Here is a 61,136-nt window from a genome sequence, read left to right as displayed (position 1 = left end):
ATGGATGGATGGATGTAATACTAAAAACATAGCAATCAGACTATGATCTGTTTCTAACATGTGGTAGGACTCCCCAGCTAAATGTGGCAAAACTGATCTTAAACAACTAAAAAAAAAAAAAAAGTATAATGGTTTTGTTTGCCATCTTCTTGTTTGGCTGAAGTGCAGTACAGACTGGAGCCTGATGTCATCCTGATGTTATTACTTGTTGCTGCCACAAGGTGACAGAATATTACTGCACTTTCGGAGGGGAACATGTTCTGTATTAATGTTTTTTGCGTGCAATTCTCAACATATTTACTGTCTGGTGTGTTTCCACTCTTTGGTTTTGTGATAATAAACACAACTCTACAACACATAGAACAGATAAGTGTGCACTCACTGATGGAGAAACATTTCATATAATTAGCGACTGTTCTGTTTATGGAGCTCTATCAATACTACAATTAGCTAGATTACTGTTATGAGCCATGTAGCCAATGACAGGTCACTAATGCAGCAGCACTGATTCCTGTTACATAAACCACACACACTCACAATAAATAATTTATTTTCACCATGAAAAATAGACAAAAGATCTTCATAAAGAATAACAATTTCTCTCAATAAAGTTTTTTGTTTAAATATTGTCATCCATTGTAATTTTGGACATCTTCTGGATTCAAATATACATTCTTTTGTCTTCTGTGTACAGAAGACAGCAGCTGTCCATTTAAACGGCAAAACACGGACAAAAATAGATATCACATTTCTCACATACTGTAGCTCAAACACATTACGGTACAGAAATGCTTTGGGTTGGCGAGTGAATCAGTCCATGCAGATGTCGATACTCAAGCTGCCCATGAAAATGAAATGTCCGGAAATCACCTGCACTCGCTCACCAGCTGCTTTCATCATCCACTGGTCTGCTTTAGTCACACCGATAGCTTTGATGTAGCGTCCACTTCACATCCACGTCACATGTGCTTTGAGAAAAGCCCAAACTTGGCAGATTATGGGCCTTCTCTCTTGCTTTCTGTGCATTTCTTTACTCTCTTTGAACCGCTTTCATCTTATATGTAACGGAAAGAATTCAGCAAAGGCGTTTCAGCATAATGTTAGAAACAAATGACTGAATGTAGGTAGGCAGAGTGTGTTATTCGCTTCTTTTAATTCAAGCACATCTAAGATATGATCACCTGTAAAATATGAATACTACAGGATGTTTAAGGCCAACAGATGCCAACCTCCTCTTTTGATCTCTTCTTGTCAACTAACACGCTGCTTGTACAGCCTCCCTGCTGCCCTCTGAGCTTTATCCTTCTCAGCAAATGCTCCTGCATCAGTGATCAATAGTGCACAAAGGCAGGGTGGCACAATGGAATCTGGGTTTTAAAGCCCAGCAAAGAAAGAAAGAAACGCCTGATGGATGAGGCTTGTGCCTTCCTCTTCCCACAGAACACAATAGCAGCACTGATGAATCTCAAATTGCAGTCGCGCATGCGTTGAGGTATTTTTTACATTTTCCAGCTCCACACCTCAGTATGTCTGACAGAGCCGATGCAAATCCACCCCAGTAAGTGCTGAATCATGACGCGGTTCACGAAACACTGGATTTAATGGCGCGCATTTCAATCACAGCGGGGGTTTGCTGTCTTGTGTCTGAGCTGAGAATTGCCTCGTACGCGCAGCAGTTCTGAACTGAGGCAGGTACAGTGGGGAGAGGCTGTACGTCGACGCTGACAGCAGCTCGCTCGAGTCCTCCGGGCCGAGCAACTGGTGCGACTCCACGGAGCAGCCCTCGTTGTTCCAAACAACACCTTTAAGAAGCTCAGTCTTTGTCTCCTCCTCTGTCTGCTCCTCGTCGTCCTCACTCTTCTCATCCTCTGCTGGGTACTCCATTCCTAAATAACACAAGTCCTTCTCTTGTCTCACCTCCCCTTCGTCTTCTTGCTCTGATGTCTCGGACAGTTCCTCCACAGAGTTGTAGGAGCGGGAGCGTCTTGGGTCGTCCATATCCCCGCCGCGGCAGCTGTCCAGCTCCCACAAGCCACCGGTGAAAGATCCAGAAATGTCAGAGTTGTTGGCAGAGAAGTTCCCCTCGTCACTGGAGCTGCTGCCTCCTCCGTCCTTGTAATGGAGATGAATGGGCGGCAGGTCGTGTTTGGGGTCAGAGATCAGCACGGTGGCGTATGTAACCGAGGACTGGGCAGAGCTCTCACTGTTACCTGGGTGCTGGTCCTCTGGGGGATCAGCTGGCTGTAAGTCATCTATTTCTGAGCTTGAAGTGATTAAATTATCCAGATTAATGCCTGAAGAAGGAGCTTCATCCAGGAACATCTCATTCTCCATGAACTGGTCGACAACTGAGTCAAACCCTGGAGGAAGTGAGGTAGCGGAGGCAGTGGGAGAATCAGGAGTCAGAGACATAAGCGAGGTTTGGATAGTCAGAGCTTTGTCCACTATGATGACCTTGGAGATGTTCTCAGAGGGCAGCAGCAGCGGCCAGGCTGGCAGACCCTCTGGAGTCTGGAACAGGTGGTCAAAGGTGTCTGCCTGCAAAGATAAAACACAAATCAAGTTAGTTTTCGCATTATGAACTGATACCCAGTATGGACACAAATATATGACACTGCAGAGATCGCTGGTCTAATGAAGAAAAAGGAATAACTGCATATTTTCACTTATTAATAGACGTGGCTTAATGTGCGGACTGTAGCTTGTTACCAAGATGCATGCATAAAGCTGCATAAATAAATCATGCCTCTGTTGTTTTTATTTATCAAAGTGGCAGATAAAAGAAAACTTTCATGGATTAAAATATTAAGTCCATCTACAGTAGAAACCAGAAGTTTACATACACTGTATAAACAGACACGTAACTTTTTTTCCTTCACTATCTGACATTAAATCAGACTAAATGTTTCCTGTTTTAAGTCAGCTAGGATTACCAAAATTCTTTCTATTTGCTAAATGCAAGAATAATGAGAGAGAGATTTTTTTCAGAGACTTTTTTACTATGTCAGACAGTGAAGAAAAAAAAAAGAAAAGTTATTTGTCTTTTTACACTGTGTATGTAAACGTCTGGTTTCAACTGTACTGGTTGACAGAAGGTAGGCGTTAGATTGAGTCAGACATTACATGGATTCTACCCTTGACAGCTGTCTGGTACAGAGTCTGTGTAACATCTGAGTCCATGTGTAAACAATGAAGATAACTGTCTGCAGAATTGACAGCAAGTTACAAGGTTTGATACTCATTTATATTTTACACTCTCTACCCATTTACCTCTCATCGCCTAAACTGAAACGATTATTTCCAGTCGTGAAACAGACGATCTACTGTTTTCTGTTACAGGGCTGCAGTAAGCAGTATGGTTTTGCTTTTGTTTTTGTTTTTTTGTTTATACCTTTTTAAAGTCCAGTCCTTTAGCCCATGAGCACTTGTTCGGGTTGGGAACATCTTTCCACACAAACTTTTTCATCCTGTAAATGAAACACAGCAGATATTCAGATTTTTTCCCCCCCTTTCCTCTCTGTTTTCTAATGTCTCCACCCCCTCTCAGCCAACATCAAGTGTAATTACACCTCTGTGACCTGCTAAATGTCACACTCCTAATTTTTCATGGTCAGTGTCTCTGCATCCTTAATTAGACTGAACCCCAGACATGACTATCATTCCTCATTTCTTACAGGTGTCTGTGTAAAAAACTAATTCTGTATATGCTGATGCCGTACAACTAAAACCTGGTATGACATCAAATGTGAAAGTAAAACCTGAAAGATCTGCGTGTAAAAATGTTCTTTACTTCAGTAAGCAAAAGCCCTTACTGGTTTTGGGAGAGGATCAGTGTGACAAACAGGACGATGGAAAGGAAGGAGATGATCATCAGCATCATGTAGGCTGCAGGGTCTCCTCTGGAGGCTGTAACAATTAGTCAAACACACATCAGACCTTCAATTCATAGCACGACGAAAGCGCTGCCATTGTGTCGAATAGGATTCTGATAAAACAAGCAGAAGCCTGAGCATACCTAAAGTGAGCACTGGCTCCCCTTCTCCCTCAGCAAACACAGGGTACAGGGAAAAGCTGGTCTTCTCAGAACCAAAGACATGATCTGACAAAATATATCAGAATGGTTACAGGTTAGTTTGGCTGAGTGCACTTGCACTTTTGTCGAAACACACTGGTAATCTGGTAAAATGCCAACCACTTCCTAGTCATTTTTTTTAATGTTCCTGCCACATTTTTCACTGCAAAATAAAGTCCTTCACCTTTATAGAAACAACACAACCACTGCGAGAATTAGAGAGACTTCAAACACATTTTTATATCAGAAATCCTAAAAAAAAAAAAAATTTCTTTGACTATTTATTTTACAAAAATTGACAAAACCTATAATGAACATGTATAACATTTTTCCAAGCGCCCACATGTGATACTGGGAAAAAATGGTGACTCTATATAGTATAGATATTTTACTTAAATGAATGTGTTTCCAGGCTTGAAGGTGGCTCGGTGGTTAGCACCGTTGCCTTGCAGCAAGAAAGTCGCAAGTTCGCGTCCCGGTGAGGACACCCAGGATGTTTCTGCGTGGAGTTTGCATGTTCTCCGGTGCAGCGTAGGTTCTCTCCGGGTTCTCCGGCTTCCTCCCACACAGTCCAAAAACATGTTGAGGGTAATTGGTGATTCTAAATTGTCCGTAGGTGTGAATGTGAGTGTGCTTGGTTGTCTGTCTCTAAGTGTAGCCCTGTGATAGACTGGTGACCTGTCCAGGGTGTCCCCTGCCTTCACCCTGAGTCAGCTCCATGGATAGACTCCAGCCCCCCGCGATCCTAGTGAGGATTAACTGGTGTATAGATGATGGATGGATGGATGGATGGATGGAGTGTGTTTCCCTACTTGTCTACTGTCTGCTCTGTATAAACACAGCCTGCAGCTCAGCCAAATCGTCCTGAATATTTGTCATGTGACTGTTGTTTACAGCTGAGTCACTAATAATGCCACGGTTTTATTGATGGTGAATTTTTAAATGAGACATATGGAATAAAGTGATTTTAATTAATTATGAAAAATGTGGAAATCTGACTATTTTTTCTCTTTTAATTTCATTATTATTTTTATGATAATGTGTCTTTCGAACCCTGCGGCACGTTTCTGGGTAAAGCTAAGACATAACGTGATAACAAAGACCTTACCTGTCAGATAGACGGGGTGGTCGGTGTAGGGCAGTCTGGCCCACGATTCTCCACTCGGACTCTGAGGCGACCACTGGACCACCATGAACTGAGGCACAGAGGCGTCGTCCAACAGGCTCCATGACAGAGACACACAGGTGCTGTTGATGATCAGCGCGTGGAACGAACGCACACACTGGCCTGCAGAGCACAAAAGAAACACCTGGATGAATACAGCGCTGTCAGCTGACTTCTGCTCTTCTGGGTCAAGTTTGATTTACGCATGCAACGAGGTAAAAGGAGGATTTCAGCTCATTTCACAAAATTCTGATCACACACAGGCGCCCCAGTAGCTCAACAGGTGGAGCAGGTGACCCAAAAACAGGGGCTATGGTTTGAATCCGGCCATTTGCTGCAGGTCCTTCCACCACTCTTCTGCCTACTTTCCTGTCTTCCTCTCTCCAATTACCTGTCTAATAAAGCTGAAAGGCCAAAAAAATTATATATAAATTAAAAACACACCCAATGACCTCACTGAGTTGAATTTTGGCTTAAAAAATGTGATACAGATCATCAGTTTGTAATAGATCAGAAAGTGTAGGGCAAAGTGAAGCAGGCAAAACCTACAGTAAAGGTGTTTTGTGATTTTAGAGGTGTGTGCGCGCCTTGCAACTAAAGCCATAAACTGTGTTTGTGCTCTCTGTAGAAACTGTTTGTGGACCAAGTTTGGAGCTGAAATGTAGAAAAGAGATTCCTGATATACAGTTTTTTTCTTGTGCTCAGAGACAGTCGGTTTAACCTTGACTAATTTTGTCATATGAAAGGTTTTGAGGCTTCCTCTTATTTGATATGAGATTTGTTGGGGCAGCGTGGCACTGTGAGACAACCTTAGAACACGTGTCTCATGCAGCATGGGAGCAATCTGTAATATTGTACGCCGTTACCGTGAGAAAAGGTAAAAATTCAGATTAAAAGTTTGGTTATGAAACCTGCACTAACTTGGCCCTTACAGAAGCAGAATGTGTGCGGCCAATTTGTAGCAAACTTGTGGTTGAATTACAGCAAAGAAGTTAGTTTTCGAGAAAATGTTCCCCCAAGTTTGCCAACGTTGACCGCTAGTGGAAAACTTCCAGGAACACTCTGGCAATATTAAAAAGTCTGCTGCTACATTTAGGCACGCTCACCAGCGGTTTGCAACCACAGTTTGCCAGAAGCAATAGATTTCTAGCAAATGGTAAATCTAGCAAACAAATTTATAGCAAGGTCATACTTTCATATGCAAAAATACATTAGTAGCAAATGTCTGGTGGAGTTTTGACTAACTTTGTGGAGAACATACAGCTTGTTTACAGCAGGAATGTTCACTTAAAGAAAGCCTGCGATAAATTCCTATTCACTTTTTATCGTATTTAAAGATTGGTTTTCCTGCAACGTGAAGAGGAGTGACCCAGTGATTGTCACCTCACAACAGGAAATCTGGGTATAGAATGGACACGTTCTGTAAGTTGGTGAACATGTTAGCAAACAGTCTAGTAACTACACATTCACAGACACAGAGAAAGTTGCGACATTAGGATTTACTTCTATTTGGGATTGCATGTTCTTTTCGCTCTGTTTTTACCTCCACTGTTTACCATGAGAAGTACGTGGACCAGCTGCTAAAAGGTTCACCACATATTTACTAACTGTTTGCCCTTTGGTTATGTGGTCTTGTTGTTTATCTGCTAATAGGACAAAATACAAATTCTTCAACACTTAAATTAGAAAATAATAAGAAAATGTCTAACAAACAGTGTTCTCTGGGAAATAAATGACAAAAAACTGTCCATTTTCATGGAAAACCACTGTTTTTCTGCCAGTTAGTCGTCTCTAAATCATGAGTAATGGGAGATACATGCAGAAATGTTGACAAACAGAATACTGTCATTAAAAAATGAACCTTGTAATGTCTGTTCTGAATGCTCCTAATAGTATTTACAGCACTGAAGCTAATGACAGCTGGGCCTCACTCAGGGCTTTAATGGCCTCCTAAGAGCAACACAGTTTAAGTGTATGCATACATGGATGGTTGTTTTTGTCCCCAGGTTTGATGCCCGTTTTTCTGCCATGTGTTATAAGGCATTTAGAGGTACACTGACCATGATGCCAAATAAAATGATAAACAAAAACCTGCTCAAATCGGAAAAACTGGTTTTAAATATGATGGCCTAAGAGATCATTTATGAAAAAGAAAAGAAAAGAAAAAAAACAGGCAAGACAAACTGTCCAGCAAGTTAGATTAACAATGTCAGGAAATGCTCAGGGAACCTATGTTCATCAGAGGTTCTGATTCAAGTGGACGATTCAAGTGTTTCTTTTCAGAGCATGTGGACCTGCGTCTGTGCATGTGAGCACAGTAACAATGAAACCTCAAGCTCTGATGAAAGTCTCTTGGCTTGACTGATGTTAACCTCACTTCGGTAGACCTGTACATTTTTCTTTTTCTTTTTTTTTTTTTACAGTTCAATGAAAAACCCTTTAGATCTCAGCTAGAGTTTTTACATCCTTCATCACATATAAGTTGCATTTAATTGGAAATGTAAACAAACTCACAAAAAATCGGATTTCACAAGAAAATCCAAATTAAGCATTAAGTCCTGCAGTCTGAACGTAGTCAATTTGTCGGATTGTTAAGTCAGATAATACGTCGTTATCCGTATTTGTGACCTAAAATGTCATGTTGGAGTCAGAATCCAAGGCTGTCGGCATGTTGAGGCTATTTTTAATGGGTTCCGTTCGTTTTTCCTAAAAACCTGCCGGATAGCATGGTTTTCGGATTGTTAAAGGTCGGATTATCGAGTCACGACTGTATGCATTTCGTGAAGCAGTCTGCAAAATATTCAAAAACACACTACGAACTCAAAAAATACGTTCACTGTGATTTCTCGCTCGTCCTGTTGGATTCTCTCTCACTCACGTTTAGGTTGTCTCTCCAGCGTCATATTTATGTTGTTCATGGAGCTCCCCAGACTGTTGGAGGCTTCCACGGTCACAGTCTCCGGCTCCTGGTTCCACTCGAAGCTGTAGGAGGACACCAGCTCGATCCGCTTACTGATCACAGCACCGCTTGAGGTCTGCCGATGGACTATATATTCATCCACACAGTAGGAGTTCCCAGATACGGGGAAATGCTGGACAACAAATCAGAACATTTAAACATTGTTAATGCTTTGCCCCAAGTCACAGAACATCTCTGTATTTTTCTTAGTATTAACAAATCCCACAAAAAGACCAAAACCATCAATGAGTAGTTCTCAGCCTAAAACTCAGCGGTTCCTCTTGTATATGTGCATCTTTAAAAATGGATCTTTCATTAAAAAAGGCCAAATAATTACCTTTAGCAGGTGGGCATTGTAGATGAGCAACAGTTACCACATCAATATGACACATATTAAGCTCTTTGGCGCAGACGTAAAGGATATTGGGTTAGGCTACGTGGATGATACCTTTCAGTTGTTTACGGTCTTTTAATAGGATTTACTGGCAGTAAGATAATCTCCAGAATTAACCTTTGATTATAAGGCTACATATTTTCATTTGTGCACCTTAAACAGCAGAGTGACATTAGTCCGGCGACTGTGTGGATCATCTTGATGGATTCTCCAGAAATCAGGGCCATGCTCAGGAGCTGAGGAGGAGACAGATCAGAGTTGATTCCTCTGTTAGTGACAGAGGTGATCATATGTGCAATTTTTCATTAAAACGAAAAAAAATCACAAGATCAGGTGTAATTTGAAAGGTTTCACCAGGCATCAAACTGCATCTGCCAACGTTGTTATCATCTGAAACGGAAAGTTCTGTTTGAAATTTAGCCTCAAGAGTGAAATGAACGGAGTTTTACCTCTGCTGTTGTGCGGTGTGGAGTAGACGGAGTCACTCCATTCGCTCCAGTATCCGGTGCCGTTGGTGTGCATGCAGTGCACCTGAACCTCGTACACCCGACACATGCCCGGTACCACAACCTCGGCCCACGGAACCCGCACTGAACTCTGGACCTGCACACGGGACATTTTCAGAGCTCATGTAGGAGAGCAACGTATATCGCTAATAGGAAAAAGAAGTTATGGTTTTCAGCATTTTGAGTGAATGTTGTCGATCATTTCATAGCATGTGTCCAATTTCCAAAAGAATTTTTCAATCAGGGGGCTGGAACAGATTCTCACAGAACTGACATCGCTCATGTCAGAGCGTCCTGTGTTGAATTTAAAGCAATCGGAGGCTTATTTATAACATGTTTGTTCCTGCTGTTCGTGACAGTTCAAGCAGATTTCAAAGAAGAGATCATTTACGGTATTTTTAATTAAATAATTAATGAGCAGCACAGAGTTTAAAACCTCTTTAGAAATCATTATATCTGCTAAATCGATACGCAGGGAAAATTTAGAATAATTGGTTTTTAGTAAAGTTGCCTCGGAACAAGAAGGTTGCCGGTTCACGTCCCGGTGGAGGCACCGGAGTCTTTCTGCGTGGAGTTTGCATGTTCTCCCCGTGCAGCGTGGGTTCTCTCCGGGTTCTCCGGCTTCCTCCCACAGTCCAAAAACATGTTGAGGTTAATTGGTGATTCTAAATTGTCCGTAGGTGTGAATGTGAGTGTGCTTGGTTGTCTGTCTCTAAGTGTAGCCCTGTGATACACTTGTGACCTGTCTAGGGTGTCCCCTGCCTTCGCCCTGGGTTGGCTGGGATAGACTCCAGCCCCCCGCGACCCTTTTGAGGATTAAGCGGTGTATAGATAATGGATGGATGGATGGTTTTAGTAAAGGGTCAGTTGTCTGTAAGGGCACTTTGGCCCAACTTTGACCTGGTGGTTAAACAGTCCAACAGACAAGCTTACCTTCCAGTCCGGCTGAGTTCTCACAGTGGATGGTGAGCGGTAACGAAACTCACACTGGAGACCTTCGACCGGCAGCAACGGGGGGTCCCAAGTGACCGTCAGAAGCCCACTTCTCTGGCTCACTGCCTTTACATTAGTGGGTGTGTGAGGTTTCACTGGAGGAGAGACGAGCCACAGAGATTCAGTTTGTGTAATGCAACACAGCTGTTGTTAGACAGCCGGTACACGTCATCACAGCTAGCAGCCACAGTGGGGCAAATATTTTTCAAATACAATTTCAAAGTTGTTCATACGTTTTCAGATTCATAATCACTGCTTTAACTTTAACCATCAATAATTTATTTCTTTCTGTGTGAATATTTCATGTGGCTATGGCTGGCTTTGAAGATTAGTGCTTGAAAAAGTGCTGTTTTGTAAATGAATATATATATGAAGAGTTCATTTGCAAAAACAGATAACTCCATCTTCACAAACCTTCAGAAAACCCACTTTTTCATCGTCTACCTGAGACAATATCAATCAAACTTTAGTTATCTCTATTGTTGTCATTTCTACTGAGTCAAACCCACTCAGCTTCAGTTTGATTGATATTATCTCAAGCAAACAACAAGAAAATAAGTTTTAAGAAAACCCACAAAAATGGAGTACCGTAATTTCCGAACTATAAGCCGCTACTTTTTTCACTTTGAACACTGCGGCTTGAACAATGATGCGGCTAATTTATGGATTTTAACGATTTTTATGAATTCGCCTCGAGACAAAAGTGACATTGAGAGCGAAGTGATTCTGAGGCTGTTTAATTCTGACACTGAAGAAGACGACTTTAGTGGTTTAAGTGAGCAGGAGGAAGATGAAGATAGCATCAATGACTTTTCCTGGTAGGCCACTGTATTTCATATTTTCTTAACCAGCCATGTTACAGGCACTGTTTGGAAAAAAGCATTTACGGTACGTATTTGTGTACGTTACCGGTTCGTATTTAATTAAAAGTTTAAAAAATCTTTCTGTGTAAATATCTCATGTTACAACGTGGACATCTGCAGCTTATAGACAAGTACGGCCTGTATATGTACACACCTTGTTTTCTTTTTAAAGTTAGCGGCTTATTATCAGGCGTGCTCACTAGTCCGGAAATTATGGCACACTTCATACATACATAAATGTGCTAATTAGGCGTGAAAGGTTTTCTATAATATTGTAACTAAACTGAAAAAAAAGTTATTCTTAAAATATTTCCACAGGATGTTTAGAGTCACATGAATAAATTAGAGCTTCAGTAACGAGTTCTATGAATGTCAACTGTGATCAACTCTAATTGTTGGAACTTTCATGCAACAATCTGTTCTAAGAAATGTCGTAATAGAGGAAACAGTTTCACTTCAGCGCCTTATATTGACACATTTGCAGAAGGATCGAATGTAACTATTAGCGATGTTTCTCGGCACATGATTTTCTCTACACACGATTCCGTCTCGCTCACCGTGATCTATAGGAGACAAGTAGACGGGTTTGGACCTGACAGGGCCGAGCTGCGAAGCTTCCTCCAGCCACAGTTTGTAGCAGTTCATCCTCAGAGGCTGGATGGTGCACATTTTCTGGGAGGAACTGCAAGCAGGCCCCATCTCCCCCACTTTCTCCCCCGCCCTCTCCCTCTCCTCCATCACGTCGCAGGGCAGGTCAGCCCAGCTGCAGTGACAAAAAGACAAAGAAGTAAATGAGGGGATCTTAAAAGCTTTGCGTTGTTATTCTTATCTTATGTCATTTATCGTGCATCAGACGCTCAGTTGCAGAAATGACGGTTTGATTCCTACTAATTAAAATTCGAGTCTTGCTTTATTATTAAGCTGTTTGCATGCTTCTTCAGAACTGCATGCGATTACTGGCAGCACTTTTCAGATGGATAAACAAATGCAACATGGTGAAAGCCTTACAGTATGAGGATGTGTCATCCCCGTACTTTCGCGATTATCACATCTCAGTTTCCGTCTCTGTCACAACTTTGAGTGCAACTTTTGGCACAACTACAACTTTTGATTTCCAAACTGCCTAAGCAGCATGCAATACAAACCTGTCTGAGCATACCCTGACCCTTAATCACCAATACCACCAATATCAGTTATAATAATGTGTTACCAAGAGAACATTTTAAAAAAAGTAAGCTCTGAAAATCCAGCATATTTGCTACAAGAAACAAGCATTCAAAGCACCAGACAAGTTGTAAATCAACCAACAGTCTAACCAGCACACCCTCAATGTCAGCAATAAATGCTCATTGAATGGGAAAGTTGTACAGTTTGAGTAACAATGTCACCATTTCCTTTCCTTTTTCCAATCGTCAGTGGCTTAGCAACGGCTTTACTTACAACCTGTGTGTGTGTCATTTTTAGTAATATCCTTGTTTCATCAATTTTAGTGTTATCATGGAGGAAAATTAGATAATCTAACAACACAAGAGCCAAGTCGCATTAACAATTATCAGACTTGTACCCAACATTACAGCTCCTATGTCTCCTAAATCAAAACATTCCTTGATTCATTTTCCTTTAGGGGAGCCCTCAAGCAGGCAAGACAGATAATTGTTGTGGAGGATTCAGTTGTGATGTTGCACAATGTTTAGTAACAAGAGCCACAATGACGTCATTCTGTCAGCCTTTCAAGAGACGTCCCACTGCAGCGAGGCCGGTAACACTGATGACATTGACTTACAGTTCAAAGAAACTTCCTGGTGTGACTTTGTGCAGACTATTTCCAGGGTGTGTTCACTGAACATGTTGTCTAGGACACTGTGTTTCACTGACTTCCAGGTTTTTTTTCTGCACACTGAGATCTCATTGTTTGCTCACGGTTTGATTAAACAGCGCCACACTTTTTCAATCATGCAAATGCACTCCGCCGCAGGGAACATCGACCGTGCGGTAAATGCTGCTTTACCTGGATCGAAATACGAGTTTGGTCAACTGTGTGTCCGTCCAGCTGCAGTGCATGGCATCAATGTCTCCGTTGGTTCTGCACGTTATATCAATCAAAGCTCCTGAAACACACACACACAAAAAAAATCACATTAAAGTTGAGACAAAAACAAAAACAAAACCTCACCAGAGACAATCTGTGTGCGCTGGGGTTACTTTGGTTCACATTGTTGTGCCACTACACTCTTTCCTGTTTTTGTCCGCTTAACAGGAAAACTGAAGGGGCAACAGACTTCCAGTAACAGATATTAAATGTTGATGTTTGCCTCTAAGTGAACTTGTTTTCTGGACACCTCACAGCTCACCTTCCACATAGATCTGGCTGTAAGGGAGGCTCCACTCCTTCGTACACCTCAGCAGGTCGTACATGTGAGTCTCCGACGGACGCACTGTTATCTGGCTGACCTAGTTTACGAAAGAAGAAAAAAAAAACCTATTTACAAGGACTGTACTTTTCTAAAAATACACAGGGGAGTCATTTTAGTTTTTTGGAAATGTTCCCAGAATATCACACGACCCTGCACAGAGAGTGTTTTCTTACCCACTGGTTGACTGGGTGGTACTGGCTGTGATGAAGCGGCTGCTGGAAGTTGGCAATCCACACGGCCGTGCTGGCGTTGATGCTGTGGTCGTTGAACACGCAGTACACTGTTACGTTCTCGCCCCGTCGCGCCACCACTTTCTCTGGAATGTAACTCACCTCTGCACAAAGAAAACAAGTGACATAATGAAAAAAATAAATAATAATAATTCTAGTATTGACTAGCTCTTCAGCTTACTTCTTGAGGAAGTTCCATTGAAATGAAACCACATTTTCTGAGAATAATCAATAAAGGAGAATAAAATAAAGGCCGTGAGTCAGAACAAACACCTGACTCATTCAGCCGCAGTTCTCGTGTAGATTTTCACAAAAGACAAAAAATTTCTCAAGGATTCTGGAGACGTTTTCATCAGTCACGTGGTATGGGACTGAGCGCGTTGTCACCTAACCGCCTCCTCTGATGCAGATGACTGAAACATCTATGTGGACTTCATTGTCATGCTGGCATTATCAAAAAGGGAATGTGACTGATTAGCAAATGAAAACATAAACTTTTGTGAATACACCCGCGTAAAGTGTGTGGCACGGCCTTTTGTTCTGTCATCAGACATTCTTTCTGCTGTATTTCAACAAAACTTTTTAGTCATTATTTTACTGTCCTAAAAACTTTCGCCTTATAAATGTTGTTGTTTTTTGGAAAATTTCCTCCCATGACTTGAGGAAGGTTTTATGCAGCTCATTTTGGCGTGATTACTCATTAGCTGTTGAGTCTCATAAACTTTTAACCCCATGACTCATAAACATGTTGTTACCCTGGGGTCAAGTTTCTTCCACTGACAAACAGTAGAAGAGCAGTCTGGTAAGATTACATACACCAATCAGCCACAAGAAAATAAAGCCTAATATTGTGCAGGACCCCTATTTGCCACCAAAACAGCTTCTCCCCATCAGGGCCTGGACTCCACAGACTTCTGAAGGTTTTAGGCACCAAGATCTTAGCAGCAGTTCCTTTAAGTCTTGGAAGTTACAATGTGGGGCCTCCATGCATCAGATTTGTTTTCGCAGACAGTTGTTTGATCTGAGACTTTGGAGGCCATGCCAACACCATTTCTGAACTATGTTTGCATTGTGGCAAGGTAGCATTATCCTGCTGAAGGATCAGGTTGCCATGAAGGGGTGTGCGTGGTCCGCAACAATGTTTAGGTGGTACGTGTCAAAGTAACATCTTCATGAACGCCACAACCAAAGGTTTCCCAGCAGAACATTGCTCAGAACATCCTCCGCCAGCTTGCCTTGTGGTCCACGTGATGGAAAAGAAAGCGCGACTCATTGAACACCTTCTTCCATTGATCCGAGGTCCAGTTACGACGCCCACATGCAGCATGTTGGCACTCAGTGGCCAGAGGTGAGCGTGGCCAATCTGCCTGGTCTGTGGCTATAGAGGCCCAGAGACAGCGAGCTGTGATGAACCGAGTGTTCTGACACCTTTCTATCAAAACCAGCATGAAGGATTTCAGCACTTTGTGAAACAGTAGGTCTTATTCTTCTGTTTACTTCACCTGTCAGTAAGTTTGATGTTCATCCCTGTATACCGTTGGATGTGAAAAATCAGGTAGACACACTTATCTACTCTGGCAACACAACGCTTTCAAATACAAGACTGAATTACTCACTGGTGCTGTTTGAGGCCCTCAGGCTCTCGTGAGCATTTAATCAGGAGTTTGTATTGCAGAGTATTAACAAACAATCAGCTAGTATGAACAATTTATCATTTATCTTTGCAGTGATGCTGATTTCAGAGTACACAGACAGCTCTCAGTTCTCAGGTCTTGGTTTCATTTCTCAAATTTCACTTTCAGAATTTAAAAAACAGATTTTTTACATAAACTATTGGTTAAAAAAAAAAAAAAAAAAGTCCACTGAGGCACAATTAAAAATCTATGAGCTCCTGATGCTGCTTGTATGTTATATACTAGTTACACTCGTGAATGGGTTTTAAATGATATGTTTAAAAAAAATGCACATTGACATCTCCCACATGTTCACTCTGTGACACTAACCTTTTTTTTTTTTGAGCTACTGTCACACTGCATGGTTTGTAACCTTGAGAACGACCTGTGATTCAGAGTTTGCTGACATCGCCCACATTGAAATGAGTCCGTCATTACTGGCTCAGGCTAATGAGCTGGATTCATTATTAATAGCACAGCACTGGCATAACTCTACCGGAGCGCTAACTGGGGTCAGCGATTGAATCCATCTATCTGCAATATGCCGTGAATCCTCATCTGCAGAGGTTCTCGGAGAATGAGAGCTGAACTGCAGCCACCAGGGCAGGTTTAAAATGTCAAATGCATACTGGCACACACAGCAACCAGTTCCAAGACAAGCAGGGAAAGTTTGGACCGTTAGATCATTTTATCCTAAATTCATTGAACCCTCTGAGGTTCTTGCGCAAATACTGTGCACTTCATAGGAATTCATCCAGAGCGCCTGACACATTCACAGAGAGAAAAAAACAGCTGCAAAAATGTGAGTAAAAAATAACAACTTAAAGAAGCAGCTGCTCTTCTGTATATTTTTCCCTGTACATAAAATTGGAAAGGAGCTGGTTCTTACTGTCCAGGTAAATGTGGTAAGATTCACTCCACTCGCTCCACAGCGGAGGCTCTTGCAGACCGGAGCAGCGAACCTGGATGCTGTAGTTACGTTTGGGCTTCAGATCCAGAGACAGCCGGGGTTCTCCAGGTGTAGGCAACACCTGGACACAGATGAGGGGGGAATGAAGACAAACACACATATGGTAAAGGCATTTTATGAGATTTTTACCAAACAGTTTCTTCACCAGTATGTTTGTAAAGGTGTATAATAACATGACTTAGAATGTTGAAGTTCAACTCCGTGGGAAACCCTGCTCAAGTTAGGGTACCGATAAACGATTGACGAAAAATCGGGCCTTAAGTAACTTATGAGGGTCAAATCAGGGTTTTTTTTTATGATTCTGAGTTGACTGTTAGCATTTATATTCTACCACAAACCCTCCATTGTTGAAAAAGGCCACACTCACGTTTACATTTACATTCACAGTGGCTTTTATTTCACATACTTATACAACACTCAGAGTTATTTCTCATTCACAGTGTCAGAAGATTCAAGAGTCATTGTCTATGTCTTCTTCAGACTCAACATCATGACTGCAGTTTCTCCATGTAAAGCCTTTACAGATTCCACAGGCCGAGATGCTTGTGACCCCAAGGCATTAACATGCAGAAACTGCAGTCATGATGTTGTTGAGTCTGAAGAAGACATAGACAATGAGGAAAAATAACTGAGTATTATACACTGCTCCAAAAAATGAAGGGAACACCTAAACAACACAATGTACCTCCAAGTCAGTCACACTTCTGTGAAATCAACCTGTCCAGTTAGGAAGCAACACTGATTGTGAATCATTGTCACCTGCTGTTGTGCAAATGGAACAGACAACAGGTGGAAATGAGAGGCAGTTAGCAAGAAAACCTCTATAAAGAAGTGGCTCTGCAGGTGGTGACCACAGACCATGTCTCTGTTCTCGTCCTTTCTGGCTGATGTTTTGATCACTTTTGCATTTTGTCAGTGCTTTCAGCCCTAGAGGTAGCATGAGGTGGTGTCTACAACCCACAGAAGTTGCTCAGGTAGTGCAGCTCATCCAGGATGGCACATCAATGCGAGCTGTGACAAGAAGGTTTGCTGTGTCTCTCAGCACAGTGTCCAGAGCCTGGAGGAGATACCAGGAGACAGGCCAGTACACCAGGAGACGTGGAGGGGGCTGTAGGAGGGCAACAACCCAGCAGCAGGATGCTACCTCCTCCTTTGTGCAGGAGGACCAGGAGGAGCACTGCCAGAGCTGCAGAATGACCTCCAGCAGGCCACTAATATTCATGTTTCTGCTCAAACAAACAGACTCCGTGAGGTGGTCTGAGGGCCTCACGTCCACCAGTGGGGCTTGTGCTTACAGCCCAGCACTGTGCAGGGAGACTGGCATCTGCCAGAGAACACCAAGGTTGGCAGATTGGCCACTGGCGCCCTGTGCTCTTCACGGATGAGAGCAGGTTCACAGTGATACACAGAGTTGGGTTTGTTCCCCTGAAAGTGGTGACTCAGTCAAATCCATCATCGCAGTATGAATGCAGCCACAGTTTGGTGTCTCTTCTCTATCAAAACCAAAACCAACTGGACCGTGTGACAGTTGGTTATTTCTGTAGCATTGCTTGTTCTCATTTCTTCTTTGGAAGCATGATTTTATTGTTTTCTTTACAATCTACGTGTTAGTTCACGTTTACATTCCTAAATTAAACCACTGAATGCATCGCTAGGGTGCTCTTGGCTAAAACACATTTCAGCGTTGATGCAGAGCCTAAAGCAAAAAGCAGAATCACTGGACTGCCAGCAAAAGTAGAAGAAAACTTTATCACCTTTTGGAAGCTGCAACTATAAGTCCACATTAATCCCTAAGTCAAAAAAACCATTTTGATTCTCCACTAGAACACTAAAGAATTTTGGATTTCGACCAAGAGTTTCCAATATTTTCTGACCTTTTACAGATAAAGGATGCATTAATAAATCAGAAAAATAACAGATTAACTGCTTACAAAGAACATGTTATCTGCAACCATCTGTCTCTTATCTAGTATTTGATCCCTGCTTAGTGTGTAACAACTCATTATTTACCTGCCAACTTGGGTGAGTGGTGTTGGAGGAATATCGGACCTCGTATCTCAGCGGGCCGACATCGAAGTCTGTCGGGTCGTCCCACTGTACAATCAGTTGTGCTTCAATGTTCTGGAAATGTGACAGGTTGGCTGGAGGACTCGGTTTCACTGCAAAAAAAAAAAAGAGGATATATTATCATACTGTAAGGTCTGCTGCAGGATCAATATGCTGCACAGCAGACTAATCACTACTAATGCCATCATAACACCACTTTGATCCTGCTGTAAGGTCAGCTTGCTTAATCATAGGTTAGAAGACGCCTTTAACTTTTTTTTTTTAGCTTAGAGGATTATATTTTTCCAGTGGCTCATAAAAGTAAAGCAAGGTGCCTTAAGGTCTCTAATTAATTACTTTGTTATCTGTCAGGATATACAGCCCTGAGAACATACGGCATTACTGCGCTGTACATCCAACAGTAGCATTTGCTGTAATGAAACTTATCTTCATCTTGTAGTTCTCATGCCAGGATTAAATAAATCAATCACATTTTGAACGCAGAGTTAATGGAAAATGCAGCCGGCATGTAATTTGATTTCTCTGCTTGTCACAAATGGCAAATTAACTTCACTTTGTAGTCAATAATATATGACATGTGCGTATATAAATGTCAACAGAGTACATTTTTAATTTTCTATCAGCAATCCACACAGTGTGTGAGACTGTACGGAGGCTGATATTTAGACTACATGCTCATTTCTGGTGGATTTCCGAGGCAAACACTCTTTCCTGTCATTCGCTGAGGTGAGATGGGTGCAGCAGATAACAAAGATATCCAAAGTGATCACTCAGTTATGACGAATACAACTGGAGAACATTGAGTCTCCTAAAACCACGAATATGCCTTTCGGGGCAGGAGAGGTTACTCACCATTATTACTAAGAGCTCAACTATTTCCTCCAGATCACTCTCTCAGGAGGAACAACAAGGGCTTTAAGTTGTTATCTTAAAAGACTTATCTACACACCTAACTCAAGATGAAGCAACATGTGTTAGATTTGAAGACGGTTGACACAGTACAAGTGAGAGACATCACCTTGGATGCCGGTGTTTGGGTCTCCTGCAGCTCTCTAAATCATAGACATTACTTCGTTGGATCTGAATGCGTCCAGCGACTGTTGTCTGATTCCATGGTTACAGCGCAAACAGAAAAAATGCTAAAAGCTAAAGCATGACTAAAGCAAATGGTCCGTACCATAAACACACGCGGGCTAATAGAACAAGTCTCAAGATGTAGAAATTGTGGTGCAAAACATCCTTATCAGAAAACGCAGTTTCTGATAAGGATACAATTGTTAAGACAATTAAATTTAGCTTTTTATCATTAGATGATTGCATCCTATCCAGTTTCTTGTAATTACAGTTTGAATTTAGTATTTATGGTTTTAAACTGTTGGTGGGAAATTTAACAGCTTTAACAGCTTCATCTTGTGCTCGAGAACAGTGGTCCCCAACCACCGGGCTGCGGACCGGTACCGGGCCGTGAATCATTTGGTACCGGGCCGCACAGAAAGAAAAAAAAAAGTTTATTGTTTTATTTTTATTTCCAGCGCAGTCTACAGGGTGTTTTCTTTTGAACAATGACTAGCTCGTCTTATCGTCACTTCTGTCTGTGCTTGTTTCCTGCACTTGACTGTCAGTTTTCATGCCCGGCTGTTAAACGTCAGTCTAATCGCCAACGAAATGCATATAAACAGAAACAAACGTCTCTGGAGAGCTTCTTTGGAAAAACTCAACGCTGAGACAGAATAAGAAGTAAACACATATTTAGCAAGTCATTTTACTTGTTTGTGGAACTTTTGAATAGAAAAAAGATTTTTGTTATGTGTGCAACAATGATAGAAAAATTTCTTGCGTAAAACCGCTCCATAGTGCCAAAAACATTGGGGACCGCTGCTCTAGAATGATGATGATTTGTTTTGTAGCAGCATCCCTCTTCAAAAGCCCCGCATTCGAAATCGTACGAGATCAAAAATGTACTATTTGAAACAAAATGTACATTAAGTACCAAAAGTAAAATGACTTGTGACATGGAAACACCCAGTGGATGAAGGAGCATGTGACTGCTACCACTGTTCAGGGTGAAGCTTGGTTCATTTAATGTTGAACAGTTTAATCTACAACAGTCGTATAAGATAATCGCTGTTAATCTGAAATGATGGGAGTAAAAACTAGAATGTTTTAATCCAAAATGCAGAAATGAAGTACCTCAAAATGGTTCACAAACACAATACGAGAGTACAGTTCTGCCAGTAGAAGCATCCATTCCCCTGCAGTTTTCAAGCTACATAAACTGTCCTTTATCTATCTTCCAGATGCTACATATTTGGAGGAATAAAACACAAGAAAAGCTTTGTTTCAAGAGCCAAAAAAATTACATAAAATTAGTTTAAAAGGATGAAAGCTATTCTAGTGACACACTTTAACCCCTACAAGGACAAAACCGCAATGAAGGAGAAGCAATATTTGGACAACATATGGTGACTATCCATTTTCTGTCCTGCTCTGTGAGTTTAACCAAAGAGGTCTGCTTGAACAAACAGCATGAGAAGTCCTTTTCTATCACGACGGAACTCTCTTTCTCAAACACACACACACAATTACACAACCACGCACACACACACACACGCACACAAGGCCGGGGTCCAGCTTCTTTTAGCTGTTTTCAGGGCACGTCCAAAAATCTCGGCTGAATACAACAGTTTCTCCTTATCTGTCACATTAAGGTTGAATGTTAGAATAGTTTGTGCTTTAAAGACTAAGATCCTCGTCACGCATGACCGAATCTGTTTGTAGAACCTTTGAATAAAAGGGAATGCTGGGAACCTGCCTCCTGGTCACTTACTGTAAAGCCCTGAAAACACTGTGGCTCTACATCTAAAATATCACAATGCATGTTGATTGACAAACAGTTTACAACTTCAGCTTTCACAAAAAAAAACTCTCAAAACTACTCAACTGAGAGTCTAATATGGGATACTTTATAAATGTTTTATAAGTTTTTAAAAAATACCTTAATTAATGACTAATAAATATTCAGCGATGCCTTTCACCATTTTGTAAAGCTGCAGAGAGCTTGGGCTAGTCTGACTCATAATTTCCCCAAATGTCACTGACAAATGTGACGAGTTAGCGTGACCTGTAGAGCCACATTAGTGGGAGATGCACCACGTTCACATAAACAGAAATGATCCTTTAGATTTATTCTACCTCAAGATGGAAAGAGAGGTAACTCAGTCATAAAAAACTAAATTGATAAATCTGTGTTTTCTAGCTTGCAACACTAACTTGTACGTCAGCCATAATTTTGTACTTTTCCCCATAACTAATCAGGGCACAAGTGGAGCCCCTCCAAAATCAACAAGAGTTACACAGCATTTCTCAGAATTGATCTACACCAACCTGCTAAACATTAAAACCACCCGCCTAATATTCTGTAGGCCACACTTGCGCTGCCAAAACGGCTCTGAGCCTTCAATAGCTGGATTCCACAGAACTCTGAAGGGGTCCTGTGGTATCAGGCAACAAAAGGTCAACAGCAGAAGTCCTGGAAGAGGAGGTGCTTTCATTAATCTGACTTGTTTTTCCAGAAAATCCCTCAGATGCGTATTGAGAATGAGAGGTGGGGAATTTGAAAGACAAGTCAACATCTTGAACTCTTCTGTTCTGTCATGGTCTTGGACCCAAGGTTTCCCAGTAGAGCTTTTCGGCTTATCTTCCACTCATGGACCACTCATGTGTCCATTTGTAGGTAGTTTATTTCACTTTAATGGTGTGCTTACTTCACTGGCTTTACAGTCAAAAGAATCTCTCTGCATTGAGGTTCTCAGTGGATTTGGGCTACAGTAGCTCTTCTGTAAGATCAGACCACACCGGCCAGCCTTCGCTCTCTACATGCATCCTTGACACTGCAGCCAAGTAACCAGTGGCCCATCCTTGGACCACTTTAAGTAGACACTAACCACTGTGTACAGAACACCCAACAGCAGCTGCAGCTTTAGAGACGCGTCACAATGTGGTCCTTGTCAAAAGTCCCACAGATTCTCGCACACTTTTTCCTGCCTCCAACACGTTACGTTTAAGAACTGACTGTTCATTTGCTGCCAAATATAACCCACACCATCACAGGTGTCATTGAAACAAGGTGATCAGTGTTGTTCACTTTACCTGCCAGTGATTTTAAAGCTGTGGCTCATCAGTGTACATTTTAACTGCACAGCTTGAGTTTATGAAGTGACTGTTACTGAGGCCTCCACAGTGGATTCTTCTATGACCACTAACTACTGGTTCAAAACAGACAGCATAAGAAACTCTTGTATTCTGTGGGACGTTTATTAGTTGTGTTTAAGTGTATCTACTAGCTGTGAGTCATTCAAACTGATAAAGAATAAGACAACGACAAAAAAAAACTCCTTTTCTTACCTGGTCGGGCAGGAATTCTGAGCAGTACCGGAGGAGCCACGGCGTCTGAGATGCTGACGGTAACCACTGTGACAAAACTTGTAGGTTCAAGAGCGACGGAGCACATGAAGGAATCCTCCGCTTCACAAACAACGGGATTATCAGATGCAGGATTGTTCAGTTCTGTGTCCGTTTTCTGAGGCCTGGAAATGGACAGAAACTTACTCGAGCCTCTGTTCTCTCAGTGCATGATCTATGACTGAATATAAACATGGAAATATGTGATACTGGAAAACCACCTGTCGCTCAATGTCGAAAAAGTAGCAAAAACATGTAAGAATAAGTCCTTTTTTCAGAATGCTGAACTACTATGAAGTGGATTTTTTTGTGTGTGTCAGATTTAATGTCTGAAGTAAATGTGACTGCAGTATCCTTCAGAGTCACAACATATTTATGATGCAGTTTTTGATTATATCATTTTGTTTCCGTGATTATGGATTATTGAAAATATGGAAATTACAACATCTCCCATTCTGTGACACCTGTGCCATGTTTTTTCTGCTGAATATGATTAAAAGTTTCAGAATGGCTCATTAATCAACGTAGAGGGAAAACGGATTTGTTTACTTTCACAGCAAACATTTCACAACAGTGTACAACAAGTGAGAGCTTCGTATGATCTTCCATCTCTTAGGAAATGTGTGTATGTGTTAGATCAGTCGTAAGCTGGTCTCTTCACCCTCACCACAGTGAAGGTCTGGAGCCAGGGATACACAACACAGCTTCCCCTCTGCTGATCAAAGTAAACACACATGCTTAACCCCCCAGTGAGCAGTCGGGAAGACAAAATTAGATAAAAGCACACAGACACACACAATGGCTCGCACGTACACACTCTGGAGAATACTCACAACAGGCGCTGTAAGCTGACCGCCATAAGACCAACACCCATCGTGCCGGATTGTTGGACGTGAGACTGAAGATCACATGTCAATTTTCCCCAGTTTTCATCAACTCTGCACAGTATGTTCACACAGGTTCCTGACAAGAAACAGCGTTTGCATGTTAGGAGACTGTGAGGTGCTGATGAAGCCTTCTGAGAAAAGCCGCAAGACGTAATATTCTGAGAACTAAGCCTGTGCTATGAAACTATGAAAATCTACCCGAGAAACATAACAAACGACAAACAAAAGACGTTTTTCAGTGTTTCTGCCTGACAAATGCATGTACAGATTCCAAAATCATCAAATCCATGATTGGGGTCAATGGAATAATCATGATAAAGGTACAATTTGGAAAATTTTAAATCACAAAAATGTTTAATTCTAAATGCGAGCAGTTGATTTCTGATACAAAATGTCTGCAAACCTATGCTTCTGTACCACCCACGTAAGGCAATGGCACTACCTAACAGCAGTTTACCTCACAAAAACTGCTCAGGAATGGCTCTAGGAACACGACAAAGAGCCCAAAGTGTTGACCCAGCCTCTAAACTCCCCAGATACCAAACTAGCTGAGCATCGGTGGGATACGCAGGACCTAGTCTCGTTCTCGACGGCCCCACTCTACACAACAGGACTTCTGCAGAGGTCTCGTGTCTGTTCACTGACAGGTCAGAGCTTGTCATATACAGTGTACATTGCCGCACATATGGAGGCAAATGTTCTGTATTGTCTTTATTCGTTACCGTCTCTAACTCACACCTGTCACAGGGATACATGTTGCCGCAGAAAGCAACAAAAGACATGAATGAAACGGCATGACTAACGTGGACGCAGAAGGACTGTTTTGAAATGCTGACGATGCTCTGCGGACAGCTGAATCATTCTCATTTGCTTAAAGACCCGTAAAACAATCAGAAGGCACAACGGAGGCCTTTAACTTCACTGTTTAATTGCCATCACGTACACAAAGAGCTCGCAGCTCTTGTGCGTCACAGGGCCTCACCGATCGATGGAAACAAACAAATCCTCCTCACCTCTGTCGTGTCTCCGCCATGTTCACCTCCACAATATCAAGAGAGTGTTTTATAATTATGACTCACTTGAACCGGCTCCTGTCGGCAGTGTCAACTTAATGACCTTCTTATTTTCGCTCCTTGCAAATAAACGATTGATTGATAAAAGGCAGAGCGGATTCTCGTGATCCGGACAAGTCTTGATAACTGATGACAGCGCGGGACTCACATGGGCGCCCACGCTGACAGCAGGAGGAGGGAGGGATGTCAGATAAAAAGCCATTAAAGTGTAATGAGCCTGTCAACCTGGTCTTTGGGAGCATTTCTATCAGCGATAAGTGACGCTGCTGAATCATGAGACTGTGTCACATTAAGCCCGCTGCGTGTTCTGATGAGCCGGCGCCACATTGTGCAGCTCACCTGTTGTTGCTGATGCATCACTTAAAGGTTTTTCTTGTGAACAAACACAGCAACACTCATTCAGAAACTGATCTCCATCCTGCACTGTTTAAGTCAAGCATAAAGCTATCAGGGACTGTGCATGTGGTAGCACGGGACTCATTCGAAAATTGCTACTCCACGAGGTGGATATGGGTCCAGCAACAGACCTGATTTTTTTTTTTTACCTTTAAAGTTCCTCTCCTGGCATTGATTAAACTCTAAAACCTAAAAACTCAATGAATCAAAATTACATTACCCATGAAAATAATCCCCCCATGCCTCAAGCTCAAGCTGCCTGCTCACCGTAGTAACCTTTACAGAAGCACCAAAACTTGACAAACTCATTATCTCTCTGTCGACTGCACAAGACTAAGAGTGTCGAGGCACATTTGTTATGAAACTTTGTGGACGTAAACTCTTACTCACCACCAGAGGGCTCATCGGGACGCAATTCGGTTGTCAAGCCCCTGTAGTTGCAGCGGGGACGGTGTGGGAGGTTTGATTCAGAGCGGTTAGTCTCCGATGCGTTCGCGTTGCCTCCCTCCACACCGCGGTGGGCTGAAGATGATTCACAGCACAGTTCATCCTGCCACGGGAGGCTCAGGGCACCTGAGCGAAGCGAGGCTCCATCCTCAGGCTTCAAACTCTGAACACCTGCTCACAGATAGGCGGGGGAGTTAACTAGGCTTCAACGCATGAACAGGGAGAAAAAAAAGCTGATTACTGGGAGTTTTATAGTTTAAATGTAGGGTTCTTCTGAATCAAACAGGTGACATTATAATACGGTGGATGTGTTATAATTATCTTTTCTGTGGTAAATCCAACAATTTTTAGAGTTCTCACTGAAACCACTGCTACGATAGGGGAAGGGAATTCAGGAACCTTTTTTTCTGCGTTTGGTTTCTGTTCCCCTAAAATGTTGCACAATATTAACAGTTACTTTCAGCAGGAAATAATTTCATAATTTCATATTTTTTCTATCCATCGGCTATAGAGACAGTCTGTTTCAGTGATAAATGGGAAACGAACATAAAATAAGACTTTATCAGCGCACACCTGACGTGCTACTGATTTGGACTCAGGCAAAAGTCGTCATGTTAGTTCGACAAACTGGTGGTGGCTCATAGAAGCACTGTGGTTTTCATTTTGGTAGCAGAAACCGCATGAGCCACACCCAGGGGAAATCTGTCTAGTACAGTATAACGAATCTCCAGCAATCAAGAGTCAACAGCGTTATCAGGAAATTATATGGTTTTACTCCCTCAAAACCCAAAGTGCGGAAGTGAAATTACAACACAAGTTAGAAAAGCAATACAGATTTCATGTCCATCTGAGTTACTCTTATTACAAATGTCAGAGCATCTTGGTTGAAAACACACGATTAAATAGGTTTAAACTGTCTTGTCTTTTTTTTCCTCAACACTCACAAAATAATATCAGGAGTCTTTAGCTTTTTGTAAACATTTATAGTAAATTTGTGGTTCAGCTATTTTTGGAGACTAAACCAAACTGTGATATACAAAGCTGTGTCATCTGCATAGAAATGTTTTTTTATATGTACAGATGCACAAAGATCTAAGAAGTGTGAAAGAGAAAACAGAAGTCTAAGGAATCTCTTCACAAAATAGTAATTCAACATTCATTACGCTTCAACATTATTTATCAGCATTAGTTATTCTTGGATGAGGATATTCAATCTAGGCACATCCCAGTTATCAGTGGCACGTCACCATGTAACAGTTTTACAACTTATAAATACGTTAGGGCTGAACAATTAATTGAATTTCAGATTGAATATTTGAAACAATGTAGTTAGCAAATCACAATGGCAGGCCACAATGTAAGTAACGTTTTCAAGGGAATCTTATGTGCTATTACTCCATCACGTTTTAAATATATTACATAGTGAATATTGAACTGAACCTGAATTAAAAACAATTATAATGCCAATCAAACTGCAAGAACATCTGTCAGAAAAATCACAATTTTCCCAAAATCATCCCTAAACGACACTAATAAAGACACAAAAGTGAAGTGTCCAGACACAGTTCATGTTTTAGAACTTCCAAATCCGCGAAGGTGACACCCAAGTAGTTGAGTGGCAGACAAATGTGGTTTGACAAATGACCTGAAAACTGTAAGTAACAGCAACCGTGGATAATTGTCATGCAGGTGCATCCATGGTCTTTTTGGTCCCCAGGCCCCTTTTGGTCTCATTGAAGCTTCGAAGCTCTGAATCAGGTGTTTGGGACAGTCTTTCAATTTGCACGTCACAATCTTATCTATATTTGACGCAACTGCAGATAGAACTACACAAGGACAAAATTGGATCCAAGTATAAGCTGCGTTATTCACATTCAGAAGTCATTTTCTTCTACAGTGACGGCATCAGAAGCTTTCTGCCAGGACCGAAATGTGCCAAACCCCAGTTGACAAATTAAACTCTCCCTAGTTTGGTGGAATAATTCAAACACAGTGCAACTTAAATTTATGTTCTTGAGATTCCTGAGTGAAGAAAACCCTCCACGCTCGGTTTAGACATAAAAGGTCAATGAAAGAAACACTGTGATGTGTGTCTTTGGCAGGTTTGGAGCGCATAATTTCAAAAAAACGAATCATGAAATGAACCTCCCGACTCTGTTCTCTATGTGTGAGCAACACCAGTCAAATAAAGAGGGAGACTAGTACAAGCTGGAAGAAGACATCCTGAAGGGTCACAGCTGTTGTGTTTGAGGTGAAACTCACCATGGGGCACCAGGAAAACATGCATCAGGACTGTCAGCACTACAGACCGAACCCTGTAGAGAGACACATAGAGGGGATAAGCAATGGATGAAGGGATGAAGAGACGATATAACGAGAGAAAAGTGAGATGAAGAGCAAAACAGTATGAAAAGAAAATTGAGAAAGTAGCTATAAAAGAGCAAAAATATAGGCAATAACCGAGTGCGTCAGGTATCAAGAGAACTAGTAGCCGTTAAGGTCTGCTGCCAAAATATAATGCGAGTAGTTTTGGTAGCATTTCTAATTATCTGGAAGAGCCAGCTGGTGTATCTGCATTTCCGATCTCTATTCAGGTTCTTGTGAAAGCTCCCAGTGAGGCAGCCTCGATCAAAAACTCTGACAAATAACAATTCACTGTAACAAAGTCTGCAATGATTACAAAGAAGCTTGTGTTATGACAGTGCAGATGCCACCGTGATCAACAAAGTACCAGGGAACTGTGGGTTTGTCACAGCTTAACTGCATACTGGAAGAACTGGACAGACTGCTCTACACTTTGTGACTCATCTTATATAAACTGTCTGCCGTTGCGACACAAGACACTGGTCAGCAGGTGACATTAACAGCTTTTCGGTACTGCAGTGCCAAGAGGTGGGTGCTTGCTGATACTCAGGGTCATACTCGTGCAGTGGTTCCCTAGCGTTTTTTTTTTTTGTTTTTTTTTTCTTAAATCTCAACCTGCAAAATAAGCTCAAGTGCTCTCTCATTTAAAATCTGTACATTTAAATTGATTTCAAATGGGATGAGATACAACACTGTCAGGTTTGCAGCTGCATTACTGTATTGCTTGTGTATTCTTCTATTGATTTTATCTTTAAAATTCAACTTCTAAACTCTCTCCCGGTCGCATCAAGTGATGTTGTCAATTGCTCTAACATTAAACTTTGCTCATTTGTGTCTTCGAAATGCTTTGTTTAAGATCACAATCTTAACAAAGTTTTCCAAAAGCAACGAAACGATTCCACTTTCACGTGACGAGGAAAAACATTACAGACTGCAAGTTTGGTTATATAAAGCAGAAAGCCCAGTGATTCCAAAGTGCACCTTCACATCCATCCTTTGGGACAATGTCAGTGTTATTCTTTTGTAATCCCATCCGATTTCAGACTGGTTCTTTAAGACTAAATCCTGCTGCCCACCGTGATAAAATCCAAACAGCAGCGCTTGTTCAATCATCGAATTTAACAGCTCATTAACAGAAGATTAGTCCATGCACTGCAGTACTTACATTGTAGCTGTGGTCATAGCGTCAGCATGGTCTGTCTGGGTTTCAGCTGGGGAGAATCTCACTGAGGAGAAAGAGAGAGAAGAGAAGACCCGCACAAGTTTAAGGAGGCTTCTTGTACCGACAGTACACGAGGATCTGAAGCGGTCGATTCTGATTCAAGCAAGACTTAAGACGTTTGTCATAACTGTGATAAATGGGGGTACTTGCAATTCTTGGCAATGGGTGGAATCAAACAGATTGCAAGGGTAAATGTATTTGAGCACTGGCATTAAAGGACAACAGAGGATTTTTCAGCCTCATTCAATTTTAGAGGCACATCTCTCACTTGGCAGGTGGACCTCCCACCCTCCCCCACACGGATTAAACACTCCAGAGCTGCTTTTCATTCATGAAACAAGAAACAGGTGAAATCCTTGCTTCCTTTTTGTCCCTTAACCTGTTCTCGAGAGCAACTTGTCAGTGTTTAACTTCTTTTTTCTCTAATTGACATTAAATCCAATTAACACAAGGAATGTTATGGTTCTGGTGCCAAAGAAGAGCAGTTACGCAACACAGCGACCACATCTTTTAATTCATTGATACGCATCTGTGAAAAACAGCACCATGGAAAAAAACAGTGTGTTCAGAATGTGTGCAAGGAGGTAATGATTTGCAAATCAATCTGGTAAATGAGAAGCCCCGCTTACAAGAATAGGTGTAATGTTTGTTTGTATGTGCTTGTATCTGTGTGGACATAATAACAGAATTAAACCAAGGAGATATTTTCAATTAATTAACCCTTGAATGTGAAGCAGCAACATGAGACTGCAGGAGGAGGAGGGAAAAAAACATATTAACACGATGCAGCATCTCATGTATTTAAACACATCTGTCCCCATCAAACAATCTGCTCACTGACTCTGACAACATCTGAAGCTCCTGGGAGAAGTCACCACCTGTCGATACCATGAATACTGAAAGTGAGAGTTCAGTTTTTACTGGAACAGAAACACTAATGAGGACACTGTTGTTATTTAATTACTGCAACAACATACTAGTACATACGGACTTCACGGTGCACTGACTCACTGTCTTTTGCATGTTAGAAACAAAGAATCACGAACCCCCTGTTTGCACAAAATCTTTCGGTCTCAGTCCTGTTCAAGCAAATGCATTAGTGACGAGTTAGCAATATGGAGAAATTCTCATATCAGTATGGGGTATTAAAACAGGATATCAACATACAGTTTATGATAATAAAACATATTTTCTGCAATAAACCAAATGGAGAACATAACCACATAGGAATGTCTATTTTGGGCTAATCCATAAATCTAATACCTGACAAACAATTCTCTCACTGGTGCAAAAAAAAAACACCAAAATCCAAAACTAGCATCAGGAAATCCTCACTGATTTGTACCGCTGCCTACAAAGGTTTAATCTAATCAGAGATATTAACAGGATAACAGACGCAGCGTAAACAGAGCCACAAAATCTCTGACAAATCTGCATAATCCTCTGACGCAGCACACCGTTTCATTCTTTTGCCTAAACCCATAAGGAGCAAGCAAAACCTCAATAAAAGGTTTTCCAAACAAGACAGAAATGCCACCCACTTTATGTCATGGGCGGGTTTATATGAACGTTCTTATTGGTACAGTGGAGTTTTGGAGTTTTGCAGGTCCATAACTACACATCCACATCATTAGAACGATAATTGAACAGTAGGCTTGTTAAATATTTATCCAGTTGGGGCAAGGGGGTGGAGGGGTGTTATATGTGGCAAGCTCCAGGCCATACAGTAAAAAATCCAAATCAAAAATCTGTAAAAAATAAATAAATAAAATAAATAAATAAATAAATCTGGCAGGACCAGTATCAGAATTTTTTGGGGTTTTTTTTTTAAATGGTGAAATACTGTAAAATGATAATAACAACAACAATAATAATAATAATGGCAAATATCTGTAAAATAATGATCTTTATAGCTGATTTAAATATAGTAAAAAGAAAAAAATGGAGAAAAAAAACAACATTGTCCCACATTGTAAAATTTTTTTTTTAAACAGATTTTTGTATGTGGATAACATTTACAGCTGCTTTTTGTGTAAATTAAATTTTTTTTTTGCTGTTATTTTACTAGATATCATGTGTAAAAATCTGTAAAATAACAGTGAATCGTTTATAAAAAATAACAGTACTTTTTTATTTTATTTTCTATTTTTTACAGTGTAGGCTGCAGTGATAAACTGGACAATCAATTACCAAACTGACAGAAAACTAATCACAACTATTTTGATAATGGATTAATCACTTAGTGATTTTTCAGGCAAAAAAAAATGTGAAAGTTATCTTTGTTCTGGCTGCTAAATTGTAATAATTTGCCGCTCGTTTTTTAATTAAGTCATGAAAAAATAAAAAATTGTTAAGTTTTGGATTGTTGTTCCAAACTTTGGTGCCATTATTGTTGGTTTTAGGAAAGCCCAGGTGAAGGACATGTTTTCTCTTCAGAGATTGTCTTAAATGGAAATAATCGATACTGAGGTAATCTAAATAAATCAACTGGTTTAATCAGGTTGTGAAATTCACCATCAAAATGTCACAAATGAGACAAAACAGCAGAGAGTCGAGCTAGAAAAACTGAGTGATGACTGAGGATGTCCAGGCTGATGATGAAAATAAATAATGTTTTCAAATAATCTAATAATTCCACTTTGGGCCGAGAAAGAGCAGCCAACATTTAATTGCTTGCAGATCAGTATGGGTTGGATTAATGGAGTCAGCTAACATTTACTTTACACTCAACTGTGACAGCTCACTTGCCATAAAAAAAAAAAAAAAAAAAAAGTCATGCTCTTGGAAAATCAGCTGCACAAAACACAAGTAGAGCTGCCAGCTAACGGCTCCATTCAGGATCAGCAATTACTGGCTATTCAAATGCAGCTTTCTCCTGCTTCCTCGTCCTCTCTGGAAACAGTTGGGGCTCTATCAAGACAACCATCTGAAACTATTTTTCCAATTGCAGGAGAGGTTCTGCCCCGCTGCTCCACGTCCTCCAGGGACTCCACCTCGCCAGCTATTCATCCAGGTCTGACTCACCTCCTGCCAGTCTGAAGCTGCTGCGCACGGAGACGCGCCGGGGCTTGTTTTCTCACCACCTCCTCCTCCTCATCATCATCATCATTATCAGTCACAACAGCAGCGACATTTTACTGACAAGTTGTTTTGACTCCACATTATTATCAGAATAAATAAGTACTTTGGCTACCCCCCTTTTCTTACTTGTCAGGGCGCATCGCAGACAAAGCTCCACAACTTTTACGCAAATACAGAAAACGTGGAGTGGAAAAAGCGCACAGGAAAGTTAAGAGAGAGAAACGTGAACTCACCATCAGGAAACTGCCGGTTGGACAATGGATGCAAAGACGGCGGCTGCTTTATACTATCGCATCTTTTCACGCAATAACAACAGATCAAATTGGGGGGGAAAAAAATAAAAAAAAAATAACGTTCAAGTTGTCAGTTTGATAGAAGTGGGTGAGTAATTTCCCACTGTAGCGTGACAGCGAGACAAGGGAGTGCGAAAGGTCACAAGAGCGGTTGGAAGCCCGGCCACAGTCATATGTGGTTTGTGGAAGCTTTAAAGCTGAGAGTTAGTAATAAGGAGAGTGAGGTTCTTACCCGCTTCTGGAGGAGGAGGCGGTTTTTTTTTTTTTTTTGCGCGCAGGTTTCCTTCAGGACGAGTTCATTCAGTTGAGTTTAATCCTATCTGCTGTCCTCTCGTTCGCACTGGTGGTGAGGAGGACTCCCCCGCTCACAAACACTTTCCCTTTCACACGCTGCTGCCTGTTTCTTTGACGTAAACACCGGCCGAGCTTCCAGCGTAAAGAGCAGAGAGCGAACACTGGAGCCGGCTGAGGGGAGGCGCGCCCAGCCCACCGTGGTGCGTTCAGGGCGCCTCGGAAATCCTAACTCCATTCTGTAGCGCACCGTATTAATCAAAGTGCTCCACCTGAGCAGGCTTTATGTAAAACTGCAGGGGATCTATACAGCAGGAGATCTGGTGGATCCTCTCCAGGAAAGTGTCAAACACTTTCTGTATTCTGGGGAATTTTTAACCACATGTGTACACTTTCTGTTTCAATTTATGCTGGATTTTATTATTATTATTATTATTTTTTAAACTTATTTAAAGAAAAATTAAATTTAACCCTTTATCATTCCGGGTGATTTTAATGCAACTACCTGTAAAATGACCTCTCTAAATTAAAATGAATGCTGGTTTTGACCCTTTTGGAGTGTATATAAAATATGACTTCTTTTTTTTTTTCGTAAAGATGACACTCACTAGTTTTAGACACAGAAATCCGAATCACTCCAGGTGCTACCAGTAAAAAGTTATTCCACTTCAATACACACAAAAAAATATATGTATTTTTTGATCCTTGCCTAAATTTTTTCTTGAAAATAAAGGTACATAAAGCAGCAGTAGGTGATGGGAACAAACACACACTCTGTGCCAATAAAAAAAACAACAACAACAAAAAAAAACTTGTACTCATATTTCAAGTTTGAAAAAAATATCTAATTTGACACCAATTTTTACATCTGATATGTCCAGGTGTTTCCAGGAAGAAATTATGACCATATCTGGGATATTCCAATAAGCGGGCTTCAAGATGGTGGTGAGTTTGTGCATGGCCCATATTGGATGTATTTAGCATGCATTTAGGAAATAAAGTATTTAAGGAAAGAAAACAAAACTTGTTTTAAACTTTTATTAAATATTAAACTAGAAAAAAGTGTATGAACATGAAAAAAGGTCAAACATTCAATCTTTCTATTTACGATTAATAAACATATTTACAAGGAAGTAATGGTATCTTTCCTTGAACGAACGAGATCGCACCTGTGGGTCTCTCATGGAATGTTTTAGCCTTTGTAGCTTTTAATCAGAGGGTATACAGAGGATTAACTTATCATGATTAACTAGCTGAGCAGTTCAGTTATGAGTGACGACAGGCTCTGCAGCAGTGCGATTCTCTTTGATGTGCCCTAACTAATGTCAGACAGTGCGTGAATAACTCAGTGATCAGATCTCAGGTGAGCAGGTAACTGAGAAACAAACAAACACGTTGCCTTCCGCGGCTGATAATCTGCCACGCTTGTCCCATGAGCCATAACAATCGGCCAACCATGACTTTAACCCTCTGGGGATATCGGGGACATTTTTGTCCTCTAATATCCTCAAAGGGTAGTAACTTAAAACATCCCCAGAGGGTTAAACAGGCTAAAGTTATTCCTGGAATCAATTTCGGGGAATTTTGTGATGACAAAAACCGGGATTATGACATTATTCTATGACAATAAACAGGATGTTTTACTACAGGTTATAGGAAATGATTCAGGACTTTGATATCTTATGTTTATAAACAGAATATTCCATGAAGCGGTATGACATTAAGTGGGAAGCACTGTATAATGCATTTAGGCTCTCAGGGCATTCTGTGTTGCTTTTCAACTGCTTAATCGCTTGTAGATCAGCTTTTTTGTGTCGAATATTATGTATTGTGCAAATACATGTGTTCAAAACACCCCCACCCTTAACTCTACACCCATGCACCTGAGTACAACTTTAAAGGACTTTGGTTGAGTATTTTTATTTTATTTTATTGTACTAGAACACTGCATGCCCCTGTGTTCCCTTCTTGGAAGCTGCTGGAACTGTAAATTTCTCTTGGAGATGAATAAAGTATCTATCTATCTATCTATCTATCTATCTATCTATCTATCTATCTATCTATCTATCTATCTATCTATCTATCTATCTTTTATTTTCTTTAATTATACATGTTATCTCATTGAGACACTGGGTCTCATTCTCAAGAAAGACCTGTTCGCAAATAACAAAACAATACAACATGGACTCACAGACGGACAACACTGTGGGACCTGTCCTCAACAAACATAACAAAAAACAACAATGAGTTACCGACAGACAGGATCAACATAAAACACAGCAGTAGGGATTAAAAAGGAAGTGCAAACAGTGCCAGGCGATAAAAAGAACAAAACACTAAGAACAAGAGCATGAACCGAGAGATGATCTTTCCGGGGTCTTTAGCAGATGTTTGAAGTCCCCCAGGGGAGTCAAGTTAAGTTTAAATTTAACACTAAATCCAAGGAACTTCCGAGGACATATTGTATATTTAACTCCACCATGACAAAATAAAACAAATTAAACGGACAGACGTTTGCTGTAGGTAGGGTGATTAGATGATGGTTTACATCTATCAGAGTAAATTGTGAAACATGTGGTGCTGTTGTACTGCTGCTTTTGCTTACATTAAATAGCCTAAGGATATCTTATCCATAATGGAACTGGTAACAAATGCTTTTTGTGTGATTTTATGTCCTCACTTCCCTTTCTGATTATTCATTTTATGATAAGTATTGCACTTTTTTATCACAATATCAGTAAAGCATCGTTGTTTCTTTATTTGGGTTATATATTCCCCACACTGTTGGGACCGAGTTGGAAGCTGAGAAATTAAACCGTCCAAAACTGCAGTTCATCAGATGGCCACTTGGGGTAGATTTCAAAAACAATTCATCCCCATAGACCCCCATGTTAAAATGTTCAACTTTACAGGGGTAATCAACATGTTTACTGTGTGGTATAAAGAGTAGTTTTGGTCTCTATTTCTAATTTCCCAATTCATGAAAACTGTACAGAGGATAAATTGTTTTTATAGTTTGTCTTTTTAAGTTTTATTAAGGCTTAAACTTATGCATAATCAAGGGTGTGAACGTTTTATGGCCCACCTCAACTTCATTCCACCTCATTGTTCTGTGCTCATTGGACTGGCTGTGAGGAAGGAGGGTTTGTCCAACTTTAAATGCAATCTATTGTGACGACTGACCTTTGCAGACAAAAATACAGTCCTTGCAAGTTTTTTAGGGTTATATGTTTAGAATAATCCAGACATCCATATCACTTTCTACTTTTGTCTGTCACTGTAAACATGTTTGAGCAATTTAAAGCTGCTAACTGACAATGACTTGTTTTGTTGTTTTGTCATATTTCTACCATTCCACATCTAGCTTACAAAGGGTGTAACCAAATATGTTGATACACATTTCAGTATATCTCTGTGGACCCACAGCTTCCTGTCTTGATGTAGGATTCTAAAGCAAGAATTTTACAAATACACGTGGCAGCTGTGCACACTATACAGCTCTCATTACTGTGGTGATTGCCATAACTGTAAATATAATCTGCAAAGTCTGGGTAAATCTACACACTTGGAAATGTCACCACAAGCTACCTCTCTCTCTTTAGGTACTTGTGACTCCTGTAGCATAAAGCCAAGCTAGAAAATAACACCTTTTTTAATCACTACATTGAGAATAGTAATAATTGAAGACTGATGAAATATGGCAACTTGGAGCTCTGACTTGTTTAATTTCTTCAATCTCTGGCATATCAGTTTTGAGCCATTTGAAACTAGTTTTCAACACACCCAAAGATACTTGGAAAGACAGTAGAACAGTTAGATAAGAATACATAAGTCACAGTTTGGTCAAAGGAAAATTACTGCAAACTTATCTTTTCCATCACAATAACTGTGGTGGAAGTCGTTCCCACATTGTGTGTGATGATAAGAAGCCTGCTGGCAACATGACAACCACGCTGATAATAACTGTCTCCGGGTCCCCAACGCCTCTGTCTTCCTGTGTATTTTACTTCCCGCTGTTTCACAAATCGTCTGACTTCCAGAGAACTACAGAGCGGGTGCTCTCTGTTAAAACTTAACTTCTGTGTTCCAGACGCTCTTCATGGAAACACTTGTGCTCATGTAGAACTGGAGTCAGCAGATTGCAGCGGGACAAGCTGAAGTTCAAACCGTCCAGTGATCTGATGCTAACGTTTAACTTTTCCCCTTAACTATGAATAAACCTAAATAGCCTACTGTTTCAGTCCTGGAAAAAAAAAAGTTTCTGTCCAGGCGTGGATTCGTGGCCACACCACCAAGTCAAGCTACCTTTCCTAATGCAAACAGACAGTTCATTATTTGCATGGAAACACAGTTCGCCTGTATCTTTATGAACTGAATGAGTTTGTTGTCCTGAGCGACCTGGAATAAAGTTAAACCAGCACGTACTAAATTTAGAAACGATGACATTTACAAGTACTTGTTCACCACTGGTTGTCTTTGTGTTGTGTGTGTGACCTACTAGCTCACTTTCTTTACTCGTGATCAACACACAACAGTTTCCAACACATCAGACAGCTTGTTTTTGTCAGTAGCCTTCTTCCTGGATGTGATCAAGCCTGTGCTCCGTACAAACGATCACATCTGTTTCAAATAACAAGATATGATGTAACATAATGAAAGCAGTAATTTACTAGCTGTCCGACTGAACGGAGTGCATTTGTGTAGGTGTGTGAAGTGTCTTGTGCCGGAATTAATGAAAATCAAGCTGATAGTCTAATGACTGTCGGTAGGTGTGAATTCCAATCAAGTCTCACACCTCTGATGATGCATTCTTGTTATGGTGTTATCAGAAAAATCGTAGCTCAAGAGTTTTGTGAGACATTTTTTGAAAGGCACAGTGTGTGTTTGTATGTGAATACTGTGGAGCTCAAAATAAACACGCATGACTGCTGGTCAGCACAAAGTTAAGTTGAATTTGGATTAGGCTTTTGCAAACAAAGTGTACGAAGCAAAATGTGACGGCAATCTCTAATCATCATAGTAATCAGGATGGGAGCAAAAGCTTAAATTAGATGGTCTTATTTCCAATCAATTTATAATGTGCTTCTCATTCACCTTTTCACACACACATTCATACGCCAATGACGACAACTTCCATGCAAGGTGCTGCCTGCCATTGGGAGCAACTTTGTGTTCTATGTCTTGCCCAAGGACACTTTGACTGTGGAGGGGTGGGGGGATCGAACCGCCAACCTTGCAATTGGAGGACAACCTACTCTACCACCTGAGCCACCATTAATTAGATGATGGAAAGCTGCAAAGTGTGAATGAGAAGGAGGTTGGGGTGGATGGATGGGTTAAAACATCCCTGAATTTTTATTTCCATTTTCAAACCAATAACTGATGTTAGTTTCAACCACGACCTTGACTATTTTTGTAGCAGTGACAGTGAGGGGCTTGTATTTGAACTAAAACCCTGGTCTTTCTGATACTCAACCAAGTATTTGTGTTCTAATATGAAACAGCTGCTGCATTATGCTCAGTGGGTTATATTTCAAAAGTTGGGACAAGCACCTTATACAGTCATTCGGATAGAAAGACTTGCTGAGTAAGATTTACTGAGCGAGCAATCAAAACACATGGTTAACCATTTATTTTACGATTAAACTTGATATTCCAACACATCCATCCATCCAGCTGATACACTGCAGAGCAAGCTAAAAGTAGCAATGACTCTGGAAAGATTGTCTTTCCGTACCAGGTCTAACAAACAGACATTCTGTGAGAGGAAACTGGAGCATCTGGATAAATCCAGACAGCCGTGGAGAATAGATGAAATCTCCACGAAGGACGCTGCTGGCTGGCAGATTTTGACTCAGTAACTTCTTGCTAGGTGGCAGCTGTGCAAACCACAAAGCCACTATGTTGTCCAGATTGGAATTACAACCAGACTGAGGCTGTGTTCAGGTTGGAACAGTTATCTTAAGGTTACGGTAAATCTTAGGGGATTTAATGCTGCATTATTCCCTACAGCAGTACAGATTTGCATGTGTGTGTGTGTCTCCCAGAGAGAGATAGAGCCTGCAGTCACCATCAAACTTTATGACGTAGAAAGGATGCGTCATTGTGTGTTTGCATAAATTTGTCTTTCCGAAGGGGAGGAGATTCATTTGCAAATGGATATCTTTGATCTGCATCATGATGGCGGTACGTCACCTCACTAAATGGCCCACTGATCTTTATTGAGACGGATCCGGCTCATTAACGTTCATCAGCCTGGGACTGCTCGGTCAATGAGTGCTGCAGTGAGTGTTGGAGGCTGTTGGCATCCGGTTTCACACACAGCGTCCTCACAGGAGCAGCCAGATATAGTAAAGACAACAGAAAACACAAGTGATGGCATTTATTTATTTTATCTTTTTTTTTTTTTCCTGCTGACACATTTATCTTTTGTTACTTTTGCCAAGTGCAGTTACAGGATGTCATTGTCAGCTGAGGTATGTGAGCAAACATGTCGGTTCTTCTTCCGTTTCCATGCAGGCAAAGTAAAGAGGTCCCTGATTTAAACGTTGTAGGGACGTGACTCACAATGCTGGACTCAACTTAGAGAACCTGATGATAATTACCGCAAAAAATACTTTTACATGGCAGCTACTTTTAATATTTCAGGTGGTTAGACTACTTTGAGTCGAAATTGCTCATAAAGTCAACATATTAGATCTTGGAGAACGCAAGCTCGCTGCCAAAACCAATTGCTTGTGAGGTTTTTCCTGTAAATCTCTAAAATCGTTTCATCTGGCCTTGATTCCTGCCATGGGAAATTTTTGTCATTCTTTTGAGGCACATCATTAAAGAGGTAGAGAAGATTCTCAGCCTGTGATGCAGTATCTAAAATTAGGCCAAACTGAAAGGTTCAGTGATCAGACATGAATGTGAAAGAGAGTGGAAACACCGCAGCAGCAGCAGCCGCACCTTCAGCGTGCATTCAGAATGAAGGGATGATATCATCCCCTCCAATGACATCATCCCAACCTGCGAGCAAGAATGACGTCATCCTCTTGGTTTGTAATCCTCATACGGAAAAGTTAAAAAATAAATAAATACATTGATTATAATGATACACGACTGGCGCCAGGGTTCGACACCAGCAGGGTTTTTTTGAGTTAAATACGGTCGTCGTTCATCGTCGCCGCCACTAAAGCAGGAAATTCCCTTAACCTTGATTGCCTATTTGCCCTCTGCAGTGCACATTTTGCACCATAGCGATTAAATCTGCTATCTGCTCTGAGGTTCAACCTTTGAGGCGACTGTGAGTCTTTTGCAGTGAAGGAAGACGACTGCTGCAGCATGCATCTCATTACCATGATGGTAGTCATATTGAAAACATTTTTTTTTTTTTTTTTAGATTCATAACCTGTACACAGATTGTTTGTTTGTTCAACTGTCATTTTATCCCTTCTGATTTAAGCACCTGCTGGATTGGATAAAATCCTGTCCCAAGAATCGCACCTAAAATCGAAACCACCACACAGTTTTATAACATTATTGTGGAAACAATTCATTGTGGACCATGAACCATGTAACTACTACACTTTTTTTTTCTTCTGTGAAACTGCTGGTATCGTTGTACTTGCTGGCTTCACTGTATGAATGTACTCGAAATAAGTGCTTAGTCTTGTAAAAACTGCAGTACAGAAGTATAAAGTCAATTTTAAAATGCTCAAGTTCCTCAGTTTTGTACTTCAGCAAAGAACTTGAATAAATGTAGTTTAGTTACATCTCACTTGGTATTACATCAGTTCAGTGTCATTATTGTTGTGGCATCACTGGTGAGGGCGATGATTAGACAGCAGAGCTACAGTATCATCACTACAGCAGCTGAGTCAAGCGTTTTATTCTCCATCTACACTGTGAGCTGACTCTCTAACAAACAGCCCGCTGTGCCGTGCAGTGTAAAAATGTCTCCCCGCCTCAGACAGGGAAGCCACTCATGAATAACTAAACACATGCACATGGAGCAAAACAAAGAGGGGGGGGGGGATTACATACCAAGAGGATGATGTCATGCTTGCAGACTGGTTAGATGATGTCACCGGTGGGGAATGATTTCATCGCTTCATTTTAAATGCATGATTCTGCTGCCATGTGATGCCTCTACCACCACCGGGGTTCACAGGTCAGGTTGAAAGTCTTTGATCACTAAAGGATGCAATTTAACTGGATTTTTTATAATAAGCTGTAGCTCTTGTGCATTTCTATCTGTAATGTTTTTCAGTGGAAGAGAGGAAACAAGGCAGGAAATAGGGACAGATGGATCATTGTGAGAGAACACGTTCAGCAGAAATGACCTCATCACCCACGGGCCCTGGTTTCAGTAATTCTCTTAAGCAGGCACTTTAGAGGTTTGCATAAAGTTGGTGGACTTGTGAGGAATAGATTTGTTTTAAAAAATGATTAAAACTGAAACAGCAAAACCCGAGACATCTTAGTGCATTTTAACTCCACTAAACACTGCGTCTGACACTTCCTATATTGCCAATCAGTAGTATCCGTCAGTAGATCCTCCCTGTAAGTAATGCCACGTTATCATTTCATAATACAGGCTTCCTGTTTTAAATTTCCAGCTGCCAAGAACCATCCTGGATCATTTCAGGCATGCCCAGTCCCAGATCTGTTTATGAAATTACACACCAGTTTTCACCAGTAGAGTAGCGTTCCTGATGACAAGTAAACTGATCTGTGTGTGAAATTGGTGGAGTGCTTCCTGAACACCTGATTTCACAGTATGCTGACTTTGTGGGGGGGAAAGAAAAAAAAAACAAAACTCAATAAAGGTGGAACTGCTGGAAGCCATCTCACTCTGATTTACCACCTATGGATAACATAACCAATACAATATGCGGTGGAATAAATATGCAGGCTAGTAAACCATCACAGGCACTACCAAGATGTCCAGTGGCCTGCTAAAAATGTCGGTCATCTTCCTGGAGCTCATGTTCCTCTGAGGAAAGAGGCCAATGACAGGAAGAGCCTAAAGTATGCAGAGTAGGTGGAGCGACGCTGAACTTGGCAGTCAGTTGCTAGTTTGACCCTCTACACTGTAAAACACTTTACATTCATTCAGCTTAGAACTGTACATTATTACAAATGTGAGTTAACTGTGGGCTGATTGGTGGTTAGCACCGTTGCCTCGCAGCTAGAAGGTCGCCGGTTTGCGTCCCACTGAGGACACCCGGGATCTTTCTGCGTGGAGTTGCATGTTCTCCCCGTGCAGTGTGGGTTCTCTCCGGGTTCTCCGGCTTCCTCCCACACAGTCCAAAAACATGTTGAGGTTAATTGGTGATTCTAAATTGTCTGTAGGTGTGAATGTGAGTGTGCTTGGTTGTCTGTCTGTCATGATCCCTCAGCCTCAGCCCTTGCTTGTCTCCCTCTCTTTCTCCCTCTCTTCTCCCTTCTCTCTGTCTGTCTCTCCCTCTCTGCCCCTGTGCATCTCGGCACTAATCAGGACAATCACCCTCAGCTGCAACTCTGGACTCACCTGCACACAATCACCACTGCTCCTATAAAGACTCTGCTCATTCCACCTCACGCCGCCAGACCATAGCCATTTGTCCGGCTTGTTTCTGCCTGTCTCTGCTTTGTTTCCAGCCTGCATTCAACCAGCCAGCTTTCTCCTGCCACCGGTTTCACTCTGGATTCCCCGAGCCTGTCTGCCCCCTCTATTTTGTCCCCTTTGTGAGTACCCCCGTTTGTTCGAGTAACTTTGTTTGTTATCTTGCATTTCATTAGGTTTTTTCCCCTCAATTCTTAGTTTGGAGTTTTTGTAGTTTCGTCCTTCCACTCAGTTTAGTTTGCACTTTTGTATTTGCTTTCAGTTTTCCTTTTCATGTATTAAATCTGTTTACACTTAACTTGCCTGTCCGCCTGATCTGTGTCCGCACCTGGGTTCACCGTGACACTGTCTCTAAGTGTAGCCCTGTGATAGACTGGTGACCTGTCCAGGGTGTCTCCTGCCTTCACCCTAAGTCAGCTGGGATAGACTCCAGCCCCCCCCACGACCTTAGTGAGGATTAAGCGGTGTATAGATAATGGATGGATGAGTTAACTGTACTTCAGCTTCCAAAGTCATCCTATGAGTCACAGATGTGTAAAACCAGAGTTGAATTAACTGAACTTGAGAAAAAACGTTCTTCAAATTGAAGTTAAGTAGAGTCAACTACCTACTTACATTGGTTACAGACAGACTTGCTTTTTTAAAAAAATATATATATATACATTGACTCAGTATAACCACATCCTGTACGGTTGCCTAGTTACAGTGAGATGAATTAGAGGTTTGTGGGTCAGAATGAGACTAAAGGCCTGACTTTCGATTATTATGAAAGAAAACATCAATAACTCTTTAAGCATGCGTTAAAGACACACAGCAGGCTTCCACCATGTCTGGGGAGCTTGAACTCTTTAATAATGCATCCTGGGAATTCTTCTTATGTTTTCTCATAAACCTAATTCTATGCGTTGAGTGAACTCTCCTCTGTTCAATCATTCAACTCATAATTTTAAGTTCAGTTTACCAGAAACAATTGATTTAACTAAATTTCTTTGTTTTACAGTGTGCAAGGCCTATAATTAAATGTGAAAGTGAATAAAGCTTATTTAAGCCTACAGTTAATTAACTTGGCATATTATCGTCTCACTGTATGTACTTTCAGTCCATGTTTACTGGAATACATTTCTCCCTCTTTAAATTTTTGAATTCTGGTCATATAAATCTGTCTTTGCTTCTCGATTCTTAAACATCTGATGTTCTTGGCATGTTACCCGCCTAAAGTTAGATTATTTATACTATCATGCTGTGTTCTTGTTTGCGGAAGGTCCTTGGGTTGGACATCCTTATTTCCGCTGGCATTTTGCCCAGAGCCCCACTATGAATATCCTTATTACTGAGAAGTACAGTCACACAGTCGGAGGCCTTCTGAGTCCAAGAAGTCATGAAAGTTTGGAAAACAGACACTTCTGGCTGGTAACAGAGGGTTTCTTGTGTCACCCTTTGTGTATTTTCTTCTGTTTATTTGTTTGAAAGAGCCTTAGTCTGAGTGCACATGCTTGTTTATATCATGAATTAACTTCATCATAATATGAGCAGTAGTTTGCACTTACAAAATTTGAGTCTGATGACATTTCCAGAGCAAAGCTGTATCACACATCTCCATGCTGGCTATGACCACCGAAATACAAGCTGACACTGCTTTTGTCACAAGTTCTGGTTAATGCAGCCAATATCTGTAATGCAAAACAGACCAATAATTTGGAGCCGTCGGCCAGAAAACAGTGATATCTGCTGATGATAGACACTTGGGAGCTGGGGTTATAAAACTGACTTCATACCAGTGAACACAAACAAGGCAGTTATGTGACGAAAGTACAAACTGGGCATTGGACCGCTCACTGCTCATGGGACCACATTTTCTTGCTTTAGCTCATTTTTGGTAATTTCTGAATCTGTTTTTCAGATTCTCTATCTGCTGTCGTCTGCTGCGACTCTAAGAAAATACATCTCCGTGCCAGCATCCAGTGGGCTCATGTTCTCACTGGATGGAAAATGACACCATCGGGATGTTTCGTTTATTAGGATCCCCATCAGCACCAGCATAAGCGTTGGCTATTCTTCCTGGGGTCCACACACAATCACACTTATACACACAACAACCACAAACATAACAACTCATCTCATTAACTTTACAAAATAAGGTAGAGAAACAAATTGTCATTCAGTACACTATACGTTAAATCATATACAGAATTATAGATCCATCATTATTGATCTAGAACGCATAACTCTTCATCATAAACATACAATCAGAATGACCTTACATAACATTTTTAACCATCCTGTTCTTCAACCAGTTGAATCCAAGAAAATAGGGCAAATTACATTCTATATTCTTGGCTCTCACAAGCATTACATTTTATTTTGAAACACCATTTTCCTGTCTATACCTTCTCAAAAACTTGTAAATATTGTTTCAACAAAATTTTGAAACGATCTCTAGTATCCTGTTAAATACAGTGTCAGTGAGTTCCACCTAACCATGGCTCTGTACATGACTGTTTTCTGCATTGCACTTGTTCGTGCTTTAGGTAGAGTAAACCGTCGTCGTGTTATGAATCGTTGATTCTTTGATTCATCAGTTCTCTCAGTTCCTCGTCTATCCAAGGTGATCTTAAGTACCTGACTGTCTGCTTTCTCAGTGGTGCATGTTTCTCAATCACTTGCATAAATAACACATTAAATACTTCAAGAGCATCATCAGGGTTATCTTTATCTAATACATAATCCCAACATATATTATTAACATCTTCTCTAAATAGCTCGACACAAAAGGTTTTCATTGATCTCCTGACTACTACTTTAGGTCCTGCCTTTGGAACCTTTGTCTTCCTTGCGAGCACGACTAAATTGTGATCACTACATCCCAGTGGGACTGATACTGCCCTCGAACATAAATAGCTAACATTTGTAAATATACAATCAATACATGTTGCACTTTTAGACCCATCTTTCTTAATACACACTCTTGTCGGTTTACCCACCATTTGCACCAGATTACATGCATTAGTTATTGCTTGCAGTTTTCCTCTAAGTGCACAGTGCAACACATTCCAATCAATATTTAAATCTCATTATCAAAACCACACACTCTGTCTAACATTTTGCGCAATTTATCCAAATAAATTACCTTTGCATTTGGAGGTCTGTAGCAGCATCCTACCAGCATTGGTTTCAAATGTGGCAAATTTATTTGCAACCAAAGAACTTGGTCAACAATGTCAGCCGGCATTAAATCATATCTTACTTTTACTGGTTTTTGATTCTGAATGAATACTGCTACACCACCCCCAAATGCATTCCTGTCTCTCCTATATATACTGTACCCCTGAAAATCAAGTGTAGAGTCATTAAATGTGTCATCTAAATGAGTTTCAGAAATTGCTAACAAATGAATGCCACATGATAATATCTCTCTTATCTCATTCAGTTTATTTCTTAAACTACAAATATTCATATGTGCTAATTTTAACCATTTCCTTGGCATCTGTGTCAAGATCATGACCTTGTTTTAATTTGTATCTTACTCTCCTTTCCTTTCAATTTTAGCACCAAAAATAACCCTACATATAACTCATACCACACACACACACACACACAATCACACAGTCAAATGCCCACAATCCACCATCCATGCATCCCACTCACTACACCTTGTGAAAACATACGAGCAGCTCCCACACATAATTGCATAAACTGAATAATCTGAATAATTATTCAGATGTCAGCAAGCCATGAGACCTTAAGGTCACAGGAAGAAGAAAGAAAACGCAGTTCGAGATTGATGTGTGTTTGGTTATTGTTTAGGTTTTTCCATTTGATCTGAAAACCCAACCAACAGGAGAGAAGGTGCAAAAAAACACGTCCTCCCCACCTCCTCCCATCTTTCCACTGCCCTATTACAATGTCATGTTTATGTCTGTTTTACTGGGGGGGGAAAAAAGCATTTCCCTCTGGAGCCCATCTGTGCAGTTCAAGAAATGTGGTGAAATTTTGCGTATTTTCTTACGGCAAAATTGTGTTTTTCCACTGCTCAGTAGCTGTTTATTAAATTAACAGAAAAGCTCTTCTGTTGCAGAGCCGCAGGAGACGCAGCACCTGCCAGACATCAAGTCCTGCGAGACGAGAGGCAGACGGAGAAAACGTTACAGAGGAAGAGGGAAAGTGTGAGAGTGAGTCAAGCCACCCAGCCCACCAGGTTGAGGTAGCATGTGTGCAAACCACCATACGGCAAAACAGCATTTAAACCAGATGCCGACATACGTGACTGAGTTCAGAAATGTCTATTTTATGGAATTTGCTACAAGTGACTTTCAGCACCATCCCTCTGGTCCCCATACAATGCTCTTTGAGAATAATTAAGTAAGCTCTGATGGTTAGTAATACAAAAGATTTGCAACAATGCTAATAAATAGAAAAAAAAATCATCAGAAAGAATGCCAAACTTTTATTGGTCCCTGCTTTTGTGTTTTAAATGCAACATTCTTGAGGTTTGTGGACTGAAATCATAATTTGGCACAGCCATCATTCTCTTTCATTCACTAAAAGATGCTTTAGTTTAATAAAAGAAAAAACAACAACACAGACTTGAATACGAACACTGCTTGTCGCTCTACTTTATTATAATCTCTCTGGGGTCTCTGTGTGTCTCCATTAAACAGATTTACCTCCAACACAACTGAAGCCGAATGAACTCATGCGTGCACTTATGTCACAATAAACCCACACAGCCTACTGCATGAGGTGTGTGTGTGTGTGTGACAGAGAGCAAAAGCAAAAACAGCATGAAGCCCTCAGGAATTAACAAGTGGCTAATTATATTTAATGGCTCCTATTAGTGACCATTCTCATCAGCTGGCACAATCGCCGGCCAGCGAAACACAAAAAGCTGTGTTGTTGAGAATTGTGGGGGCATGATGTGAAAAACATTCAATCGTGCCAGATGTGAGTGGAGAACATCTGGGTGTAGCAGCAAGCAAGCAAGCGAGGCTGCGTGATGAAGTCGTGCGGGGCGGATGAGCTTAGACCAAAGCAAAGGCTCTGGTAGGGATGAGCATGTGTTAGTCATCCTGCGGTTGTTCTTGTCTTTTCTTTCTACCTCACACAACCCTTCTGTCTGACACACACACACACACACACACACACTGATATGAACGTGCACACAGTCTGCAGCAGTACACACGATGATGTGTTGACATGACAGCGCTGTATTGACTCTCATCTTGTTCACTGTGCTGTCACTGCCGCGTCATTAAATCCTGATAGAGTAACTCATAAAAGCACAATCACAGCCTCTCTCTGGGCTACACACACACACACACAGACACACTCAAGCGCTCTGTCACTTATCCCACACCAAGTAGATTATGTGCTCAGACGCTCACTTTCCCCTCTAGATTATAAAGGACTACCTCTCTTCTTTCCATCTTCCCAGGCAGAACACGGAAAGAATTATAGAGAAAGGCTGAAAGAAAGAAAGTGCTGAAGTGTAGTAATACCGAGCTCGTGCGTCATCGGGTTTTATTATCTCAGACCCAGTGAGCTGCCCCCTCCCAGCCAGCACAATAAAGTAGCAGCAAGGGAGTCAAGAAGGGGACTGAGATCTGACAAGAGATCGAGATAGTGTTGGTGCTTCTGTCACCTTGATACAGGTTTATGACTGCTTTAAAAACAGATTAAGGTCTTAGAAGAAATTCCAGCAAACTGTTTCTTTTGGCTGTGTGGATTTTAGATCTGCAAAATCCCAAATTCTAGTCATTGTTCTATCTGTTTTAGCAGTGATTTAATGGCAATTTGCTGTTTGTCATTGATGAATGTTGCAAGTGAGGTTAACATGTAATGTGTGCCCAGATAACATATATAAAAAACGATACCATGCGAGGTCAATTTTAACTGGGAACAGATCAGCTGTGCCACATGGACATGGAAATTTGCATGTTGCAACACAAGCTAATTTTCTCTCATCTTTATTTTGGCACATTTAACTCATCAAAAGAAACACAATCTATTTTTAAGCTTTGGAAAAAAGACTGCAGGTTTATGTGCAATTTATGAGTGACAGTTATTTGTGAGACAGTTTGTGCAGATGAAAATTCTGTACATCTACCCATCCATTATCTATACACCGCTTAATCCTGGACAGGTCACCAGTCTATCACAGGGCTACACTTAGAAACAGACAACCAAGCATACTCACATTCACACCTACGGACAATTTAGAATCACTAATTAACCTCAACTGGGGCTGCAATGTGGCTCGGTGGTTAGCACTGTTGCTTTGCAGCCAGAAGATCCCTGGTTCGGGCGAGTGCATTTTTTCTTTGTGGAGTTTGTTCTCCTCGTGCAGCGTGGGTTCTCTCTGGGTTCTCTGGCTTCCTCCCACAAGTCCAAAAACATGTTGAGGTTAACTGGTGATTCTAAATTGTCCGTAGGTGTGAATGTGAGTGTGCTTGGTTGTCTGTCTCTAAGTGTAGCCCTGTGATAGACTGGTGACCTGTCCAGGGTGTCTCCTGCCTTCACCCTGAGTCAGCTGGAATAGGCTCCAGGCCCCCTGTGATTAAGCGGTGTATAGATAATGGATGGATGGAGATAATTAACCTCAACATGTTTTTGGACTGTGGGAGGAAGTCGGAGAACCCGAAGAGAACCCACGCTGCACGGGGAGAGTATGCAACCTTCAGGTAGAAAGATCTGGGGATCTTCTAGCTGTGAGGCGACAGTGCTAACCACCAAGCCACCTTGCATTCTGTATAGTTTTGTCATATTATAATAGTAAAATCTACCCAGCAAATTGAAAGGTCGCTTGCTGTGGCTTCACCTTTTCCTACAAATTCAAGCAAACCAGACAAAAGCTACCAATAGTGGCAGTAAACGTAGCTCAGCAGCGGTAAAAAAGCCAGAAAAAGGGACAGTCAATCCTACATAACTTATATGTAAACTGGGATCTTAGAATAGAATTAGAATTACAATAAAACTTTATTCATCCCTTCGGTACAAGACCTCAGGGAAATTGTTCATCTTGGACTTCTACTACAAAACAAGTTCAACATAATCAGTTTTCAAGCGTCAAACCGCATTCACACTACGTGGTCACACGACGCTGATTATCAACGTCAAAGTCAACCCACAACTCTGGTTATAACCATGTTCATATTGAAGTGAGACTGTTGGAACCAGATGACTAAATTATAATCCTAGACCAATATGAGGAGTTTAACATCATCACACATTCTGAAAGTAACACAGCTGCTGCAGACAAAGCATGAAGGAAAGCTGGCAAAAAAACCCAACAAAAAGTAAACTGTGTGAATGTGAAAGTTAACGGGCTTATCAATATCACTGCCTTGTCATTAAGGTACGAGTAAATCTGATAATAATTACAATTGTGTTTTCGACTATATGAATATTCAGCAGATGTGCTCTTATAGCATTTAAGACAATATCAGTCCTGTTCTTTTAGCTGCAGTCCTGGTGGTGTTTTGGGAGCAAGAAAAGAACAAATATTAAAACATCATTGAAGTAGGATCTTTTTTTTATTACTATCACATCTGTGCCTCAAGAAAGCCAAAGGTTTATGGTGGTCTCTTAAAACTCTTCCCCTCTAACTATTTGTGCGCTGAGTTCCACAGGATCCACTATGAACGGGGATTCCGTTTTCCAACAGAACTGATTGGTCAGTAGAGAGTGTTTTTATGTGCACTGACCTGCCAGCCTCAACATAACCTGCTCTGGAGCGGGTTAGAAGCTCAGCACAAGTTATCGTGGTGATATAAGTCGGTAAGAACCATCAGAGTTCTAAAAAACCCGAAGTTAAGTAAGAAGTTACCCCACAAACCTCTTACACTGGCCTCTGATCGTTGCAGGCACAATCAAGATAGCAAGAACTTTTGAGAAATTCTGATCCTGGTCATAAATGCCTGATACAGATACAGAGCGCATGCTAATAAAGCTGTTGTCCATCCATCCATCCATCTTCTCCCACTTATCCGGAGTCGGGTTGCAGCCTTAGCAAAGCCGCTCAGACTTCCCGATCCGCACACACCTCCCCCAGTTCTTCCGGGGGGACCCCTAGGCGTTCCCAGGACATCTGGGAGACATAGTCCCTCCAGCGTGTCCTGGGTCTTCCCCGAGGTCTCCTCCCGGTGGGACGTGCCCGGAACACCTCCCCAGGGAGGCGTCCAGAAGGCATCCGGAAAAGATGCTGTTGTTTAGTGGCCTAATGATCAAAAACACACAGCTTCAAAAACAGTCATTGGGATCGTATCTGTCATTATTCATTCATTGCTCTGCCTTCTTTTCTCCCATACACCAACTGTGTTGTCATTTCAGAGCTGGCCACTCTCACTTGCTCCGTTTTCCTGCCACTTCGTCACCTGATCGTCTCCATGTCCACGCCCACTCTCGCTGTATACATCCTAGTTGTAGGTCTCGTGATCCACGCTTTGCCAGATTGTCTTTGTGCGTTCAGCTCTAATCTTCCAGTCCTGTTTTTGCCTGCCTGTTTTCACTATCTGCTCTGAACTTTTGTCTGTTTTGTGGACCTTGATCTCTGCCCTGGCCTTCTGGTTTAGATTGCCTTTTTTGGATCTCCAGTAAAGTACAAACTGCTTTTCAACTGCCATGATTCTGAGTCCTGCATTTGGGCCTTTGTATTTGTCCTGCGATAACTCAGACTACTATCTGAGTTATAAGTAAAGGCCTGTCAATAAACCCTTGGACAATGCTCATGCTAAAAAAAAAAGAATTCTCCTCACAACAACATTCAGGCTACATGTTGAACATGGGCAAAACAGCTTCATGTTTACTTTGTTATTGTTTTAGACACACATGGTTGAAAGGCTGAACTCTCTCTACAAACACACAGATCAACCAAAATCCAATTCCAAAATTTTAGCAAGTAAAGTTTTTGCTGGGGAGGCTGCACGATCAGATCAGCAGAGTAAATGCCATAAATAAACAAACAGATAAATGCTGATTGTGAAGCTTGAATAAAGATCTAGAGGCCAATCAACTTAGGGGCATCTTTAATTATGGACCTTAATTAATGTGATGTTACAGTTATGTTGTTATCAAATCAAGCTAAATTCAAGATTCAAATGCATTGGTTACTGTAAATTATACCCATTAGACCACAAAACAGCAAATTTTAATTGGATATGCACAGTAACTAAGTAAATGAGCAATATGTAGTCCTGCAGACATTTGGGAAAATCAAAACGCACAGAAATGCAGAAACTGAGTATCATATAACCACAGGAGCAACACGTGGGGCCTCCAAACAATATAATTTACACAATACCCCCCAACCCTCCACCTACCCACTCGCGTCACTTTGATGTTTTCATTCAGCACGACTCCCACTACAGCAGTGTGCATCAGTCAAGCAGCAGGTAATAGCATCGAGGCGTCTCTCTGTTTGAGTCATACTCCCTCGTTAGTGTCTCTGAGAGGAGGAGAGAGTGTCGGTTTGGCACCTTGAGCCATTCAAATGTTTTTATTTTCCAAACAAAAGCGCTGAGGTTATAAAGCCTGCCGGCAAAGCCTCATTCAAGTAATCTGATGCAAAATTTCTACTGACGCTTTTCTGAATGAAACCCCTCCATCTGCTCCCTCGGCTGGGGCCATAGAAAGATGTTTTACTTATTTTCCATTCCAGTGTCTTCCAGGCAAAAAAAAGTTGTTTATTTGCAAGCAGCAAAAAAAATAAAGCGAATGTAGATGTGCCAAAACTGCAGTTCTACTAATGACCACTTGAGGCTGCCGCAAAAGAGGGTCAAAACCTATCAACCCCCATGTTAAAATTTCCAAGTTTACTGCAGAAATAAGCATATCTACAGCCTGGTGTTACCAAAAATATGGTCTCTCTTCATGACAACTGCACAGGGCTTGAATTAAATCCGTCTAAATTGTATCAAGGCTAAAGTTACGCATAATTAAGGGTGTGACCACTTAGAGTCAGGGGACACAGAGATGTTTGCATGGCCCACCTCCACTACTCTCATGCTTCACTGCTTTGCTCATTTTGGGATTAGTCGGCAGTGCAAAGACGGCAACACCAGCGACGCCACACTAAGCAACAAAACCACGGTTTCATATACAGTCTATGCTTATTTGCAGCCTGAAGCCACAAATTATTTTGACTTCAGTTTCAATGCTTTGTATATTTTCCTTCTAATCAAGCTTGACATGAGGCTTAAAGGAAACATTCCAACTTTGACAGTCACCAGACCACTTCAAAGTGTGATTTAAAACACTAGAGAGACTCAAAACAGTCACTTTAATGAATGAAACATATACTAATAACATAATGTTCTTTAGCTTAGGGTTTCTGATATTCCAGTCAGGCTTTTATCTTTTTTTTCCCCCTTTCTTTCCGTCTTTGAATGTAGCTTTGGCCTTTCCAGTGACCTTCACAGATCCAGCAATGAGTGAGGAGCACTCAGTTGGAAAATGGTGGGTGTGTGCTAATATGTGTGCATTTGTGTGTTTTCATGGAATAACACAGGCTACTACACAAAACAAAACAAAAAATCATCACATAAAAAACATCAGGGTGAGGGTGAATTATGAGTGAGAGAAGCAGGAACAATGTGAGATTGGAGGATAAACGACAGCGCAAGCACTGAAGAGGCCAGTGATGAGAGAAAATGTAAAAAGGTGGAGAGGAAGGCTCCAGCCACTTCCTTGCAACCCTACAGAGAATAAAGCAATGTGTAGATAACGGATGGCAGAAAGGACACACTCACAACAAAACAAGTTAGGTCAAGTTCTTTGTTGACAGACGCACAGCCCCAGACCAGCGGTTGCGATGGACTTAGCGGATGGTGTGCATCAAGCTGACGAGGAGACAGACAAGTCGACGGCAGAGGGATGAAGTGGAAATCCACAGACTGTGCGAAAACACAAAAAACACTCATGCACTCCTGTCTGGCCTGTGGAGGCTCAAGTGCTTCATGATGGAATGCAATAAAAGTTCTGAAATTCTCTGTAATTCCCCAGAGTCTGAACCGAAGAGCACTGTGGTATCATTTATAGAACAGAATAGAACAGAAATACTTCATTAATCCCCAAGGAGAAATTTTCTGTTAAAGTCCTGTCATTCCTAAGACGTGATGCCTAAAGTGGAAACTGTAAATGATCGAATGTGTTTTTGTCCAGATGTGTGTCAGTCTAGAGGCTTGTGTGACCTTTAATAGCAATATGGAGGTATGGAAAATGGACATCTGGATCGAGTCATACGGATATAAGCTTTTTTTTCTTCTTCCATTTAAAACCACCATCCAACTGATTGTACACCTGCAGATGGGACTTTAACTTTTTACACCATCTAAATTACTGTTTAATTGTTTGGATTTATTTGCTTAGTTCAATTATGTTGTTGCAACCTTTAAAATGTACCATTTCAATGGAGCAGATATTTCAAGGGACGTAAGCTGGAAATCATCCGACACACCTCTATATTTAGGACATAACTACATATTTTCACAAAACAATTAAAAAACTAGACTTTAATCATGACATATAGAAGTAAGGTATCGTGAAGCTGTTTTATTTCCCTTTTTGTTGCCCTAGAAGTGATCATATGGGGAGCTCACCTGTGTGAGAAATACACCTTCTTTTTTTCGTTCTCTCAGAGTAAAATGAAAATATCTAAGCCGCTTACATCTTCACAGTAAACATGAAGCTTCCACCTGCAACCGGCTGACTCAGCATTGCATAAGCCTGAAATTAGCAGGAAACAGCGAGACTGCGTCTTTTCAACAAAATCCAAACCGCTTACTGGCAGTAGGGTTGTTTTTATCGCACAGACAGACATGAGTTTAACATACATGCAAGAAAGCACTTATGTGTTTTTTTTCCACAGAGGTTGCTGAGAACAGCAGCAAGGTATACTGGGAACAAGACGTAAGTATCCTCAGTGGTAGCAACAGTCCTGCTTTAAGTGAGAACATGAAGATCAACAAATTATTTACACCTTTAGCTCCTGTGCAAGTTCAGTCCCTGAGCTGCAACTGAGCAAACAGCCCCTCATCACCATGGAGATGCCGGTGACCATGATGTCACCTTTAGCACTTAAAGTTTAAACAAACCAGTTGGTGCAATTGGCAGAAAAATGAGTTCAGTAGAATGACCACGGCTGTTAGCTCAACCGCACATTAAAACACACAAGTCTTCCTCCTCTAAGCATCAGCAGACTGTGGATCGAATCCAGGCGGAGCAGCTTGTGCCCGAGGCTCAGCTCAAATGAGTCTGTGACAAAAGCATCTGATCCGAGCTGGCTTTACCTTTTAGTGACACGTCAGAGACTGCAGTCTGAACATGAGGGCTTTCTAACCACTAGCACTGGCCTCTGTTGAAATAATGCTCAGAACTGTGTCTAGTCTGAGAGTCTAAAGTCACACTAGCGGCTGCAGCAGTAGAGTATATTGGGGGGAAAGTGATGCCATGTTGTTTTTACATGGTTAAATATTTCTAAAATTAAGACTGGTTTTGATCAAGAGTTGATATTGACAAAGCTTCAACGGAAACTCCATATTAGGAGACTTTAAAGGAAAACATTGAGATTTTGCTTTTGAGTAAAATCACAATATTAAACTCATGTCTCCATTAAAAGAATGATGAAAAATGTAGTTATTTGCTGTCTGAAAAGAACATCTGTCTGTTGAGTGAGAGCCCACAGATAGTCATTAACATGATTTGGCTCTGTTCAAAGGCCAAAAATATCTTTTTACAAGAACCTCTACATTAAATTTTTGTGGAAATTGTCAACAAAACTCCAGAAAATCATTATAAATTATGGCAATGAAGATTGTTCAGCACGTGACTTTTTAGAAACTTTTTTTAAATTATTAATTCTTTTTTTTATTCTACTGATTTTTGAGCAAGATAAAACATGTTTAGTAGGGGCTTTAGAAATGTTGGTAGACTTATTTTTGAACTTTGGAGAGAGCAGCTTTTCTTGGCATCTTGATGCTAAACCAGTCTAAACACATCCTGACTACAGCTGCTGAGTGATCAAAGACTCTCTCATCTCACTCTTCAGACATGAACAAAGGAATGGACAGAAACAACAGATTCAGCCTGAGCTCATGTCCCTCTTACACTTGTTTGACGTGAAGAGATACAATGTTCTCTGTTTGTTCCTAATTGAAATTCAGGGAACAATAACATGGAGGTGGAGGAACAATGTAAAAAAAAAAAAGAAAGCAGGCGTTTTTGATAATTAATGAACGGAAGTGAGCGGAACTTATGACAAAAGAAGTACAGAGAGACAAAAGTGAAACACAAGGTCGAGACTTACGCGTTTGCCGGTTATTTCTCCCAACAACCAACCAACCACGTGAGAACAATTCCACTGACTCAGTATTAAAACAATACGCCAAACTGCCATCAGTTTGAATGTCAGTTATGTTGTAAGTGGGTGTCAACATCTTGTTCAGGGTCTCAATCCTCCTGTCAGCTTTTGTTCCATGTCTGAAAACTTGAAAAATACTCACCAGCTTCCCCACACCAGCAGATCTCCAGCAGTGTAAGAGGGAAAAATGAAGTTTGGCTGCCCGGTGATATCCCAAACACTCGTAGTAGCAGGCCGGGATGTGACATTATGAAGTGCCACAAATGGAGAGCTTTATGTGGAACAGTGTGTCTCTGGGCATGAGGGGCTATTTCTGATACACGGTGTCAGAATACACACCGGCCACTCATAACGCCTCACGCAAGCTTCATGTTTATCTTCGCACTCCTCTGCGGTCCTGAAGGTGTGTTGGCAAAGCAAGTGTATGTAGCACAGGGGTGAGAGTTCTCTGGATAAAAGCCATCTCTATTTTTGTGTGCATGTACATGGACTGGATGTGTGTAGCTGTGTGCGCGGAGGGATTTTTCACAGACACTTAGATGAACAAGAGCTGAGTGACAAGCCTGCCTTCTGTCACCTCAAATTTTCCCCTCTGGCTGGGGTACAAAGGGGTTTTCTGTGGTTGTGTGTGTGTGCCACAAGGGATATTCGATCCCATAATTCCTGTTTTGGCCAAGAGCCGCCTTTCGGTTACAATGCCACGCCATTTACAGCGGCCCCCTCACTGACCCACACTAATCTAGACCAGGCCAAACAAACTCTGGGATACAACCCCGCTTTATTTATCAAGAAGATATGAACAACACTGTAGCTGGATATCGTTAGCAAAAATACACCACGTTTGTTTAGAATGGAGCATCCACTGTGCTGCTACAGACACAAAACTTAAAGCCGTTCCAATGGTCAGTCTATATCATTTTATTTAGAACCCATTTTTAAGTCTCAAATGTTGGCAAAATTTTGAGAACCTGAAATTTCAGACCTGAATTATTTATTTATTTATTTATTTATTTTAAATTTTATGCTCAAAATGGTCCTGGGTTCTATACTTTCTGTGTGAAGTTTGCATGTTCCCCCTGTGCCTGCGTGGGTTCTCACTGGGTTCCAGAAACATGTTGAGGTTAATTGGTGATTCTAAATTATCTGTAGGTGTGAATGTGAGTGTGCTTGCTTGTCTCTCTGTATGGCCCTGTGATAGACTGGTGACCTGTCCAGGTGTCTCCTGCCTTCGTCCTGAGTCAGCAGGGATAGACTCCAGCCCCCCCACGACCCTACAGAGGATTAAGTGGTGTATAGATAATGGATGGATGGATGTCCAAAGTGTGAAGCTGGCTCGATGTTATGTACATGTTAAAATTTACCTACATATGCAAAATGTTTCCATTCATATACTTAAAATGAACACTAAACACTGCAGGCTGTGTGTATGATGGGCAGTGGTGGCTGACCTGTAACCTATAACTTCTCAAGTGATGCTCTGGAGCAATCTGAGCAAGCATGACCCAGATGGTCCCTAAGATCACAAAACCCCAAACCTGCATTCTTGAAGGGAACAGGTGAGTGGAGTCACCTTGAAATAAAATAGAATTGAATAAAATTAGCCTATGTGTAGCGACAAGCGGGTCATGGCATTTACTTTAAATTCATGCAAGCAGAATGACCTTTTCAGCTGAATGCACAGAATCATCAGCATGCTGAGAGAGAACAGATGAACGCCTGGCAAGACACTAGTATAGTGACTTGATTCAAAGGAAATATAGACTGAACAAGATGTACACTTGGCTTTACTCCCATTCGTCATGAGCTCAACTCAAAGATCTGAGACTTTTTCTATGGACACAAAAGGCCTATTTCTCTCAAGTTTGTTCACAAATTTGTCTAAATCTGTGTTAGTGAGCACTTCTCCTTTGCTCACAGGTGTGGCATATCAAGATGCTGACTAGACAGCATGATTATTGCACAGGTTTGCCTTAGGCTGGCCACATTAAAAGGCCACTCTAAAATGTGCAGTTTTATCACACAATGCAATGCCACAGATGTCGCAAGTTTTGAGGGAGCTTGCAATTGGCATGCTGACTCCAGGAATGTCCACCAGAGCTGTTGCCTGTGAATTGAATGTTCATTTCTCTGTCATAAGCCGTCTCCAAAAGAGAGAATTCCGCAGTACATCCAACTGGCCTCACAACCGCAGACCTCATGTAACCACATCAGCCCAGGACCTCCACATCCAGCATCTTCACCTCCAAGATCGTCTGAGACCAGCCACCCAGACATCTGCTGCAACCATCGGTTTGCATAACCAAAGAATTTCTGCACAAACTGTCAGAAACTGTCTTATGGGAAGCTTATCTGCACGCTCATCGTCCTCATCGGGGTCTCGACCTGACTGCAGTTCATCACCGACTTGAGTGGGCAAATGTTCACATTCAATGGCATCCGGCACTTTGGAGAGGTGTTCCTTTCACAGGTGAATCCCTGTTTTCACTGTACAGGGCAGATGGCAGACAGCATGTATGGTGTCGTGTGGGTGAGCGGTTTACTGATGTCAACGTTGTGAATCGAGTGGCCCATGGTGGCGGTGGGGTTATGGTATGGGCCGGCGTATGTCATGGACAACAAACACAGGTGCATTTTATTGATGGCATTTTGAACGCACAGAGATACCGTGACAAGATCCGGAGGCCCATTGTTGTGCCGTTCATCCACGACCATCACCTCATGGTGCAGCATGATGAGGACTCATGAGGATCTGTACACAATTCCTGGAAGCTGAAAACATCCCAGTTCTTGCATGGCCAGCATACTCACCGGGCTTGTCACCCCTTTGAGTATGTTTGGGATACTCTGGATCGGCGTATGCGACAGTGTGTTCCAGTTTAGAACAGATGAACCAAACAGAATTTAACTAGATCGGTGTCACTACCTGCCAGTATGTGGCTGCAGAGGTGAGGGCACATGGCCGCGGCTGGAGGAGAAGGGCCACGCCAGCAGGGGGCGCTGGAGCTGCAGAAGTCACAGTGACGTCACTCTGGTGGGCGGAGACAGCAGACTTGAACCCGGAAGTTGTACGGCAGGTAACAGATGCTGAGGAAATGAGGATTTTGGGGCTTGGATTAGAGTTTATGGTGTTTAGAGGAGAAACTGGTGGACACCCAGAGGAGACACGATGGGAGGATGGAAGCGAGGACTTCTGGTGCTGTAGCAGGATTTGGATGATTTTCTTTTGTGATCTGAAGTTATGAAACTACAGTGGCAGAAACAAATCAGAAGCTGTTGATGACTTACGCTCGGAGGTTGGTTTTGACTGCTAGAAGCTCTGACTGGATTTTAAAATTTCCTGATGAGGATGAAAGGGATTTTTGTTGGGTTTTTTTTCCCGACTAATGGCGCTCCGAGCACCACATCTAGGACATCTCAACTTGAACACAGCGATTCTACTTTAAAGACGGATCGACCCAGATGTGATCACAATGAGACGGTAAGAACAAACCTCCAAACACTTGTGTTTTATAACCTTCATGAGAGATCTGTAGAGAGAGATCTGTAGAGACTGGTGGAGAATGAATGAATGAATGAATGAATGAATGAATGAATGAATGCTGGCTCGGTCTGGACTTAAGGAGTAAATGATTGGACAGAAAAAAGCCTTGTGACTCCCTGACTCCATATTTTCAGCTTGATTATTGCTTTGCACTTCACTCTCCAAAACTCTGCTGCTGGACTTATTAATGGACCAAAGAGGCCTGATGATCACATGACGCTTGTGCTTCTCTTCCTGCACTGGCTCCTTGTGAAATTTAGAATTGATTTTAAAATGTGAATTCTGACTTTTAAGGCCTTAAACTGCCTTGCTCTGACGTGTACCCTTTAGATCAGAGAGATCTGCAGATGGAGTAGATTATTCAGTTTGTTTCCGAAAGTGATCAGACTTTTGGAAATAAATGTGCTTTTGAGCCTTCACACTCGAGGGCTCTCTACTGAACTGAGACACACTAAGTTTATTGCTTCCTTTAAATCATCCTCAAACTCTTTTCCTTTGTAAAATCTGTTGGAACAGTATGATATATAGAATTTATTACTCTTTTTGTTCACGTTTTAAAATGTTATTTATCTCTACTCATGTCCCTTGGCCTTATTTTCATCTTGTTTGCCGAGTTTACTAATTTTTGCACTGCTGCGTCGAGGGCAAAATGCAATCTATCAGCTAGCACAGGTTTAAATGTGCAAACAAAGCAAAACTCAAAGTTAAACTTTCACCCGCTGTTGCTGCACCTTGTGCAAAAACCTGTAATCAGATCAACCCTAAAGAAAGAAGTAGGAAAGCACGGCTCCAGAATTGAGTAGCAACAAACCCCAACAACAGTCCGACTATTTTAACGCAGCTTTTAAGTGGCTGTAAAAGTTATTAGTAAGGTTCCATTGTAGTTTTCCACAACAGCTGCTGTTGCGTTAAACCCGAGCTTACGAAGGAGCACAACCAAAGAGGGGACTGCTATTATTAAACTGCCAGTAAGGTTCCAAAACTTTGCTGACCACAGCAGAGCCGGGAGGCCGACCTCCACGATACCTCAAGCGGTTTAAAAAGGCCGCACAACCTTGAATCTTGACCACTGTAGTGTCATAATGACTTTACTTTCTTTAATGAGGTGTGAAATAAACAAACCGCTAATATTTTTACTACTGGTTTTATGAGTGAATAAATGCTTATATTTTGTGGTGCCCTCTGCAAGTATATATTATACACTTGTTTTACGGAGGATTGCAATAAAATGATCTCCAAAACGAGGAGGGTGTCATGTTTAGCTCAGTATGCCTCTAATGTCGTAGATAAACCTGATTATCTCGTTCTCGTCTGTGAAAACGGTAATAAAGTGAGAAACGTTGACGCTGAAACAAATCAAATGTTCAGTTTCTGTTTCCTGTGTGAAATCTGTGCACCCAGGCAGCAATATATCAGTGACCTGGCATTCAGACTTCACATTCCTTTCCATGCAGGCACAAACACACACACACACACACATACCAAAACTGTAATATCCTCCATTCTTATTGCATCAGACTTCAAATGTTGTAAAATGATCCCTTCTGTCAAGTCGCCGCTTGTAGTGAGGAGGGTTTGGATAATAATTTATGAACAGAAAATATGAGGGAGCAGTAGTACAACAGTCGCATCGCAACAGCTCATCTTCAAGAGTTGAACTAAGACACAAAACGCAGCTCTTACAGTCTGTGATGTGCAGATATGAAGCAGCTCCTGAAATGGTTCCACTGGTGATCAACAACCTTCCCAAAGTCACTCTCTGCCCCCTGACTGTATTAGAAAACCACTAACAACGAGCCTCCAGACCTAAATGAGCACCTTTTCCGCCGAC

General features: G+C 41.4%; 1 protein-coding gene across 2 annotated transcripts; it reads right to left on the bottom strand.

Annotated features, from left to right (window-relative positions):
• Window positions 1–533: 533 nt before the first annotated feature.
• On the bottom strand, window positions 534–47,088 carry lepr (leptin receptor). Of its 2 annotated transcripts, XM_008296218.1 has the most exons (22): window positions 47,078–47,088; window positions 32,763–32,920; window positions 29,100–29,160; window positions 27,833–27,885; window positions 25,514–25,741; window positions 23,601–23,730; window positions 22,711–22,892; window positions 18,250–18,398; window positions 16,159–16,300; window positions 13,540–13,700; window positions 13,304–13,403; window positions 12,961–13,060; window positions 11,510–11,715; window positions 10,030–10,184; window positions 9,040–9,193; window positions 8,744–8,826; window positions 8,116–8,329; window positions 5,181–5,360; window positions 4,016–4,099; window positions 3,813–3,906; window positions 3,392–3,467; window positions 534–2,538 (listed from the first exon to the last, which is right to left on the bottom strand). In XM_008296218.1, exons 3-22 carry the CDS (start codon window positions 29,114–29,116, stop codon window positions 1,618–1,620), a joined length of 3,429 nt encoding a protein of 1,142 aa, XP_008294440.1. In that variant the 5' UTR covers window positions 29,117–29,160; window positions 32,763–32,920; window positions 47,078–47,088; the 3' UTR covers window positions 534–1,617. The 2 variants fall into 2 exon arrangements, with proteins under 2 accessions (XP_008294440.1, XP_008294439.1); XM_008296217.1 differs by lacking the exon at window positions 47,078–47,088 and having other exon boundaries at window positions 32,763–33,000.
• Between the last annotated feature and the right edge of the window lie 14,048 nt (window positions 47,089–61,136).

The sequence above is a fragment of the Stegastes partitus genome, unplaced genomic scaffold (genome assembly GCF_000690725.1).
Source record: "Stegastes partitus isolate 25-593 unplaced genomic scaffold, Stegastes_partitus-1.0.2 Scaffold1111, whole genome shotgun sequence".
Lineage (NCBI taxonomy): Eukaryota > Metazoa > Chordata > Actinopteri > Pomacentridae > Stegastes > Stegastes partitus.
This window is presented reverse-complemented; position numbering and strand designations above follow the sequence as displayed.

What these genes read in the sequence shown, in the direction of transcription:
- lepr (XM_008296218.1), bottom strand. An exon ending in TTACCACATTTACCTGGACA is followed by an intron (nt 13,701 to 16,158) that starts GTAAGAACCAGC and finishes TTCTTTGTGCAG; the next exon opens with AGGTGAGTTACATTCCAGAG. An exon ending in GCTGGAGAGACAACCTAAAC is followed by an intron (nt 5,361 to 8,115) that starts GTGAGTGAGAGA and finishes TGTGCTCTGCAG; the next exon opens with GCCAGTGTGTGCGTTCGTTC.